Below are 60,948 nucleotides of genomic sequence, written 5' to 3' on the forward strand. Positions count from 1 at the left end.
TCAGTGAAAGCTCGGATGATAGCATTTTTTAGCAATAAAGTACTTTTTAATTAAGGTAGGTACCTTTTTTTTTTTTAATAGGTATCCATAATACTATTGCACACTTAACAGAATACCTGATAATATAAACAGAACTTTTATACTCATTGGAAACCAAAAAATTCATTTGACTTTCTGTATTGCAATATTTGCTTTATCGCAGTGGTCTGGAGCCAAACCTGCAATTTCTCCAGGGTTTACCTATCACGGAGCAGAGGGATCAGGAGAGCCGGGGGCAGACAGCATGATTGCCATGGTAATTGGGGTCACCCGGAAGAAAGCGACTTGAAAGGAGAGGTACACACATATCTACGGAAGAACATTCTAGGCAGATGGAACACCAGGTGCAAAAGCCTGAAAATGGAAACACATCTGTAATGCTTCAGGGAAAGCAGGAGTCACTGCACCTGCCATGAAAGAGTAACAAGGGACCAAGTCAGAGAGGGACCAGTCAGATCTTGCAGAGCCTTACAGGCCTACATAAGGACTGTGGCTTTTACTCTGAGGGAAAGAGGGAGTCACTGAGTGACAGGAGGAATGACATGATCTCACTGCTGTCCTGAAGAACACAGCTGGCTGCTGCAGGTAGATCAGGATAGAAGTCTGGAGATAGGTTAAAAGGCAATTGCAAGTCTCCATGTGAGGGATGTTAGTGGTTCCAACAAAAGCAGTAACAGTGAGGTGGTAGTAAGACTCTGGGTATCATGATTTCTTGAAGGGTTAGATGTAGACTATGAGGGAAAGAGAGGACTCAGAGGTGCTTCCTGCACTTAGAAGAATGAAGTTGTCCTTAGCTGATATGGACGACTGCAAAGGAAGTTAACCTGGAGATACAGAGTTGGGTTTCAGACAGGCGAAGGTGGAAATGCAGAGGCATAGAATAGACAGTTGGCTACAGGAGTCTGGAATCAGGGACAGATATGGGCTGGAGATGCACATGTGACAGCTGTTCGCATACAAAGCCAGGAACCAGATGAGATTTCCAAGGCAGGAAGTCAAGAAAAACAAGAGATTTAAGATCTGAGATCTGAGCCCTGGATGTGCCCATGAAAAGAGAGGAAGTAGGAAGGATCCCAGAATTGACCAGTGAGGTAGGAGGAAAACCAGGAGACTGGGACATCGGGGAAGTCAAGAGAAGTGTTTGCTAAAAGAGAGGGAGCCAACCATGTGGAGTCTGCTGAAAGGTCAAGTAAGGCAAAGACAGAGCTGACCTTTGACTTTAGGAAGACAGAGGCCATGAGCAACCTTCACAAGCAGTTTCAGGGAAGTAAGGAGAGGAACTTTTTTATCCTCAGAAAGGACAGACAACCTTAATGATTTAAAAAAAAAAGAAAGAAAGAAAAGGAAAAGAAAGGAAAGGAGCACAGTGCCTGGCACTAAAGCTTTAGGGAGGAAAGGAGAGAGAATGACAGTGCCTTGGCATTTAAGGGACAGACTTGTGTATGAGCCAAGAAGAGATGTTCTGTGAGAGTATAAACCTTCATTCTCTCATGACTCAACAGATTATGCTGCTAATTTACTGACTCTTTGTTTGCTCTTCAACTCTGTCCCAAATAAGCTTAATCTTTTAAGTGGAAGAAAAAAATAAATAAAAGGTCACCTACCAGCAATTAAGCCATCACTCATAGGAAACCTGGACTTAATTCATTACATAAAAGGGAAGCTTGCAACATTCTTCTTTAACGGGAGATGCCCTGCTCCCACAATGGATTTTTGCTTTCGATATTGTTGCCACACCTCTGGAACAACAATATTGGGAAATGCGTGCCATCCTTTCTCTGTGTTCTATCCCAAGAGGCCAGACTTCTACGCTCAAGGCCAAGCTTGCTCTTTCCATCATCACACACCCCGTCTCCCGTAAAATCATCTCCTGTCACCAGTATTCCTGCCAAGTTACCCATTTAGAACTGTCTCTTTCTTTTTCACACAAAGCCATATGTGGAATGCAGAAGAGATGATATACTTAAACCCATCAGAATTTCTTTAGTTCAAATATGGAAGATCTGCCCCCAAAATTCCTGAACAGTACCTTCTAGTTCATTAGCAATTTACCAACTGCTTCTCTCCCCAGTTAAACCAGAAGATAAATATATTCCTAAGAAAGTACCTAAGATATTACACTGCTTACCTTCTGCTTGGTTTCACTTGATGGAACTAACTATCATTAACTTCTGTGGCTAAAAAGGGGGAGATTTCAGTAAAAATCTCATTATTTTAGCTCCCACTATGAAAATACCAGTAATTCAACCTTGACTGAAGATTCTTTTTGTAGCATGACCAAAAAGAGGGCACTGCAAAGAAAATTAACACATCAATAGTGTTCAAAAAATATATTTAACCCACTTACAACATAAAGTGTTTCAAACATTATGTATTTGTTAAAACAAAGCTATCCGATGGTATCAGTACAGAAAGGCAGTATACATGTTTACGTGTGATAGATAGACAGTCAAGAATTCACTAGGTCATACCCACTGTTTTTGTTGTAAGTACTGATCAACACACACACACACTCCAACATTCAGTATTATACAAACAACTTACCAACCCACACGTTTTATTTGCCAACGCCCACACCCCACCAGCAAGTAGGTTTTCCAGATTAAAAAAATAAAAATCACTGGTCCTTTCTTTTTGTCCATAATAACAACTCTCTCTATATGTGAGTTGTAAATGAGACTACTCCCCAAACTGCATTTTCATAATTATATAATTACAATTTTAGCAGTGTAAAATTAAAAGAAAAAATGTTATTCCTTGGTTGACTAAGAAGTAACCTATAAAAGATTTGCCTCTTTTCCATGCCTGTAGAACTCATCACAGAGTAAAAATAATCAGAATCCATGCTTAATAATTATACCAAGATTCATTTACTAACCTCAAAATAAATAATATGCTTTCTTAAAATATTATTTTTAGATGAGTTGTATAAGTAACCTGCAGAAGATGAAAACTGAAGGCAACTCCTCACAAGATGTAAGTTTGAGAGGCATATATTAAGAATCTTCCCAGCCCAAGACCAGCAGATGATGAAATCTGACAGATTGGCTGGCATTATCTCCCCCATTCTGGGTGCTTGTCTCATGCAATCTGCTCCCACGGGGCTGAGCCATTGCCTTGTTCTAAAAACATCAACCACACATACACCACCTCCGATCCTGGAAACTGAAGAACTCTACACTGCAGTAAACATTTGTTCTCTGAAGTTTTCTTAACTCAACTTTGAGGATTCAGATCTACCACATGTTTAGAGTGTACCAAATGTGCAACATTCAGAAAATTTCCTCCACTGATAGCCACAATAGTTCAGAAATATTTGTTCAACAAACATCTATTAAGCACCTGCTATATTCCAGGCACTTTCACAGCTATTAAAAATGTAAACCTAAATCTAAGACTGGTTCTCACTTAAAGGAGATGGATGTGTATGTGAAAAAAAAAAGTTACAAATACAGACACAAACAGTGCATTGGGAGAAAAGAAGTTAGCATGGTTCATTCTGCCTGGGAGACCGAGGAAAGCCACACTGACGAGATTACATTTGAGCTTGGTTCATAAGGATGGTCAGGAGTTCACGGAGGGAGGACAGAAAGAGAATTCCAGGCAGCACAAAGCTCTGAGACCTGTTTGGGAAAGTGAAAACGTAGAATGACCAGGGGAAGGGCACAGAGGAGATAAACTAGGTATGACAGGTTCGGCAGGATGAGTTTTGAATATCATGCTTTTATTCGATTCTGAAACAATAAGGAAACATGAATGCATTTTAACCAAGGAAGAACAATTCACTCAAATTATATAAAGATAATTGTTGCGCTTTGAAAGATGAACTGAAACGGGATGAGGAAATCGGGACTAGAAGAGGAATTGGGCCAGAGCCAAGGAAGAGGAGGAGGCGAGAGCTCTTCCAGAGGTGACATGAGCAGGACTCAGGGATCCTTGGATTCGGGTAAAGAAGCAGGAACATAGGGTGGGATCCAGTGGTCCTAATGACAATGTCAGATGGGACACACTTTCATGATCCAAAAGCAGAAATACAAGAGGAGAAGCAAGTCTGGGTGAAGAACTGAGTTCAACATTGGCTATTAGGTGGGTTGTCTAAGAGGGCAAAAGGGGCGGGGTCAGGGCCAAGCAACTCTAAGGCCAAGAGTCATTAATGCTGAAGTTCAAGTCAGCCGGTATGAAAACAAGAGACAAATCAGGAGAGAAATGGATGCCCCAAAGTGGATGGATTTGATGGAATGACCTGGAAGTTGAGATGTCATAGTAATATGGATGGAAGACCATAATCCAACGGCAGAGTGTCCATCGGGAATGGAGGTTTTCAGCTGCTTAACTCAAAAGCCATTCCCAGAGCTCTTCTTCCTAAAGCTACACACTCATTTTCCCAGTTGTTTGGTTACTTATTTAGAGGCGGCAATGCAGGACACAGGCGCTGGGCTGGGAGCCAGTGGGAAAACTGTCACTTCTCTGATAAAAGGAACAGACATAGCTGGTCTGCCTTGAACGAAGAAATGATGCCTAAATGTTCTTGGAGCTAGCTTGTCACCATGAGAGGACAAAAACCCAATATATTAATGATGATGAGGTAAAAATTAGGGAGCCCCACTCTCCAGCTCTGGGATATAGGGAACTTTCAGGCAAAGACCAAAGTAAAGTTGTGTCATCAGGGGAAAAATCGGGCTTCAAATAGGTCAAAGAAGAAAGAAGAGGAAAATGTATTCTAAAGGAAGGTTGAGGATAGGAATTTTGCCCTGATGTTTTCCCAGCACCCATCACACATTTGCTAAATCAGTACTGACCGGATAGCTTAGTGGAAGGGATAGACTGAGTGCCTGCAGAGCAAGGTGGCCTCCATAAAGGGTAAGAAATGAGCAGATGGGGATATGTAGGCTGGTCAATTAGAGCAGTTTGTCCTTTGGACAGAGATCTCTGATCGCAGTGAGGAGGGAAGAAGTTACCAGATGAAGGGGAGGATGTCAAAGCAGGCTAATTGTGCCCTCTGTGGTCTCAGGTCCCAGATTCCAGCAAAAGAGAGACAGGAGTATATAGCTTGAAGAGAAAACCATCTGAGCGAAAATACTGGCCTGGGCACTTTTTTGCAGGTCCCCTGGCAGAGGCCGTTCTTGAAGGACTTAGGTGTGGGAGCTCTACACCCTTAAGACTTGTGAAGGAACAGGCTTATTCTCCGAAGCTCACGGCAAAACTCCATGCCGGGACTTTTTAGGGGACCCAAGGCATCTTGTAAAGCGATGTTTACTCAGTCTGACTCAGGGGAGAACCATGCTTCTCCCAGAATCCTTGCTCACTGGATTCTTCAGCATTGGCTATTTGACAATACAGGAGTCTCGGAGTGCCTGACGTGGGCTACATTTCATCTGCAAGGACCGTTCCAATGGTAGAGAGATGGGCATTGGACAAGACAGGACTAGCCTGCTGCAGGCTTCCAGGGGAAGCAGTCTTGCAAACTGGGGCTGCTTTCGCAAGCTCTCTGGGTAGAGCAAGATGGTCCAGCCCCTGGAGAAAACTTGCCATCTGAGAAGTGTTCATAGAACTTTCTACAAAATCACACAGCCACCTAAATCTTACTGCAGCCTCATTTCCCCCTTTGAATATGCCCCTTCCCACACCACTCCTTCCTGTACTTCTACCTTCCTGCACCAATTCAGTAAAGCTAATGATACCTTATGTGGTCTTTTTACAAATAGCAGCCAAACGGGCACCGGGGTGGCTCCGTTGGTTAAGTGGCTGACTCTTGATTTTAGCTCAGGTCATGATCTCCGAGTCGTGAGATCTAGCCCTGTGTCAGGCCCTGCACTGAGTGTGGAACCTGCTTGGGATGCTGTCTCTCTGCCACCACCCCCCCCCCACCCGCTCTCTATCTCAAATAAATCTTAAAAAAAAAAAAAGAAAAGAAAAGAAAAAGCAGCCGCAATGTACATGTGTATGCGCACACATGTAGAAAACATATATACCAGAATCACATGGAAAAGGAAATAAAATTTTCATCAAGCACTGAAAGCATCTGTAGCATGTGGGCACTGCTTTATTTCCCAACACTGAGATGTATTTTCTGTCATTTAAATAATCTCTAAATGTTCCACTGAAGGAAGAATAACATTTCCAAATATTAGTTTCCTACATGTAATTCCAAGACAGTCTTACCAATTACTGGAGAAGGCAATCTATTTTTTTTTTTTTTTAAGATTTTATTTATGTATTTGACTGAGAAAGACAGCATGAGAGGGAACACAAGCAGGGGGAGAGGGAGAGGGAGAAGCAGGCTCCCCACAGAACAGGGAGCCTGATGCGGGGCTCGATCCCAGGATCCTGGGCTCATGACCTGAGCCAAAGGCAGATGCTTGACAACTGAGCCACCCAGGCACCTCGGTAATCTAATTTTTAATAGCCTGATTGTACTCCAACTACAGCTGCATTTAAATACATTTTGATCCACGTGAGTAGGCCTCCATATATGACCTAGTGGAGAAGACACGCTAACAAAATACAGCGCCACCTATCGGCCACATGCAGGGAGTAGCCTTATTGATCCAATCCTGTATGTTCAGACTGACGGACTGATTGGCTCTGAGTCACATAAATTATTTCATATGAACTGACCTTTAACATTTTTACACATTTAGCAAAGCAAAGTAGGGGCAAAAACTATAAAAAGCCAGCAAGGTATTCTGTCTCACTTCATCCTTTTTTTTTTCCTTTTAAGATTTTATTTATTTATTTGAGAGGAAGACACAGTGAGAGAAAGAACACAGAGGGAGTGGGAGAGGGAGAAGCAGCTTCCCACTGAGCAGGAAGTCCGATGCAGGGCTCGATCCCAGAACGATGCAGGGCTCCATCCCAGAACGATGCAGGGCTCCATCCCAGAACGCTGGGATCATGACCTGAACCAAAAGCAGATGCTTAATGACTGAGCCACCGAGGTGCCCCTCACTTCATTCTTTTAATGTTTTTTTCTTACAACTAACTCTATTACAGGACATCTTACTGAATATTTGTATTCCCCTCACTGGCTAAGTACATATTTACTGGGTACCTGCACATGTCGGACTGTGTATCTGGCAAGAGGATTACCGTGGTAAACAAGATCAACCTGGCCCTTTGCCCTTTTGAAGACTGTAAGACAGCAAGCTTTGAGCATCATGGTGGTTAGGGGCATGGACACCCCTACTCCATGCAGTCAAAAACCCATGTAAAACTTTTGACTCCCCCCAAAATTAACTACTAATAGCATACTGTTGACCAGAAGCTTTAGTGGTAACATAAATAGTTGGTTAACACATATTTCATATGTTATATTATTATATATATTTTTTAAGTAAGCTAGCCAAAAGGAAATTGTAAGAGAAAATAAATTTGCAGTACTGTAGTATCTATAAAAGAAAAAAAAAAAAACCTGCATGTAAGTGGACCTACACAGTTCAAACCTATCTTGTTCAAAGGCCAACGGTATGTCTGGAGTCCAACCACTTCATCACGTCCACCATGAATACCCTGTGCAAAGCCTCCTGGTTTTGTCTGTGCAAGCCCTTCTCAGCAGCGTAGAGAGGGAACCGTTTAAAACCGAAGTCAGAAAAAAGCCTGCTCTGCTCTGAGCCTTCCAAAGTTTCCACCTCATTCAGAGCAGAATCCAGAGTCCCAAGAGCTGGAGATGTAGCCTCCCTCTCCACCTCTCTCCCCTGGCCAACCCCATCAGCAGGGCCAGCCCCACTCCTCCTCAAACCTGGCAAGCCTCAGGGCTTCTACCTGCTAGTCCCTCTGCCTGAATGCTCCTCCCTCAGATACTTGCGTGACTCCCTCCCTTACTCTTTCCAAGTCTGTGCTCAAAGATCCCGTGTTGGGGCACCTGGGTAGCTCAGTTGGTTAAGTGGCTGCCTTCAGCTCAGGTCATGCTCCCAGGGTCCTGGGATGGAGCCCCACATCGGGCTCTCTGCTCCGTGGGGAGCCTGCTTCTCCTTCTGCCTGTTCTCCCTGCTTGTGCTTGCTCTCACAAGCTTGTCCCTGCTTGTGCTTGCTCTCTCCTTCCGCCAGATAAATAAATAAATAAATAAAATCTTTAAAAACAATAGCTAGCCTTGATCACCTGTCATAAAATCAAAGGCCCCCGCCCCTTTCCATGTTAGCACTATCACCCTTGCCCTGCTCCGCCACTCTCCATGATACTTATCACCATCTGACCTCCTATGTGCCAGTCCTTGTCTTTTAAATTGTTATTGTCTTTCTTAAGTAGAATACAAAGTCCACAAGAGCCAAAAACTTTGTGGGGGGGTCCCCCCCCCCTTATCTCTCCAGAGCCTAAAACAGTGTTATGGCTTCTATTTGTTCAATAAAATCTCACTCGCTTTCCCTCACTCTCCAGGACCATAGTTCTGGGCATATGGAAAGCCCTGACATTAATCCCCTGGTCCAGGACAAAGAAGAGCTTGTCCTACCTGTTTGGGGACGGGGCCAGTTTCATGGTATATAACTCGTGCAGACACAGAGCTCTATGCTCAGAGGGGCCTGAAACTTGGCTTAAGGCCCTGTAGCCACCAACTTGACATTCTTAAGGGCTTTTGAATAAGAAAGCCAATGATTTCATCCTGCACTGGACCTCACAAATTATGTAGCAGGGCCTGCTTTGAGGGTTCAGTGTAAGAGATGTGTGAGTAAAATAGCTCAGTGAGAACATCCACTAAAAGATAAACAGTCCTCACAGTGTCTGACCCTTTGAGTAAGTCAGAGTCACTAATTCAAGGAAGGGAGCATGGCTCCTGAAGCCTATGGGATTTTCACTCTTTTCGGTCTAGGACAGCTACACCCTTTAATGAGTCATGGGATTGCTCCCAGCAATTCTCCCTCCACACCTTTCCCACCTCCATCCCCCTCTTACCAGGCACAAGCTGGAATTCCCCCACCACCGGGGTCAATGTCCCTGAGAGGCAAGAGACACAATAGCATGTTAACATAGATAAAATTGTAAAATCAACTACCATGGAGCTTAAATTTAAAATAGACAGGAGAGTTTCGTTTCAGTGGGAAAAAAAGGATGGTCTGGGGTTTTCACTTAGATGCTGACAGAAGGGAAGAAGGGTACTGAGCCCAGGAAAGAATGAGTGCTTAGGGTTCCGTGGTGCAAAGAAGGGACTAGTGCGGCGAGGTAAGGAGGGGACGTAAGACATCTCTGAAGACTTAGCAACTGCTTTGTCTCAGCTCAGGAAACCAAAAAATGGCTGCTGGTGCTGTCCTAGTCTTGGCAAGAGAAGCAAACGGGACAAGCCAGAGCAGCGGGTGTCCCAGCTGACCCCTGCTGGCTCTCCGAGGAAATGTCCCTGCATGTGGTGCCCATAAGCCCTCACAGGGTTTTTCCAGAAGGGTGAATCACACAAAACAGGCAAGATTCCTAGTAAGGAGGGAACCAGTAAGATGGGCTAAAGAACTCTCTCACACCTGTTTCACTTAACAGGGTGAGGACTTGGTGATCCACGTAGAAACATAAAGAGAAGCAGACAGAGCTAGAATGAGATCATAGGCAGTATCACCTTTCTGAGATCCTTAGGTACTGGCTAGAAGGCTGCAGTCACGGAACAGAAAAGCACGAAACTTTTAAGATGTTTGCTTTGCCTCTCAGTTTGCTGCTCTCCTCCCGCCACAAGTGAAGGCAGTGAGGAGAAGACGGCAGACAAAAGACACTTTTTACATTCAAAGTAAGTCAATTCTCTAGTCAACCCTCAAAATATTAAATGTAGGATGAAAATTAGATTTCATTTTCATTCAATCCAAAGAAATGTATCTGGACAGAATCTTAGAGAAAACTGCTTAAAACTCATTAAGATAGAACAGGAAAATTTGTAGAACCTTATCTATGACACAGAAATTCATTTTCATTTCCTTTTGAAAGGTTTCTAAAAGCCACCTTTAGGTCTAAAAAAACACTGTTTCATAAATACAAATGGATACTGCCTCGCTGTGAAACTTGAGTAAATAAAGGCATAGAGTTATCCTTCTAGATCAAGACCTGCTTTTAAATATATTGGGAAGAATGACAAGTTTACAACTGCCAAAAATCCATTGTTCATCAATAGTATCAACATATGCTGGAAATTTTTGAACTTCCTTCCTTCACGAGTTGGAGTGATTGTAATTACATCTACCCCAAATTTTCTGGGATGTTGATCTAACAGCCACTCAACCCACCCAAACTCGCTAAGTGCTTACCACTTAATTAACAAAAATAACATTGAGGCTCTTGGTCTTTCACATTTATACCACAGTGAGAACACAATTAAGAACTAAACAATATGAGGCCAGCATCACCTTGATCCCAAAACCAGACAAGGATCCCATCAAAAAAGAGAGCTACAGACCAATATCGTTGATGAACACAGATGCGAAAATACTCAACAAAATACTAGCCAATAGGATTCAACAGTACATTAAAAGGATTATTCACCAAGACCAAGTGGAATTTATTCCAGGGCTACAAGGTTGGTTCAACATCCGCAAATCAGTCAATGTGATACAACACATCAATAAAAGAAAGAACAAGAACCATATGATACTCTCAATAGATGGTGAAAAAGCATTTGACAAAGTACAGCATCCCTTCCTGATCAAAACTCTTCAAAGTGTAGGGATAGAGGGCACATACCTCAATATCATCAAAGCCATCTATGAAAAACCCACTGCAAATATCGTTCTCAATGGAGAAAAACTGAGAGCTTTTCTGCTAAGGTCAGGAACACGGCAGGGATGTCCATTATCACCACTGCTATCAACATAGTACTAGAAGTCCTAGCCTCAGCAATCAGACAACAAAAGGAAATTAAAGGCATCCAAATCAGCAAAGAAGAAGTCAAATTATCACTCTTCGCAGATGATATGATACTATATGTGGAAAACCCAAAAGACTCCACTCCAAAACTGCTAGAACTTATACAGGAATTCAGTAAAGTGTCAGGATATAAAATCAATGCACAGAAATCAGTTGCATTTCTCTACACCAACAACAAGACAGAAGAAAGAGAAATTAAGGAGTCAATCCCATCTTTAATTGCACCCCAAACCATAAGATACCTAGGAAGAACTAAACAATATAGTACAAATACTTTGAGTCAGGGGGGGAGAAAAATTAGTGGTGGGGGGTAAAATGTTCAGAGGAAGATCTACAGAGATAAGAAAAAACAGAGGAGAGAGATGTTTGAGGCCAACTAATACTATGACTATTAAAACACAGCTTACATCAAGGTGAAGCCAAACTATGTCTTTCTTCCAGTAAAATAAACACAAAAGAAGGTCTAGTGACAGGAGATGCATCTGTTGTTAGACTGTTAAGAAGTCTCACTTTTCACACCCCTGTGAAATAGAAATTTGGCAGGCCACAAGCAAAAGCCCCCTGAGGGAAAATGTGATGTGAATCAGGACTTTTTTTTTTTTTTAAAGATTTTATTTATTTATCAGAGAGAGGGGGGGGAGAGAGCGAGCACAGGCAGACAGAATGGCAGGCAGAGGCAGAGGGAGAAGCAGGCTCCCTGCTGAGCAAGGAGCCCAATGCGGGACTCGATCCCAGGACGCCGGGATCATGACCTGAGCCGAAGGCAGCTGCTTAACCAACTGAGCCACCCAGGCGTCCCTGAACCAGGACTTTTAAAGAAACAGTTAACCTTGGCCACCCAGAAGTTTGTAAAACTCCCTATGCCTAGACCCCAGCAAGACGGACGACATCAGTATCTCTGTGCCGGGACACAGGAGATACCAAAGCAATGACACATGCATCCTAACCATGTTGTTTGTGGCAACTTACCTCAGGCTCCTTAGGATATGTAGATTGTGAGAAAGTACAAAGTCATGTCTTAATGACAGTGGCTGTCAAATTTTAGGGAGCGTAAGATCCAGCTAGGTACCTGTCAAACCATGGACCACCAGGCCCCATCCCCCCAAGATGTTGATTCAGCAGATCTGACTGTGATTTGGTAACATGGGTTTTCAATAACCCCTCCCCAGGTGATTCTGATACAGGTGGGTCTAGGACTGTATTTTGCCTGCTGTATAAACGGTCTCCCAAGCAAACCCATAAGCTTCAGATTCAGGTTTCTAGGATGTTGGCAGTTTTTGCCATCCAACTTTGGAAGAATGTCTGAGATGCTTCCATTTCTGTCATGATTGTCTTTCCCCTAGAAGCACTCAATGTTCATACCAAAAAGGGGAAATTTGGGAGATGCTATTACAAACTGAGTGTGTATTTCCCCCCAAATTTCGTATGTTCACATCTTAATTCCCGAGGTGATAATATTTGGAAGCAAGGCCTTTGAGAGGCCATGAGTCTGGGAGCCACATGACATCATTACTTAACTTATAGGAAAAGGAAGAGAGCCTAGAGTGCTCCTTCTCTCTCTGCCACATGAGGACACAGCAAGAAGGCGGCCATCCACAAGCCAAGAAGACAGCTCACACCAACAATCAACTCTGCCAGAATCTTGACCTTAGACTTCCCAGCCTCCAGAACTGTGAGAAATAAATGCGTTATTTAAACCACCAGTCTGTGGTACGTTGCTAAGATGTCACAGTACAACAGTGAAGAGTGTAGATCTGCTCTAAGTCGCCTACATATACATCCCCACCTTTCTTTTTTTCCAGAACCATCCATCTTATGACCAGCGAAACACTCGGCTCGAGCACACAGGTTCTAGTGAAAATATTAACCATCTTGGACCTCAGCCTATTTCTTCACTAGAACTGATTCTGACTACTTTAAGATTTGGTTTGTAAATACATAAGACAGGGACCTTTGACTATCATAGATGGGAGAGGAGACTGCGGCAGTTGAGTGGCTCAGGTGAACTGGCACCAGCAGTGGTAGGTTTGGGCTGGTCAGGCAGGCCCCCACGTGGGTGCACCGAGCCAAGGCTGCCTAACCTGACTGATTCAACAAAGCCTTCCTGAGCATCTGCCACATGCGGGCTTCCCAGCACTCGAACAAAATTAGCCATGTTCCCCCTACATTTTGTAGGGAAAGATGGAAGGATGTAATAGACACTGAGACACTGGGGAAGAGATCTGGAGGAAGGAAGTGGTTATTTTAGACAGCTTCTCAGAGGAAAGGCCTCTGAGGAGACGGACATTTACGCTAAGACCTGAGACTTATGCTCAAGGAGCCAAGCATGTAAAGACCCAGGGGAAGAACAGTAGATGCAAATCCCAGAAACTGATAGGAGCTTGGCAGGTCTGAGGAACAAGGAAAGACTCCAGTGTACCTGGAATAAGTGAAAAAGAGGGAGGAGGCACTGGAAAAGTCAACAGGATCCTGATGAGGCAAAGACGTTCCTGCTGCTCTGGTGGTAGAGAACAGTTCTGCCATGAACACTCCTGGTGAGAGAGGACTGGTTTTGTGGGTCATTGCCACGCTCTGCCTTATACAACAAGTAACTTCCGTCTGTCAGGTAGAGGATTTCAAGCTTGGGAAACCGTCCCGTCCCCCACATCCTTCTCCCCTTGCTCAAGATGCCTGAAATTAGTTCAAAATGGAAGACTCCATGCTTTGGACTTAAAGGCAGACAATCCGGGTTTTAGTTTCACCTTTGCCACTTTTTAGCTGGCAAGTTATTTTAACAACCTGAGCCTGGTTTTCCACATCCGTAAAGTGGGGATAACAAATATCTTACTCATAAGGTTGTGGGCATTCTATGAGATAATGTATGCAAATCATCAACTACAACAGCTGGCACATAATAGTAAGTGCATATAAATGCTATTCTTATCCAAGAAGCTTCATTTCAGTTTCTCTAAGACATTGGCACAAACAGAAAATCTCCCTGGAGTAGTCACACTGTAAGTGGGTATTAGTCATTTGCACTTTAGTGTGAATGAGTCCATAATTCTTTCTCCAAAGCCCCACAAAGTTGGATTTGAGTGAAGAGGTAGAGAGGTTCGGGGGTGCAGGAGAGAACTTCTAGATTTCAGAGGAACCAAAGGAAAAGCAGAGAAAACTAGTTGGGGGAGGAGTGCTACAGTGTTTGAAACCTTCACAGTGTTTCAATTCTCTAAAAACTATAAATATAGGGAAAGAATCGAATTTTTATTCTGCTTTTCATGTATGTACACTACATTTCTGGGTAACCAAACATTGATGAGAGAAGTTTCTTTATAGAAAGCATTCTGAGTGGGGGGTGGGGGGGTGGGGGGTTGCCTGTGTGGCTCAGGGGGTTAAAGCCTCTGCCTGCATCGGGCTGTCTGCTCTGCAGGGAGCCTGCTTCCTCCTCTCTCTCTCCCTGCCTGCCTCTCTGCCTACTTGTGATCTGTCTGTCAAATAAATAAATAAATAAAAATCTTTAAAAAAAAAAAAAAAAAGGCATTCTAGCACCTGGGTAGCTCAGTCAGTTAAGCATCCAACTTGATTTCAGCTCAGGTCATGATCTCAGGGTTGTGAGATTGAGCCGCTAGTCATGCTCCATACTGAGTGTGGAGCTTGCTTAAAATCTCTCCCCTGTTCCCTCTCTCCAACTCTTTAAAAAAAAAAAAAAATTAATTAAAAATTTTTGAAAATCATTCTAGCTAAGCCATAAGAAGCAATGATAGAAGGACAACTAGATGACTCGGTCACTTAAACCTCTGCCTTTGGCTCAGGTAATGATCCTGGAGTTCTGGGATCAAGCCCCAGATTGGGCTCTTTGCTCAGCAGAAAGTCCCACCCTTGTGCTCTCACTCTCTTGCAATCTCTTGCTCACTCTCTCTCAAATAAAATAAAATCTTTCAAAAATAAAAAAGCAATGACAGAATTAAAATATTACCATTCAGCAACATAATGAGCTAATAAATGGAGGTAATGATTGTTAAGGGTTGCTTTCATCACAAAGTGAGAAGAGCAAGTGTTTTGCATCTCCTGATAAAGTGTAGCACCACCACCTGTGAAACACTTCAACCTCAAACTCATGCTTAAATCCTTAGATTTTAAATCCTTACCAGCTTTATGGAACTACAGAGAACAGAGGAACCTGCTAAACATCAAGGGGAAACAATCAGCAAAATCCAGATTACTAGGAAATCTCTGGGATAAATCACTCACTTTCTTCAACAAATACAGTGCAAGGAAAAATAAAGTGTTAGGGGAAACCTGTAGATTAAAATAATATTTAAGAGGTACCCCGACCAATTGCAAAATACGGACCTATCAAAAGATCCTGATTCAAATCAAGTATAAAATTAGAAGTTTATGATAAATACTGAAACTTGACTGGATATTTGATAATATTAAGGAATTACTACTACATGTTTAGGTGTGATAACGGCATTGTGGTTGCTTTTTAAAGAGTCCTTAAAAAAAATAAATAAAGAGTCCTTATCCTATAGAAATATATACTGAAATACATACTTACATATCTGTTTACAGATTTATATATATATACTTACATGTAAAGTATACATAATACCTGGGATTTGCTTTAAATTCATCTAGTAGGGAGATGAAGGTATTTTTAATAAGACAGTAAGAACTAAAAAAAATCAGAACTAAAAAAAATCAAAGTAAGAAAGTCAGTAACCAAGGATGTGGTTTGTGACTTTAAACAACTTTAGTCTCTCCTCTGCTCAAGGAGTCTGGCACCCCCAAGTGAGTCTGGACACTAAAGCGCCTTGAAGGAACCTCACCTTCACCCACAGGGGCCAGCAGAGAGCTGAAGTCCTCAGAGGAGCTGAAACCACATCCACAAGGTGGGGCTTCCGCACTTCCTGCCGGGAACTTCCATGCTTGTATGGATGTTTAGCTCTCTCACTGGGCAAAAAATGGATAAGGAGCTTTTTGGAGGAATGTTGGGAAGCAGGAAATTGGTCAGCGAGATGGGAGGAATAAAAATTACTGGGACAAAGTGATAGTGGAGGAGGGATGCCGTGTGGAAAGCTTTTCATATAAACATCCTGATACATTTTCTGCACTTACAACCTGCACTTATCTAAACCTCATTTCCAGATCGTTCTGGAAATTTCCCCTCTCGGTGTAGGCACACAGCCACTTAAGTACATTTCAAAGCCTGGTTCCCAGCCCCTCCACAACGCAGTAAAGTAAGATCACCTGAAAGCATTTTAAAAGTCAGTGTCTCTCACTGCCATTCTCCTCCCTGGATTCTTGAATAGTTGTCTCCAACCAACACCATGAGCAGCAAAAAGAGCTTTTAATGGGACACCAAGATCTTGGGAAGAAATCAAAGCTGATTGGGCTAAACACAGAAATATGTAAGCATAGATTTCCTGCAGCTTGCTTCTAAGCCCTGCTTAATGCTCCAGGCTGACAGACAGCCGGCTCTACCACTCAGGGAAGGTCTTGCTGACTTTCCAAAGATCCTGAACAACACTGCTAATACCACCTGCAGGAACGTTGTTACATTCAGTCCAGGTGCACAGCCTCCCTCCCTTCTGCTCACAATGGTGTTTGATGGGAACTTGAGAAGGACTCGTCCTCCCTGATTTTTCTCTTTCCTTTGCCCTTCTTGCATATCCTGCAGCCTGACAGAGGGATAAGGATCAACTCCTCCTCTCTCCCCACAACACACAGTTTTTAGGCTCTGTCCTTAAGAATTCGCTGCGCTCTCACAACAAAGTCTCCTGTGACCTTCTCCCAAAGTTGTTACACAATTTTTTTTTTGGAGACCAAAGTATATTGGTTTCAGGAAGACAACAAATTACAAAGGGAATGACCTGAAGATGGGCAGATAAATAAAATCAGAAAAATCCCCCAAGGAAGAGGGAAACCTTACAGCTTCTAATTAAGACGCGGTATCTTTGCCTTCTAATTTTTTTTTAGTCTCAGGAAATAAGACAGGAGTCTCATGTTGAGCGAGGGTGATGCCAGGACTTGGAAGGTCTGGGCTTGTACATGTAGCCAAAGGAAGACCTGCCCTTCTTGCATTTTCCAGAAGAGAGAATCTGCTATCCCAGATTGGCCCACATTGCCGCCAGATGTCCCAGGAGCCTGAGAAGTGACCAGCTCTGAACTCCAGTGGCCCACTACAAGGGTCTAAGGAACCAGACACCACCTGACAGAATCCCAACTCCAACACTTGGATGTGTGCTACATTTCTGAGTCTTACTATCCCAATCTGCAAAATGGGAATCCTCTTCTAGAAAATCTAGACTAGAACGGGTGGTTGTGAGGATTAAAGAAGGTAATATAAACCAATTTCCAAAGAGAAAATCTTTGGTGGGATTTTTTAAAAACTTGTTATCATGTTTAAAATTACAAATACATATACAGAGAGAATGCTTTAAAGAACCTGCGTGAGCCCATCTCTAGATGTAATGGTTATCAACCATTTAGCATTCTTGTTTGTTCTGTCACCCTTCTGCTTTTGTCTGTTTTCCTCGACCTCTAATTATGCCACTACAAATACTTCAAGATCTATCACCAACAGATAAGTATATTTTCTAACACAACAATACCAGTTCCAGTTGTCTCAAACGTGTCTTGTGGTTGCTTGCTGGAATCAGGAATCCTCCACATTTGGCTGATATTCCTCAAGTCTGTTAGTCTGTCACAGTTCCTGTGGTCGTCAGAAAGTCACACGACCCAGAGTCCCCTTCAAAGAGAAACTTCAGTCCAGCTGCAGGGCAGGAGGTCAATAGACGGCTTCCAGCCCCTTGGAGATCAGAGTCAGCTGTCCAGAGCCATGTCCCCTGGATCACACCATTCTCCAAGTAGCCTGCCTTCAGTTGCTAAGCAAGGCAGGGGTATAGAGACCCAGCTCTGTGGTCTGACACAGCATAGACACTCTGATGGACAAGGGCTCCAAAGAGCCCCACTGTATTGGCCAACACTTTGCCAGTCCTGCATCTCAATGGGTCCTTTCCCTCTGCTTCCCAGCTCCTTCCTTTTACAGGTGATGCTTAGTCAAACTGAGTCTCCTCATCTGCTTCCAGATGATATAATTTACAACAGTTCTTTTCCATCTCTTATCATACCCTTTACAAGCTGAAAAACACTAGGACTGGAACACCTGGGTGGCTCAGTCAGTTGAGTGCATGCCTCTGGTTCAGGTCTTGATCCCAGGGTCCTAGGATGGAGCCCTGCATTGGGCTCCTTGCTAAGAGGGAATCTGCTTCTCCCTCTCCCACTGTCCCTTCCCCTGCTTGTGCTCTCTCTCAAATAAATAAAATATTTTAAAAAAGAAAAACACTAGGACTGACCTTATATTTTAAAACACTCTTTTCAGCATCCCCACATTCATTTCTCAAAAGCAGAAATTATAAGCCAGACATTCTCATTTTCACTAAATTTCTGATCAACTAGAATCAGAAATCAAAGAAATATACCTTAACATTCTCCCTTTATTTTTCTTTATAGATTTTATTTATTTGACAGGCAGAGAGACAGGCAGAGAGAGAAGAGGAAGCAGGCTCCCTGCTGAGCAGAGACCCTGATGTGGGGCTCGATCCCAGGACGGTGGGATCACGCCCCTGGCTGAAGGCAGAGGCTTTAACCCATTGAGCCACCCAGGCGCCCCATCTCCCTTTATTTTCTAAAAAAAAAGCTAAATAGTTTCATATACAGTGACATTAAATTACTGACATCACCAAAATCAGCCATGAAAGAAGTTTAAATTCCTATTCCAAGACTATTGTCACCTTTAAGTTGTACTAAATTCATCAGTCTTAATATAGCAAGGGCCACTGTAAGTAATCACACCGTGGAGAAACTACAGTTTTGAGTTAGAATTCCAAACTTGTCCTGGAGTACTTGGTCATAGAAATGAAAGACGGGCTGGCCCAGAACAGACTCAATTCCAGCTCCTGGGATAAGTGATTTGAGCAAGCCACTTTCCCTCCAGAATGTCATTTTACTCACCGATAAATGAGAAAAGATTACACTTCCTGCTTCACAGGGCCGTGGCAAGGTCTAAGATAATATGGAGTAACTTTGACGCTGCTGCGTGCCCGCAGCTGCAAATCCACGCCTGCTTTCACACATGGGGTGCTAAGCTGCTGACTCAGCCTGCTGGTGGGTAGCCGCAGCTGAACCTGCAACTCCTCCGCCTTCCCCTTCCCTCCTCCAGTGCCTCTGAGTCCTGGGCCAGGTGTGTGTGTTTAGGTCCTTGACAAAAACTCTGGGCTCCCATGAAATACCCACATCATCAAGGTCAGAGACAACAGGAACCCACAGTTTTCAACCCTGTCCTGTGGGCTCTAGCTCTTGCTTACGGGGTCCAGCCTGCCCTTGCTCTCTGCAACTTTCCATCCATCTTTCATTCCTGACTACCCCGTGGACTTCAAGCTCCAGCATCAGATGGACACTGAGATCACAGCCTTACAGCAATGATCATTTAACCAGCTCCCCATGACTGCACAAGGCCAAATCCCCTTGTATATATCTGCTGGTGGTTCTGCTTCTCTGGCCTTGATTGACACACCCACACTCTCACTCAAACTCATACATGCTTCCCCCTTCATCAGAAGAGCTTTCCAGAGCATGGTCTCATCTCCTTCCAGCAACTCTCAGGACCTCCCTAGATCTTTGAGCATTTCCTTTGAGACAGCAACTTTGTCAAAGGCCATAAAACTGCTTAGATTTTCCACAGGTTTGAGGAGGGGGGGAAGCCCCTCCATTTAGACAGGCGTCATTTCAGGAGGTGATTTTTCAGTGTGCACTAAAATTTTTCCAAAATGAACGTATCTGCCCCCTCAGCCTACTCTTAAGAGTTGAAAGAAATGATTTTGGATATATACAAAGGATTATCAGGTCAGTTTAATTTATAATTGCAAAATATTGGAAAAATATTAAGATTGATTAAATTATATTTCAGCCGTAGGGAGAGGATTATGCATCCATTAGAAGAAGTAAAGGAACAAACAAGAGTGTCTGGGTGGCTCAGTTGTTTAAGTATCAGACTCTCAGTTTTGGCTCAGGCTCATGATCTTTCTGGTGGGAAGTGTGAGCCCCATGTTGTGCTCTGCACTCAGCATGGCGTCTGCTTCAGATTCTCTCTCCCCTTCCTTTGCCCCTCCACCTACTCATATTTGCTCATGTGTGCACACACACTCGCTCTCTCTCTCTCTCTCCCAAATAGAATCTTTTTTGGGGTGCCTGGGTGGCTGGTTGGGCACTGCCTTCGGCTCAGGTCGTGATCCTGGAGTCCCGGGATCGAGTACCACGTCGGGCTCCCAGCTCCATGGGGAGTCTGCTTCTCCCTCTGACCTTCTCCCTTCTCATGCTCTCTCTCACTCCCTCTCGAATAAATAAATAAAATCTTTTTTAAAAATCTTTTTTGAAAAGAAGAGGTAAAGGAACAAATAAATTGCAAAGAATAGGCATTTTACAGAAGAAACATATACAGCCCATAAAAATATGAAAAATGATAACTTCATTAAGATTTAAAGAAATGCAAACCAGGATTACAGGATACAATTTTATACCCATGAGTTTGGCAAAATTTAAAAGTTTGACACCTGTTAGAGATCATGTGAATCAATGGCTGGTAGAGTATAAACTGGCACAATCACTTCGGAAAATTGTTTACCATTTTCTGGCCAAGTTGAACATTCACATACCTCCTGACTCCATAATCCCATTTCTGATTGTATATCCCAAAGAAATGTCTACATTTGTCACTTGTGTATGGGAGATACATGTAAGACCACTGACAACATCTAACAACTCAAGGGGCAACCAACAGGAAAATAGTTGAATGAACTGTGGTGTACCCACACAAAGCAACATGACTGCAGAGAAAACTAACTTCTGCTGTACCTAACATAAATAAATACAAGATACATTGTTGAGGGGAGCATGGGTGGCTCAGTCCATTAGGTATCTGCCTTCAGTTCTGGTCATGATCCCCGGGTCCTGGGATCCACACCCACATGGGGCTCCCTGCTCAGTGGGGAGCCCACTTCTCCCTCTCTCCACCACTCATGCTTTCTCTTTCTGTCAAATAAATAAATAAATAATTTTTTTTTTTTGAATGTTGAGGAAGGGGCACCTGAGTGGCTCAGTAAGTTAAAGCCTCTGCCTTTAGCTCAGGTCATGATCCCAGCGTGCTGGGATCAAGACCCACATGGGGCTCCCTGCTCAGCAGGGAGCCTGCTTCCCCCTCTCTCTCTGCCTGCCTCTCTGCCTACTTGTGATCTCTGTCAAATAAATAAATAAAATAATTTTTTAAAAATGTTGAGGAAAAGGCAAGTGACAGAGACTACATATAATTTGTATGGTACTCAAAGAAAAAAATAAAGATAAACAACATAGTACTTAAGCAGACATAGATTAGAGCTAAAACCATATTTTCACTTGAAAACTTGGGCCTGGGTGTGAGATGTAGGAGACAGTGATAGGAAAAGTTAGATACAAGTTTTTGGTAATATTCTAGTTCTTGGATTGAGTAGTAGATACGCAGTATTCATTTATTATTATGCTTGATAATGAATAGTGATATTGCATCTAATCTTTTGTATGTATCACTTTTTAATTGTAGAAGATATTTTCATTGCAAAAGTCAAGTGAAGTCAATTTTGAGGGTGGCCAGAGATGGGCTAATTGGAGTTTCGCACCCTGAAGGGTTAACTCTGTTGACAATATAAAATACTGGACTACTTTTTGTTTCTACAAAAACAGATTTCTATCTGTTTCTTCTAACCCTGTTTCTGCATACTTCATAAGCTCTGCTCCTCAAAAAAAAGTCCCTACAAGGCCATTGATGCCATGTAAGTTACTTCCTGCCAAGTATCTGAGTAATGCTTCTGAGCAGCTGAACAGCATCATAGCATAGCATAACAACATCACAGCATAGCATAACAACATCATAGCATAGCATAGCATAGTGGTAAGGAGCTCCTGTTCCAGAGTTCAACTGCCCAACTCCAAAGCTGTAATACCAATTGCTGGCTGTGTGAGCTAGTGCAAGTTTAGTGTCTCAATCTCACTTTTGTAATCATTACAATGGGGACGATAATAAGAGCCCTACCATATTTCACTGATGTGAGAATTAAGTTACTTAATTGTGTAGTAAAATGCTTGACACTGGATATTCAGTAACAAAATTTTCATTTCTGGCAATATGGTACTCACCATAACACTTCTACAAAATAAATATATGAAATATTTTAAATTTTTAAAAAATGCATCCTATATTGGCAAGAAAATAAAAACTACTTACACCCTGATCTTGGTCTCTAGTATCATTCCCACAAAAAGAAACCAGGGTTCCCTGGAAAAACAGCTAATTCTAGAGGTAAGACAGGAAGAATACAAAGGGGCACCTGGAACATTTTGATAGTGCTTAAAAACAAGGGAACTTTCAAGGATTCTTGGATTCATAACAAAAGGACCCAGAACTCAGTAGAAGGAGATCTAAGTGGCCTACTAGTGATAATATAAGCATCAGGAAAAATAATGATTATAGTTGAATGACAAACATTGAATATATAAAAATGAAAATTTCCATTATATTGAAAAAAATACATAGCGGGAGGAGAGGGGGAACTCATTTGTCACCATCCAAAAGAAACTATTAAACCAGGTTCTTACTTTGAAAATTAGTAAAGGGAAAAAATTAAAGGCAAGAAAATAAAATACTGTCCTTCTAGTGTAATATGTATTTCAAGAGAACCAAATGGCTCTACTATATAGAAGAATACTAACAAGTATAGAAAGAATAATAGAATTAGAACTCTTTATTTCTCAATTCTTAATGAAATTATTGCTCTGTCTTTTCACAGGTGAATGAATGGATTTTTGACTGATGAAGGCTAAAAGCATTAGGAGAAGGGGTGATGGGAACTGGACATTCATATGGTATTGTAGGAGGGCATGGATTCTTCTTGGTCACAAGTAAGGAGTGTCACTGTTCATCCAAGAGATCAGGATGCCATCTCCCAGTGTCTCCTGATGATATGTACACAAAGTACACGACACTTCACATGTGCAAGCCACAAAATGTCCACTTCGCACCTTTAATTTTGAAATAAATCCCAGACCTATACCTAAAATAAAACTTTCAAAAAACGTTGGAGAACACTTCTGGGAGAAGAAAAAAGCCACAAACTACTTTTAAAAATAACAAATTTGGCAATGAAAATTTAAAACTTATGTTCTTCAGAGGACATCATTAAAAGAAAGAAAAGAGGGGGCACATGGGTGGCTCAGTGTGTTAAAGCCTCTGCCTTCGGCTCAGGTCATGATCCCAGGGTCCTGGGATGGAGCTCTGCATTGGGCTTTCTGCTCAGTGGGGAGACTGCTTTCTCTTCTCTCTCTGCCTGCCTCTCTGCCTACTTGTGATCTGTCTGTCAAATAAATAAATAAAATCTAAAAAAAAAAAAAAATGAAAGAAAGAAAGAAAGAAAAGAGGGGTGCCTGTGTGGCTCAGTGGGTTAAAGCCTCTGCTTTTGGCTCAGGTCATGGTCCCAGGGTCCTGGGATCGAGCCCTGCATCAGGCTCTCTGCTCAGCGGGGAGCCTGCTTCCTTCTCTCTCTCTCTGCCTGCCTCTCTGCCTACTTGTGATCTCTGTCTGTCAAATAAATAAAATCTTTAAAAAAAAAAAAAAAAGAAAGAAAGAAAGAAAATAAATCATATGTAGAAAATATGCACAAAACACTTACATGACAAAGGACTTGTATCCAGGATATCTAAAGAATCCTTAAAACTCAATAATAAGAAAATAACACAATTTTTTAAGTGGGCAAAAGATTTGAACAGAGCCTTCAAAAAAGAAGGTACACAAATGATCAATTAGAACCAATGAAAAAATGCTCAATGTCACTACAAATTAAAACCACAATGATGGGACACCTGGGTGGCCCAGTCAGTTAATCATCTGCCTTTGGCTCAGGTTGTGATCCCAGGGTCCTGGGATTGAGTCCCACATCTATCAGGGCTCCTTGTTTAGCAGGAAGCCTGCTTCTTCCCCTGCTTGTGTACTCTCTTGTTCTCTTGCTGACAAATTTAAAAAAAAACACACAATGAGATAACACTGCATATCCCCTAATGGCTACGCTAAAGACTGGCAATATGAAGTGTTAGAGAGGCTGTGGAGTAACTAGATCTCTCAAACACTGTTGGTGAGAATGTAAGACACGACTAATTTGGAAAACATTTTGGCAGTTTTTCAGAAAGTTAGACATATACTCACTCTATGACCCTATAACTCTATTCCTAGGTATTTACCCAAGATAAATGATTTATTCACATAGAGATATGTACATAAATATTCATAGCAGCTTTATTTTTAATAGCTAAACGCCAAAACAAACCAAGTGTCTGTCATAAGATAAGTGGTGTAGGGGAAGGAACACACTTCTGTTCTATCTTCTTAGATTCACTGACTGGGGCCTGCAAATTAAACTCAAAAAAGTCAGATTAACAGGAGCGGGGGAAACAGATTATTTACATGCATAACATATATAAACAAGGAGAACTGAATGATATGTAAGTCAAAGGGTGGTGGAATGTGAGGTTTATATACCATCTTAACAAAGGTGATAAATTGCAGAGAAGTGGCAAGACAAGGGGAAAGGGTGTTGAATTTCTAGGGGTGATAAATTGCAGGAAGGTAAACTCGAGGGGGCACAGAATAGAAGATAAAGATTATTTTATTACCATTTGTTATGCAGATGCATGTTGGTGTTTTCAGTCTTCAGTGATAAGGTTTGTTGTTCCTCTCTTGGTACAGGAGAGGACAGGGGGAACATCTTCGCAAAGGGAAATTCATACCCTTCTTTTAGGCAGTTGGGGGTAGGGAGGTAAAATTTCTTTCTGTACCTGCTATTTCCCAGTTGCTATTTCTCAATGCATCAAAATAATTCTCATGCCAAAGTAGCATATTTTGAGGTGGCATGTTCTGATCTCCTTCAATGTATAAACAAATTGTGGTTAATCTTTAAAATGGCATACTACTCATCAATAGAAAGAAACAAATTTCTGATACATACAATATGGCTGGATCTCAAAAGAATAGATTCTACCTGACTTCATGTATATGAATCTAGAAAAGAAAAATATCACTTATAATGACAGAAAACAGACCACTGGATTCCCAGACCCAGGGATGGAGAACACTGACTGGGAAGAAAACAAGGAAACTTTTGGGGAGGTAATGGAAATGTTTTAGACCTTAATTGTGGTATTGGTTACACAGATATATTTATCAATCAAAAGTCCTCAGACTATATACTTAAAATGACAGTATATTATGTAAACTATTCCTCATGAAGTTGGTATAAATTTTAAAAATATTAGCAAACTGAATCCAGCCCCACAAAGAAATGAAACTCATCCCCCACCAAAGGAAAAAAAAAAAAATCTCACAACCAAGTTAGTTTTATTCTGTAAATACAGATTAGCTTAGTATTAATGAATAATTAATGGCATTTACCACATTAACAAATTAAAGGAAAAAATATATAATCATCTATAGAAAGATCATACAAAATTTAGCAAGGATTCATTACTTTGGCAATCTACAACCAAAAGGGAGCATCTTTATTCTGATAGAGCAGTTCCACAAAAAAACCTGCAGGAAGTTTTCAGGTAGTACTAGCTATAAATACACATACAGGCACTACTGTTTAATGGCTAATGTGATTTCCTCTACAATTCAAGAACCATTGCTGAACCTACTAAAGTCCAAACCTGAGCTGCAAAGAGATATAGTTTATAAATCCTGACCTGGAGGATACAAAAAAAAAAACCTATTGCTGGAGTTCTAAACATAGTCATTTAAGAAACAAAGTGAGATTTAAGCATATTCATTTAAAATCCAAACTAATGTGATTAAAACCAGATGGGTGATGTCATTAATTCATTGACAAATACTTATTGAGTACAAGTCACTATGATGGGATGTGAGATACAAAAATGAACCAGAGTGGGGAGACTTTTTTTTTTTTTTTTTAGTGAAATCATGTCATGCTCTAGGGATTTATTTTGTCATACAGGAGAGGTAAAATTGCCTCCGCAGTTATGTTTTATTATCTATATTTTGTGTTTATCATTCAAGAATTATATTTCTGAAGAGGTTTCCCAATGCACCATCTCATGAAAAATTCAACAGCTTATTAAGGACTGGGAATTTTCACAGCAAAACTAAGAAACGTCATATTTCTGGTTTAGGGTATAAAATAAATTATTAATAAAAACTCATAATTTTTTTTCAAGAGAACAGGGGCAAATGGGAAAGAAAGATTGATTTTGCAACCAAAAGGGGGTTAGTGGGAGAACTGGCTAAACACAGGTCAGCATCTCATACCAGAACACAACTTAAAACAAATTGAAGACAATTGCAAGTTTGATGTGTCGTGAACAACCACACTGTTAATCTGCCCCAATGTCTATCTTTTGGGTTCCTTTCTCTATTTGGAAGAGCATAATTATTGGGCTTCAATCATTTTGCATTTACCTTTCCTTCTGGTTTCTTCCTTCCAGTGCTCTCTGTAAGGTCACTGGCACCCTAACTGGCCAGTGGCCTCTCTTCAGCCTGACCACTCAGCTAATCTCAGCTGACATTCTTTTTGTAAACCTCACTCCTTCCTTAGCTTCTGTGCTACTTTGTCTCCCCCAGTTCTCCCTCCGCTTCCTCAAACTTCACCCCAGTCTTCTCTCTCCCAGAAAGATTCTCAAGTTCCCCCCACCACATAGCTGCAGCCTCCTTTGGACCATGATGGTTCCCACACCTGAACCCCACCTTTCTCCTGCACTCCAGTTTCCCACCTCTGCACCTCGGAATGCTCAAAACTGAATGTACTTTCCCTCTCTTACCAAACCTGTGCTTCACATCGATAACATCACTGCTCACCTGAATGCAAGGCACTAACCTCAGAATCAGTGCCTGCATCTCCCTCCACACCACCATATCCAAAGGGTCCCCTGGTTAGCCAAGTCTGCTCCTGACTTACCAAGTCAGGGCCTGACTCTGGGCACTCCTCATCTCCAGCTGTTTCGGTTAAGCCTTCATTCTCTCTTATCTACACACCGCTGCTGGTCCACCTACCTCATCCCTTACCTTCACCCCATTCTGCCTCCAGGGTGATAGTTTAAAACACAGTCTGCTTATGGTACTTCCCTGCCTGCTTGAATCTCTCAGTATTCCTCCAGTGCCAACAGGTTAAAGTACTAATTTCTTGGGATAAGATGCAATGTTTAAAAGACCTAGACTCTATTTATTCAGCTTTATTTCATACTTCTCCCCACACGGCACCCCCACACAAAATACATATGCACACCTGTTTCTCCCACACTCACGTTATGGTCAGCCATACTGAACTGATACTTCTTGAAGATACCTTTTTCTTTCATGCTTCCTTGCCTTTGCACAAACGAGTTCTCTGCTTGGAGTGCCATTCCTCAAATCCAGGATCACCAGATTTAGCAAATAAAAACACAGGATGCCCATAGATCTGAATTCTCCTATATGATCTGAAGTATATCCCATACACCATGTTATTTTCACTTTCATCCACCAAGAAAATGCAGGAGTTGTCATCCAACTCTAAAAACATTCCTCCCTCACCAGAGCATGGCAGAATGTGGCCTCTTGCTTTAAATGTCACAGAAATGCATGTCTGTCTCAGCTGTGGATGTTGTTTTAATAGCTACTGTTTTTCAATGCTGAAACTAGGCTAAGGTACTCATATGAATTATGCCTTGTTTATTATTATCTCAATTGTCCTACTAGATAGGTAATATTACTAATTTTCATTTTATAGATGAGGAAACAAAGGCGGGAGAAGATACAGAGCTTGGCAAAATTTACATAAGAAGTGGGGAAGCCCAGAATCTGCCTCATTGCAGAGTTCACATGATTCATCTTTGTACTTTGATAACAACTTATGTTTGCATAGTTTGCAATTTATGAAGCTCTTTTTTTTTCTTTTTCCTCATGTGATATCTTAGAAAAAAGTGTAACCATCCACAAGAAATACAACACAAATAAAGCCAGAGCCGCCAGTAACATTCCCTTCCCCAGTACACACCATTTTCAATTGGTGCTTATCCTTATAATTCCTGTATATGTTGTTAGGGCCAATTTGATGTTAAAACCTGTTTAACTATTAGGGCCTGCTTAGCCAGAGCAACTCCATATTGCCTAGGTAGCCATATTGTTGTTTACATCCACGGAATTCATTCCGGGAATAAACACCCCAGTAGTTCCTGGTATGGTTCTGGGTATCAACTCCGGGAGTAAACGCCTTAACAATAGAAGCCACATACCTTGGGTCTGCGGTTATGCCCTATAAAACCAGCCTGTGAGATCGGGAGGGGGTTGCTCTCTTCGGAGGCAGCCCTGGTCGGTCAGTCTGACTTCTAATGCTTGGCATAGAATAAAGCTCTACATAACTTTCACTTTTTCTCAGTCTCATTCCCGTGGCTAGTGAGTCTGACTTCTAATGGTTGATATAGAATAAGGCTTTGCATAACTTTCACTTTGTCTCAGTCTCGTTCCTTTGATAATGGACCCTAACATTCTGGGGGCTCGTCCGGAATCTAACGATGAGAACTGAGTCAGCATCAGAATTTCTGGGAAAAGCCTCCAAAGGTAAGATCTCGAGAGTTTATCCTGCAGGATCTTGTCTGTCTGTCTGGTTGCAGAGCTCCAAGGTATAGCCTACTGGGGAGAATCTGGATGCAGCATTGCTCCCCAGGGCTGGAGTGGATGTGGGGGCACCACATCCCTCCACTGGGAGATTGCTAGGGGGTTTGAATCCCCCTAGGTGGTCAGAGGACTTGCCAGGGGGTTCGAGTCCCCCTAGGTGGTCAGGGGACCGAGAAAATCCCCACCAGTGGCAGGTTGTATTTTTGAGTTGGGATTATGTCTTGCATACCCTTAGACTTGATATCTGGTTGAGGAAGGGCTGATGGGTCTGGTCTGTGGTTGTCTTTGTCTTGTCTTTTTGTTGTTTGTTGTGTTTAAAGAAATGGGGCAAGCGGAGAGTAAGGGACCTATGACACCCCTAAGTCTTGTTCTCCAGCATTTCAAAGATTTTCAAGGTAAAACCACCCAGCTGGGTGACAAGGTTTACCCAGGAAAACTCTCTAAAACTGGGAATCCTTGCTCTGCCTTCTGGCAGCACTCCCCCTTCTGTTTCTGCTCTGACTTGAGTGCAGCCTGGATAACTGGCCTCTAGATCATCCTCGGTGCTTCCTGCACCATGGCTCCTTCCCTCTTCATAGTCAAGGAACAAGAAGAGCAGCCCCTGGACCTAACACCCCCTACTCCAGATCTTCCCACCCATGTCTCAGGTAAACATCAAAAGTGGAGTGGGTCCAGGTGAAACATAAATCAGTATTTGAACTAAGTTTGTTGGTTTAAGATAGACATGTCTTTAAAGTTGGAGCAGTAAATGTGAAACTTTAAAGTTTACTGAAGGTCAAATAAGCTCATGCTATTTGTTAAAATCTGTTAGCAAAGAAATAACTAATTGATGGTTAATTGTCTGTCTCAAAGTTTTAATGGGTAATTGTTAAAGTAAATTTCAAAGTCTTTGGTAAACTGAAACTTTAAAGTTTTGGTTGGATGATAAATGCAATTAAATTATGGACATCTAAGTCTTAACCAAATGAGATAAAATGCTAAAGCATTGAGTACTTGATGTAGGTTTATGCTTTTGACTTCTTACTGCAATTCTGTTGTAACTGTTCACAATTTGTTAATACTTAACTATCACTAGAGACTGAAGTTTTTCTAAGAATAGAAAATTCTGCTAACTGTAACTAAGACTGATGGAAGTAAGGGAAATAACCCTATATGTAAAAAAGTAGGAGATACATAAGAAAAATAAGGAATGGGAATACATATTGTTAAAGAAAAAGGTAATTTTGTCCTAAATGTGATGGTTGTTTGAAAGTAAATGGCTTAGGACGAAACCTGGATACAAAAGAAAGTTGTAAAAGGTTTGTGAAGGGAAATCTTCAGAAAAAAATTTTTAGGTATGGTCAGGACAGACTACCAAAAGAAAAACGTTATGAAGTTTTTATTAAAAGCTTTAATGTTGTCTGAAAAATAAGAGGATAGGCAGTTGACTGATAGTAAGTTTTTAAAAAGAACTGTACGCACACAAAAAAAGAGGGCCTAAGAGAGTAGATAGTTTTGTCTTAAAGTAAAAATGTCTGGTTGCACCAGAACATGAAAGAAGATAATAAAAACTAAACTTGAGGGTATATAATAAGTTGTAGAAGGCTTGGGGAAAGTGATTTTTATTTGCCTTGGTTTATAGGTTTAAAAGGAAACAATGAAATTGTAAGGACCTATTTTCTATTTTTATTTCAGCCAGAGGCTTCCACTGACATTAAACAAAAACTTTGTTGTTTAACCCTTAAACTGTCCCTGCTCCCCTTCCCCCAAGGGACTTAAAAACAAGTCTCGGAAACCAGCTCCAGGTGTGGAGGCCAAGAAAAACAAGGCTGTACCCACCTTGAATCTAGCCCTGACATAAGTACAGCCATCTTGGCAAAGCAAAAGCTGGCACCTTGCACTGTAAGCATAAGAATGGCCATCCTGAAGGCTGGGAAGCCATTTTACTGAGCGTCCCTAACCAGCCCACATGCACACATAACTTGAGATAAGAGAAAGTAGCTAAAACCTAGGAAAAAACTTAATCATATACCACCAGGGCAGTTAGGCGACCACAGGGACCAAATGTTAAAGAAAAACAAATAGTTAACTTGCAGAGATCACAATCCTGCAAGACAGGAGTCTCCCTTGGTTTGCAAATGTCCCGGTGATTTACAACAAAAAGGGGTATCTCTTCAATGACCCAATTTCCAGAGACAAAGGGGTCAGTTCCTCAAGGCCTAAGGTTGCCTTCCCCACCATAAAACTGAGGGAGGCTGAGGCAGAAGGAAATGTAAATAAAGTTAAATTTCTTCTAAACCTAAATCTCACTTAACTGCCAGGATGGCGCCAGGGTGATGCCAGGGTGGCAAAAGGTTAAACAAAGTTAAACTGTCAAAGTGGGGTGCAAGATATGTATGTAGCTATGAAGAAGTGCCTTGAAAATGCTATATAAACCCTTGGCTTTGAGTGCTCGGGGTCCTTGTTGAAACCCACTGTGCCGGGCAGATACTTGGACCCCAGCTAGCTGGAAATAAACCTCACTGTGTGACTTGCATTATCAAGAGTGTTCTCTGTCTAATTGAGGGGTGGTCAACTCCGCACCCTAACAAAATATGTTGAAAATTTGACCAGTTTCACCAATTGACCAATTTGATCAGTTTTGATGGATTTATTCACAAGAAGGAAAAAAAGACTAATAAAATCTTTTCCTGTAAAATGTTTCTGTCCAAATGAGGCATAGTATTTAAGGAAGGAAGACTAAAGCCCTCTGTCATGACAAATCTATATTGGTGATCCACTCAAGTAAATGTTAACTATTATGTATTAATTGATCTGCTGTTAAAAAAGAGAATGTAAATGGTTTTCTCTTTGCCACCCCAGAGAAACCAGTTTCTATGTTTTATCAGATCTTAAACATCCATAATCCTATTTAAGCATGTGCTCTAAAACTTAGATTTTAACAATTGTCAACAAGATTTAAATTATAAATGAGATCTCTTTGACTCATAAGGCTTTTCCTTGGTATGCTAAGTTACTCAGGAAGTACTGCTAAACCAATGATAAACCTTGGGTTCCATTTGGGTAAACGCTATAACTATTATACAGATTCTATGCATTTACTAAAGTTTTAATGTTTTGACAAGGGTCATTACTTGATATTTAACCATATCTATTCTGAGTTTTTGTCATTTGTAATTGTTTTAATTCTCTTGTAAAATGAATTCCGCCTTAAAGGAAATTCATATGGGAGACTTTCAGGACAAATATAGGTGATATGTTGAAATCCTGGAACTGAAATGGGTAAAAATTTCTGGAAATAAGAGCTGCATTCAAACTAAACCAGAATGAGTAACATGGGACTAGATGAACTAAAAAATTGTAATGGTATGTCTCTTAATCTTGTATCTGTTATTTGAAATATTGCTGGTTCTCTAATGTTTGCTCTTCCAGATTAAGAAAACTTTTTTCTTAAAATGTCCGTGACTTACAGAAATGTAAAAATATTCATTTGTAAACAAATCAAGACATTCAACTTTTCTCTCTATCTGAACCTCTAAAACTCAAAAGGTCTCAGCAAGTATTCTTTCTTCCATAACAATCATCCATTTGCATAAGTTCAATAAGAATCTGTTCTCCTTGTAACAGGACACCATAGGAAACACCGGTTATTTTGCCAAGGCTTAGACTGGAATGTCTTATTTTTAAAAGACTTGGATATGACCAGACAACTTAAAGGAACTAAGGTTGACTTTATAAAACCTGGAGCCATAAAGCCCCTTAAAACTGTTGACCTGATACCTTGCTTACAGAGTTCCCAGCAGCCTCATCAGGTGAGTAAAGAATGTCACTCCCTGGTAGGAGCAGGAAACTCAGGATACACGGGGGACCTCAGGAAGAGGAATTTGCCCAAATTGACTGGTATTGAAGGCATGTCTGATGACAAATATATGCTTGGCTTCTGGCCTGGAGAGGCTATTACAAGTTAAACCTAGAGATTCCTTATAAAAAGTTCCAGCAAAACAGATTCTAAAAGACCTATATAATCACTCACTGTTCTTGCTGAACTTATGTAAATAATTAGGCCAAGTTTGTTAAAACTGGACTTGTTTTTCAAATAAATTAGTCCTGATTTAGTTATCTCTGAAAATGAGGATTATTTTAGAGAGAAAAATTATGTTTTAATAACACACCTTATGGATGTTAAATTCTAGATTTGGTTGTCTTTAAATGTTTGTTTATATAAACTAGACAACTTAAGGTAAACTTCAGAGAAGTCACACAATAGTTGGTTTAGACGATCTTGCCTAATATTCTGTAGGGATAATAACAGAACCCTTTGGACACAAATATATTTATTAGTTTTTATGGATTCCTTTTCAGGCCAGGTAGAGGCTTTTTCTGCCAAACATAAGACAGCAGAAATAGTAGCCAAAAGCTGCTAGAAAAAAATAATTCCTAAGTTTGGGTTGCCTCTCACAATCGGGTCAAACAACAGCCCTGCCTTTGTGAGTTCAATGTCACAGACATTGGCCAAGGCCATGGGCACTAATTGAAAACTACACTGTGCCTACCAGCCCCAGAGCTCCGGACAAGTAGAGAGAATAAACCGGACCCTTAAAGAGACCTTGACAAAGTTAATTCTGGAAATTGGCAGTGGATGGGTGGATCTCCTTCCCTTCGCCCTTTTTAGGGTGCAGTGTACACCCTACTTAAACAAGGTTACCCCATTTAAAATAATGTTTGGGAGACCCCCTCCACTCTGCCCAAGGATACAAGAGGTTGCCCTAACAGAAATGACTGATCAGTCTGTACTCCAGTCACTACAGGCGCTACAGTCTGTCTTAACAAGAGCCCACGCAGGGATCTGAGCTGCCTACACTGAGATGGAGACAGAAGTAGAACCACATCCATACCCACCTGGAGACTTGGTCTGGATACACCACCACCAAGTGGAAAACTTGGAGCCCCATTAGAAGGAACCATTTACTGTCATTCTATGGAGGACCCAAGGGATTCTAACATCTTACTGCAGGAATAAAATGGACAAAGTGTGCTGTTCCAAACCTAATTCCAGCACTAGTTATGGCAGGGATAACAGGGTCCACAACAATAGAAACCGCAGCTTTAATAAAGGAGGACTTAACATACTATTCCTAAAAAAAAAAAAAAAAAAAAAAAAAAAAAGGAGGGACTCTGTGTAGTCCTGGGAAAGAAATACTGCTTCTGGGTATTAACACCCTAATATCACTTGTACAGATAAAAAAAGAAATTGGGGCAATAAAAATGTTAGTCCTACAAACTCAATATAACACCTTACAACAGGAAAACATAAAACTGGCTAAAAAGTAAAGGAATTGACTAATCTCCAAAGAAAAGAGGGGAATATTAGGGCCAATTTAATGTTAAAACCTGTTTAACTATTAGGGCCTGCTTAGCCAGAGCAGCTCCATATTGCCTAGGTAGCCATACTGTTGTTTAAATCCACGGACTTCATTTCGGGAATAAATGCCCCAGTAGTTACTGGTATGGTTCCAGGTATCAATTCCAGGAGTAAACACCTTAACAATAGAAGCCATGTACCTTGGGTCTGTGGTTATGCCCTATAAAACCAGCCTGTGAGATCAGGAAGGGGTCGCTCTCTTCAGAGGCGGCCCTTGCTGGTCAGTCTGACTTCTAATGCTTGGTATAGAATAAAGCTCTACATAACTTTCACTTTATCTCAGTCTTGTTCCCTTGATAACGGACCCCAACATATGTAGTATACAATATATAATATTATTTTATGCATTTTTATTTAAATTCAACAAGGCAACATATAGTACTTCTTTAGTTTCAGATGTAGAGTTCAATAATGCATCAGTTGCATATAACACTCAATGCTCATGACATCACCCAATTACCCTGTCCCCCTACCCACCTTCCCTGTCCTTCTAATTCCTGTATATGTACTATAGAATGTATAATATTTTCTATATTTAACACACTATTACCATACTGTATTTACTTGTCAGCAGCCTGCATTTTTCTCTATTTTATTTTTTAGACTTAATGTTGCGTACATGTCATCCTAGTTATTCGTTTTTGCTGTATAATTCTTCATTAATGACTATATACAATTTATTCATTCACTGTTTTGTGAATGGATATTGTTGTCATTTCTGGATTTTTTTTCTTGCTTTGACTTTCATTTTATTTTGGGTTTTTTTTGTTGTTGTTGTTCTTTTTATTGGTTAGAAATAAAGGCTACTAAAAATTTTTGTACATGGCTCCTCAGGCACACATGCAAGAATCTCTCTTTAGTAAGTACGAAGAGTGGGATATCTTAAGCATATGTACATTATTTTATTGGAGGTTCTAGACTACATAGTAAGACAAGAAAAAGTAAATTCACAAGCGTTAGGAAGAAACTAAACTGCCAGTGCTTAGTTTTATTGACTATATAAAAAATCCAGAATTTAATAAGCCAAATTTTTGTGAGAGGTCAACAAAAGTAGCTATATAATTAATGTTCAAAAATCTGTTACATTCTTGTTATGCTATTACAACAAAATAATTAGAAAATATAAAATTTAAGAATACTTAGGAATAAATTTTACAAAAGATGTATAGGAACTTTATGAAGAAAATCATTAAAAATTATAAGATGCATTATAGACCTAAATGGATACACTGTATTTATGAATATAAAGGCTCAATGCCATAAGAATGCCAGTTTCCTTCAAAGTAATCTGTAAATTCATTGAAATTCTAATCATAATCCCTATAAGATCACCACAGGCTGGGAGAAAATATATGTAATGCATACATCCAACAAAGAGTGTGTATCTTGGATATAGAAAAAAATCATACAAGCTAAATGAAATAAGTCAGAGAAAGAAACATCATATGCTTTCATTCATATGTGGAATTTAAGAGACAAAACAGAGGGGGGAAAAATAAGAGAGAGAGACAGCAAGAAACAGACTCTTAATTATAGAGAACAATCCAATGGCTACCAGAGGGGAGGAGGAGAGGAATAGGTTAAATAGATGATTAGGTGATGAGGATTATGGAGCCCACTTGTTGAGATGAGCACAGGGTGATATATGAAACTGTTGAATTACTCTACTGTCTACCTGCGACTAATATAACACTGTATGTTAACTAACTGGAATTAAAATAAAACATTTTTTTAAAAATACAAGACAAAGTAAAAACAAACAGAATAATAGGAATATAGGCAGTATAAATGTGATGATTTAAAATGTCACAAATTCGGGGGCGCCTGGGTCTCTCAGTGGGTTAAAGCTTCTGCCTTCGGCTCAGGTCATGATCTCAGGGTCCTGGGATTGAGCCCCACATCGGACTCTCTGCTCATCAGCAGGGAGCCTGCTTCCCCCTCTCTCTGTCTACCTGTGATCTCTCTCTCTCTCTGTCAAATAAATCTTAAAAAAAAAAAAAAAAAACATATTCTTCAAAAGAGCATCAAAAGCTTACCATGGGTGAAATCCCAGAGGAAAATGGCAGAGTAGGGATCCTGAGCTCACTTCCTCCCATGGACACATTGAGGAAACAGCTATATGCATTGTAACTTACTCTGAAAATGATCTGAGACTGTCAGAGAAGATCCTCCGCAGTTAGTCCTAGAGAGAAGCCCACTTCAAAAAGGGTTGGAGGGGCAGAGATGAGATCAGGAACCAAACCCCCAGCATAACTAAGCACAAATGGGAAGGACATCACAATCACAGGGGAGAGAGGAGATCAGAATCCACACCAGGCCCCCCTGGCCCTAAGAACCCACACTGGGAAGGCAAGTCCATGTAATGTCTAGATTTGATTAGTCCACTGGGAGTGCCTGGGTGGTTCCATTGGTTAAGCATCTGGTCTCACCTCTGGTCATGATCCCAAGGTCCTGGGATCCAGCCGAGCATTGGGCTCCCTGCTCAGCAGAGAGCCTGCTTCTCCCTCTCCAGCTCCCCCTGCTTGTTCTCTCTCTCTCTCTGTGTCAGATAAATAAATAAAATCTTTTTAAAAAGAAGAAGGAAGGAAGGACAAGAAAAGTCCACAAGGAGTCAAGAAACTAAGTCTCTGTCCTTAAGAACTAGCACACTAAATAAATCAGCCAGAGACACAGCACAGAACAGTTTGAAAAGGGAATTTATTTACTAAGTTTGCATGTGTACCAAAGAAGCAGGGGTTTGCACATTTCTCTAAGAATAAAGTCGCTTGCCAGCACTTTTTTTTTTTTTTTTTTTTGTCCTCTCCCAGATTAGATGGCTGGAGGCTTTGAAAAGCCAGTTCTAACATTCTTCATCTACCTTACTAGGACTCCAGTCCCACCCTGATATTCTACTAGAGACACATCCCATCCAATCCATCCACCACCACACCTGTGTCCCTCCAAAGCCGATCCCACATCACCATACCAAGTGGGCAGGAGCAGCCAGCACCAGATCCCATCCAAAGTGACTCTTACAGGGTGCCCACATGACTCAGTTGGTTAAGCAACTGCCTTAAGGTCCGGTCATGATCCCAGGGTCTTGGGATCGAGCCCCTCATGGGGCTCCCTGCTCCATGAGGAGCCTTTTTCTCCTTCTCCCTTCACCCGCCACTCCCCCTACTTGTGCTCTCTCTCACTCTCTCTCTGTCATATAAATAAATAAAATCTTTAAAAACAAAGCAAAACAAATAAACAGACAAAAACCAAAGTGACTCCTGCCCTGGAGAGGAAGGGAACAAACCCTGCCCACCAGTACAACTATAGCAATCACAGAGGCTAATTACAAACAGACCATATCTATACCCCAGGCAGGTATAGGCAGGACCCTAAGTCAGAAGCATAAAAAGCATAAAAAGCATGCTCACCAGCATGCCCACAGTAGCTGCAACTGGGCCTTACAGCCAGCCACACAGGAAGCAGTCTTGCACACCAGTGTATCCACAGTAATAACAACCCACCCACAATGAGAACATATATACATCACAGAAAGGGGACACTCTTGGAGCACCTGGTTCTGGTGACCAGGGGGTTTGCATTACCAGGGGCACTACAGGACATCTACACAATGCCACTACTTTCAAGACCAGCAGACATAGCTGATCTACCTAACACAAAGAAACAAACACAAAATGTAAGATGAAATGAGGAGACAGATGAATATCTCCTAAATGAAAGTATAAGACAAAATCACAGAAAAAAAGAGCTAAACAAAAGAGAGATAAACAATATTCTTTTTTTTTTTTTTGAACATTTGGGGAACAGTTTAATAAACCGCCATACAACACCACAAAGCATTGCACAGACATTTCAGCGACCGTGACAGCCATTTCTGTGTGTTTCTGGATAATACACAGAGCAAAGAGCGGAATTCAATAAAGCCTGTACATAAGGACTTCCCTGCAACCAAATCAACGGTTGCATTAGGTTGCTGGAAGTCATACCTTTTCAAAACATTGATGTATTTCAATCGATTGTTGGTATTTTTTAAATAGATGGGCAGGAAAGGCCAGCAGTCCTCTCCTGGTGGCCTGTCCCAGGGAAGACATTCCAGGCTGGGGAAGGGATTCTATTTACATCATCGGCTCTCAACTCTACCAGACATTACTTTGTTTTTACTTTAAACATTTCTGCACGCCCCAAAGCCTGTGGGAGGCCTGGCATCCAGACAGGGCAGGACACCCCAACTCCTGCTTGGGGCCATGGGCAGATAAAGGCAGAAGCGGGGTCCCAAGGCAGGGTTGCTGGAATGGGGCCAAGGGACGCCCATAGCCAGCCCACACCTGCTCTGTGCCAGGCCCCTGAAGGGCAGACAGGTGGAAAGCGTGTGACCCAATCCAGTCAGACAAGTTAGGGGGACCCTCTAGCCAGGCCTGGGACAGGCAGGGCGAGGAGACCACGAACAAAGGCACAGAGAGGCTGGAGAGAACTCGGCATGTTCCCAAACTACAAGGCTCAGGGGAAGGGGGGAAAACATAGGGTCAGAGCTGGACCAAGAGCTCGAGCTCCATGCTGTGGCCAAAAGGAAGCCTTTGGGGTTATGGAAGGATCACAGGGGAAGGCAGGGTACGCCAGAATCTGGCCACCTGTCCGCCTAGAGGGAAAGGACTCCTGGGAGGAGTATCCCCCTACCATCACGGGATGGGGACAGGGGGAGCTAGCAAATCTTTCTTGGGATGATCAAGGACAAGAGCACTCTGGCGGGAGGGGGTTGCCTGCATGAAAGAAGACCAGGCGGGGATGCCCCCCACCCTCAGCGGCCACTGGCCCCGCCACCACCCCCGCCGCCGCCCCCTCCCTGGCCCCCGGCATCTGGTGCTCCTGACATCATGAGGAACAGGACGACGGTAATGATGTACATCCAATATTTGGCAAAGAAGGACTTCTGTTCCTGCGGGTTCTTGGCCTTCTGGGCCTGCTCCATCTCCAGGCGCTCAGTGAAGGCCGCGGTCTCGGGACCTGGGGCGGTGGCCGGTGGCTGCAGCTGCACAGACGTGTTGAACAGTTCCAGGTCTACATCTTCCACTTCATGACCCCAGCAGCCTCCGGGGTGCGTCACCACTGACACGCCCACCACATTGCCAGCCACGTCCACGTGCAGCGTCAGCTGGTCCGAGAGATGCAACTCCACCAGGGAGCACGCGGGGACGAAAGAGGAGACATAGCTGCCAGCTTCTGAGCCATCAGGGGCCCCAGGGCGCTGAGGGACCCGGACCCGGTATAAGCCGTTCAGGGCCGCCACATCCAGGAGCCGGCCCCGCTCCTCCTCATTGAGCTGCCGCTGTGACAGGGACAAAGTGCCATCCTGCTGGTTCCAGAGCAGTGAGCCCTGCTTCCGAAAGTGGGTACTATCATCGATCTCGAATGAGTGCTCCAGCAGCAGCCCCACCGTGCCACGGCCCTCACCCTCTCGACCTTCTGCTCTGGCCCCCTGCAGAGCGGCTCCGGATCGGCAGCCACTGCCCCAGGCCCGGCTGGGGACTGCTGCTGCCATCAGCAATAGCAGGAGGAGGCGAGCAGCCACCATACCGACCGCCGCCATTTTGACCACTTCCCATCAGGTAAACAATATTTTAATAAAGAGTTCAAGGTAATGATAAAAATATTCACCAAACTTGAAAAAAGAGTGGGTGAACTCAGTGAGAACTTCAACAAAGAAACAGAATATCTAAAAAAATAACCAATCAGACGGATGAATACAGTAACTGATAAGAAAAATATATTAGAGGATTCAGCAGTATAATAGAGAACAGACAAGAACAGATCAGCCATCTGGAGGACAGGATAATGGAAAATTACTACACAAAACAACAACAACAAAAAATAATAATAAAAAATGAGGATAGGTTAAGGGACCTCTTAAATGAGGTAGGATTTACATTATAGAGGTCCCAGAAAGAGGAAAGAGAGCTAGGGGGATGGGGAGGGGCAGAAAACTCACTTGAAGGAATAATATCTAAAAATGTCCCTAACCTAAAGAAGTAAACAGATACTCAGGTCCAGAAAACACAGAGAGTCCCAAGAAGATGAACCCAAGAAGGTCCACTCCAATACACTTATCGTATAAATGACAAAAATTAAAGAGACTCTTAAAAGTGGCAAGAGAAGAACAAACAGTTACATACAAGGGAAACCCGAGAAGGCTATCAGCTGGTTTTTCAGCAGAAAGTTCACAGGCCAGAAGAAAGTGGCATGATATATTCAAAGTGCTGGAAGGAAAACCTACAAACAGGAATAATCTATCTAGTAAGAGTGTCATTCAGAGTTGAAGGACAGGTAAGATTTCCCAAACAAAGTTAGAGTTCATCACCACTAAGCCAGACTTACAAGAAATGTTAAAGGGAATTCTTTAAATTGAAAAAAAATGCTAAAAGTAACTAACTTTTTTTTAACTAAAAATAAGAAAATTATGAAAGGTAAAATTTTTACTGGTAAACTAAACTCATAATAAAGGTAATATAATAATTTACATAGCTAATGAGGAGACAAAAACACAAAATAGTTTAATCAATTATATACAGAAAAATTAGTCAAGGGATACACAAAATTTAAAAATATAAAATTGACATCATATGCAAAAAATGGGATGAGAAAGTAAAACTTTAATGCTTTTATAATGTATTCAAACAACAATCAACTCAATATAAACCACTATAGTCATAGGATGTTACATATGAACCCCATAGTAACTGCAAACCAAAAACATATAATCAATACACAAAAAATAAAGAAATTCAATCATAACACAAAGAAAGCCATTAAACCACAAGGGAAGAGAGCAAGAGAAGAAGAAAAAAAAGGAAGGAAGACAAGAACTTCAAAGACAACCAGAAAATAAGTAACAATATGGTAATAAGTATATACTTATTAATAATTACTATAAATGCAAATGTACTAAATACTCCAATCAAAAGACAGAGTGAAAACCTGGATAAAAAACAAGACCCATCTATTTCTAGAAATCTTATTGTACAACAAAGCACCTATAGTTAACAATGTGATATTGTAGACTTTAAAATATGTCAGAAGACAGATACCGTGTTAAGTGTTCCTATGAAGAAAATACAAACAAACAAATTAAAAAGAACACAGGAAATTCTTTTAGGTGATGAATATGCTTACTGCCTTGGCCATCACTATGGCTATCCACATATGGATATACTTACCACCTTGGCCGTGGATATGTGTTATGTGCAAACTCTTCTAGATGTATATAATAAATACATAATTTTAAAATATCAATCATACCTCAATAAATATTTTTTAAAAAGGGAAAAAACAAATTTGTCCACCACCAAAAGTTGATATTAGAAAAGCTTGTCTGTTCAGGGTAGTTGGCCATATGAAAATAAAATACAATAAATGAAAACAAAAACAAAAACAAAAACCAAGGCCCATCTATATGCTGCCTACAAGAGAATCACTTCAGACCTAAAGACATTTACAGACCAAATGTGAAGGGATGGGAAAATATATTCCATTCAAATAAAACTATAAAAAAAAAAATCCAAAAGCTAGATTAACAATACTCATATTAGATTAAACAGAATTCAAAACAAATACTGTAACAAGAGACAAGAAATGTCATCACATAATGATAAACAGATCAATCTGACAAGAAGACATAATAAATTCCCATGCACCCAACATAGATGCATCTAAATATATAAAGCAAGTATTAACAGGTATAGAGAAACCGATAGTAACACAATAATAGTAACAGACTTTAAGATGCAACTTACAACAATGGATAGATCATCCATAAAGAAAATCAGTAAAGTAGGGGTGGCTTTAAATGACATGTTAGACCAGTGGACTTAACAGATATATACAGAACATCCCACCCTAAAACAGCAGAATACACATTCTTTTCAAGTACACACAGAACCTTCTCCAAGATACATCACGTGTTAGTCCACAAAACAAGTCTCAATAAATTCAAGAATATTGAAATCAAGTATCTTTTCTGACCATGACAGTGTAAAACTGGAAATCAATTATAAAAAGAAAAAAAAAAACAACTAGAAGAAGCACAAGCACGTAGACACTAAATAACATGTTACTAAACAACCAGTGGGTCAATGAAGAAATTAAAAAATACATGGAGACAAATGAAAATGGAAACACAGCAGTTCAAAAAAACAGCAAAAGCAGTTCTGTGAGGGAAGTTTATAGCAATACAGGCTTACCTCAAAAAACTAGAAAAATCTCAAACAATCTAACCTTACACCTTAAAGGAACTAGAAAAATAAGAACAAAAAATGCCCGAAGTTAGGAGACCCATGGAAATAATAAAGGTTAGAGTGGAAATAAATGAAATGGAGACCAAAAAAAAAAAAAAAAAAAGATCAATGAAATGAGACTAAGACACGGTTCTTTGAAAAGATAAACAAAATTTATAAGCCTTTAGCCAGACTCATCAAGAAAGAGAGAGTACTTAGGATGCCTGAGTGGCTCTGTCAGTTAACCATCTGCCTTTGGCTCAGGTCATGACCCCAGGGTCCTAGGATTAAGCCTTGTATGGTACTCCTTTCTCAGCAGGGAGCCTGGTTCTCCCTCTGCCTGACACTCCCCTTGCCTGTGCGCTCTCTCTCTCTGACAAATAAATAAAATCGTCAAAAGAAAAAGAAAAAAAGGAGTATTCAAACAAAATAAAAAATCAAAAAGAAGTTTCTACTGAAAATATAGAAATATAAAAGATTATAAGAAACCACCATGAAAAATATGCCAAAAAATTGGAAAAACTAGAAGAAATGGGTTAATTCATAAAAACATATAATCTCCCAAGGCTGAAACAGAAAAAAAAATAGAAAACCTGAAAAAAAACCACAAATAATTAGTAATTCAGTTATATCAGTAACCAATAAAACTCCAAACAAAAATCCAGGACCAGAGGGATTCATCGGTGAATCCTACCAAATATTTAAAGAATAGTTAATACCCGTCCTCAAACTATTCCAGAGAAGTAAAACAGAAAGAAATGCTTCCAAGTTCATTCTATGAAACCAACCTTACCCTGAAACCCAAACCAGATAAAAACTCCAAAAAAAAAGAAAATTATAGACCAGTATCCGGGATGAACATAGATGCAAAAAAAATTACAACAAAATATTAGCAAATCAAGTAAAAAATACATTAAAAGGATAATTCACCATGATCAAGTGAAATTTATTCCAGGGATGCAAGGGTGGTTTAAAATACATGAATAAGTCAGGGGCGCCTGTATGGCTCAGTTGGTTGAGCGACTGCCTTCAGCTCAGGTCATGATCCTGAAGTCCCGGGATCGAGTCCCACATCAGGCTCCCTGCTCAGCAGGGAGTCTGCTTCTCCCGCTGACCTCTTTCCTCTCATGTTCTCTCTCTCTCTCAAATAAAAATTATTACATGAATAAATCAATGTGATACATAACATAAACAAAATGAAAGATGACAGTTATATGATTATCTCAAACATGCAGGGAAAGCATTTGACAAAATTCAACACCAATTCATTATAAAAACTCTCAACAAAGTGGATATAGAGGGAACATACTTCAGTATATAAGATAAAACCACAGCTAACATCATATTCAATGGTGAGAAACTCAAAGTATCTTCCCTAAGATCGGGAACCAGACAAGGTACCTAGTCTTACCACTTTTATTCAACATAGTACTGGTAGTCCTAGGCATAGCAAATAGACAAGAAAAAGAAATCAAAAACATCCAAATGGTAAAGAAGAAGTAAAATTGTCACTATTTGCAAATGACATGCCACTATATATATATATATATATATATACATGTATGTGTATATATATATATATATATATTCACAAAGATTCTATCAAAATAAGTATTAGAACCAATAAATTAATTTAGTAAAGTTGCAGGATAGAAAATCAACTTATAGAAATCTATTTTATTTCTATGCAGTACTAATGAAATAACAGAAAGGGAAATCAAGAAAACAATCCCATTTACAATTACATCAAAAAGAATAAAATACCTAGGAATAAATTTAACCAAAGGTTTAAAAATGTGGTGAACGAGGTAAAAGACCTATACTCTGAAAAGTATAAGAGATGAATGAAGAAAATTGAAAACATACCATACTATGGATTGGAAGAATTAATATTATTAAAATATCCATACTCTCCAAAGCAATCTATAGATGCAATGTAATCCTTGTCAATATAACAATAATATTTTTCAAAGAAGTAGCACAAAAAATTCTGAAATACCAAAGACCCTGAATAGACAAAGCAATCTTAATAAAAAGAACAAAGCAGGAGGTATCAAAATCCCAGATTTCAAACTATCATACATAGCTATAGTAATCAAAATAGTAGGCTGGCACAAAAATAGATACATAAATCAATGGAATAGAATTACGAGCCCAGATATATACCCATACTCTTATGGTCAGTTAATCTATGACAGAGGAAACAAAATATGGAGTGAGGAAAAGACAGTCTCTTCAATAAGTGGTGCTGGGAAATCTGGACAGCTCCATGTAAAAGAATGAAACTGGACTACTCTTACACCATACACAAAAATAAACTCAAAACGAATTAAAGACCTAAATGTTAAACCTGAAACCATAAGACTCCCAAAAGAAAACGTAGGTAATAATCTCTTGGACATCAACCTTAGCAATATTTTTCTGGATATGTCTTCCCAGGCAAGAGAAACAAAAGCAAAAATACACTATATGACCACATTAAACTAAAAAGCTTTTGCACAATGAAGGAAACCATCAACAAAATGAAAACACAACCTGCTAAATGGGAGAAGATACTCACAAATGGCATATCAGATGAGGGGTTAATATCTGAAATATATAAAGAATTCATGCAACCGTGAGTTCAACACCAAACAAACAAACAATCTGATTTTGAAATGGGCAGAAGACTTGAATATATATTTTCCAGGGGAGACAGGCAAATGGTCAGAAATGAAGAGGTGTTCAACACCATAATCATAAGAAAAAGGCAAATCAAAACCACAATGAGCTATCACTTCACACCAGTTAGAACATCTGTGATTGAAAAAACAAAAAAACAACACATGTTGAAAAGGATGTAAGGAAAAGAGAAACTTTGTGCACTGTTGGGAACAAAAATTTGTGTAGCCACGATGGAAAATAGTACAGCTATTCCTCGAAAACTAAAGATACAACACAGGCCGGTAATTCCACTTCTGAGCATTTACCCAAGGAAAATAAAACACGCTTTGAAAAGATGCATGCACTCTTATGTTTGTTGCAGCATTATTTACAATAGCCAAGATATGGAAGCAAACTCTGCCCATTGAGAGATCACACACATGCACCACACACGTACACGCATGCGTGCGCACACACACATACACACACACACACACACACACACACAGAGGAACATTACTCAGCCATAAAAAAAAAAAAAAAACTTGCCATTCATGACAACACGGATGGACTTAGAGGGTATTATGCCAATTGAAATAAGTCAGACAGAGAAAGACAAATGCCATATGATTTCACTTATATGTGAAATCTAAAAAAGCAAATGAACAAACAAAAAACAACAACAAAAAGAGAAACAGACTCAAATACAGAGAACAAACTAGTGGTTGCCAGAGGACAATAAATGGGAGGAAAGGCAAAATACGTGAAGGGGATTAAGAGATACAAATTTCCAGTTATACAGAGAGCAAGCTGATAGTTACCACAGGGAAGGTGGGTGAGGGGATGGGTTAAGTAGGTGACAGGGACTAAGCAGTGTACGTGTTGGGTTAGCACCATGTGTTGTATGGAAGTGCTGAGGCACTAAATTGTACACCTGAAACTATTATTACACTCTATGCTAACTAACTGGAATTTAGATAAAAACTTTAATTTCCAATTATGAAATAAATAAGTCACGAAGATGAAAAGGACAGCATAGGGAATATAGCCAATAATACTATAATAACTTTGGTGGTGACAGATGGCACACTTACTGTGGTAAGTGTTTTGTAATGCATATAATTGCTGAATAACTATATTATACACCTGAAACTAACATGTCAACTGTACCTCAATTAAAAAGAAAAAGAAAAAAAAAGACACCAATACCAAATAAATAAAAAAATAAGTTTCATCAAAATTGAAAAAAAAAAAAAAAAAGAAGGGAAAATAATCTCATCATGATTAGAACACAGAGTATGATTAAAGGTGACAGAAAAGATTTCAGTAACACAGCTGTCAGACCAAAAATTTTGGCTTGGCAAATGGGAAAGCATTGAAGGGCTTTAAGGTGGGAGAATGAGAATGTAGAGGGGACCCTGGCTTCCAAGCCCTAGATGAAGAAGATGTAACCACACATTTGGTTTGGCAAGCAGTCATGGTGATCTCATTCCCTTTGCCAGGACTGGTCTGGCAGTGGATGTGTGACTAACTTCTGGCCAAGGAGACATAAGGCAGTTTCATGGGGAGCTTCTGAGGAAAATTTCCTTTCACTGGGGGGGTAGAGGGGGGCAGGTACGTTCCTACTAAAATTCATTACCTGAATCCAATCATGAAGAACATCAGAAAAGCCCAATTTGAGGGACAGGAAGCAGCTGACCTATACCCAGGAACCATCTGGAACAAGCATGAAAATGAAAGCTGACAGGGTGAAGAAGGCAGAACGTAAAGATGGAGATCATCTAGGTTCCTGACAACTGTGTTTTGCTACTAAATTAATCAATCTTAGACCTAAATTCAACCAGAATTTATATGGTTTATTGTTTAAGCCAAGTGAACTTTTTCATTTTACAGCACATATTTTTTTAAAAAGTGGTATTTATATGACACACTGGGGTAAGCAGATGAGGATGTTCATGGGCAGCTCCCAGGGGGTGCAGGCCATCCCAGGCTCTTATCTGGTTGCCCCAGGGTCTAAGGAGATCAATATGTCAGAGCACCTGCAACCAACCTGCTGCACACTATTGTCCCTAGGCACACAGGCTGGGAAATGCTGGCTGAAGCTACTATCAGTTGGGCTCTTTGTTCCATGCAGCTCAAAGCATCCAACTATCTTGCTGATAACTAATTAACACAGTGCCCACTCAGCCACCCAACCTAAAAGCCCAGGAGTCATCCTGCACCCATTCCCATCCTTCACTCCCTTAGGTCTACCCTTGTACCTCTTCGAAATCTCTATACTTGGCCCCTCACTTCACCCCCATTGCCATGACCTTCACCTGGATGACCTAAAGTGAACTCGCTGATCATTTTTTTTTTTTTTTTTTTAAGATTTTATTTATTTATGAGAGAGAGAAAGAGAGAAACAAAAGAAGGACAAGCAGACCCAGGGCTCAATCCCATGATCCTGAGATCATGACCCGAGCCAAAACCAAGAGTTGGACACTTAACTGACTGAGCCACCCAGGTACCCCTCTAATTTACTGATCTTTAATCCATCCTATCATGGCCAGAAACTGCTCTAAAATGCAGGTCTCCTCAAATTACCACTCTCCTCTGAATCACTGCTAGGGGCCACCAGTCTCAATCTTGTGTCACAATTACTTGTGATGAGCACCACAGATAATTTGTTAAGATAAGAGTGAGAATACTAAAGTGTGCTGATGATTTGCTATTTAGATAAGTCAGAATATATCCAAATTTGTCCCAGTAATGATATCTGTTTTACATTCTGGCATGCTTTTTTGAGTGTTAGGACTTCCTGGAAGAACACTGAAAATTTCTGCAGCAACTATTTACCCTCCCATTTCCCATACTATGTCAGAGGGAGTAAAGGTGAGATGAAGGGAATTCTTTTAGTTTAAAAAAAAAAACAAAACAAAAAAACAAAAAAAGGCACTTCCTATGAGATAAGAATAAAAGAGAAAAGGACAGATAAATATCCAAAGAGTTAAGGAAAGAATTTAAAATAGCGAAACTTAAGACGTCTTAGTCTTTTCAGAATAGTATCTTTGTATCAAGAGAAGGTATACTGGGCTTCTTGTTTGACCTCCAATGTTTATCCTTCTCTGAGCTTGAGAGGCTGAGCTGATGAACTAAATTAATAAGACCATTGCTTCCAAATCAGGTTGGGATTCACCAGGGGAGACCTTGACAGATCATGGGTGTGGAGATTGAGGTTGGGTGCTTTTCCCAGAGTTCCTTCCCTATCAGATACCACAGGTTACCTATGTACTTGTACCAGAGACAACAGACACTGCCAGGTCAGGCCTCCATGTAACTATCCTCCCAATGTTCTAGAAACCATCCCTTCCTGTTGCTTCTCCAGAATGAAGGTGGAAATAGCCCCCCTGTTGTCACCCTCTGGGATATACTATCCTCCATTGGCTTCCTTAAATCTTGCACATATCTTTGTAAATAATCCTCTTATTAAACTCTCCTTAAATTAGTCAGTTTCAGAGTGCCATTGGTTTCCTGCTGACACCTCCAGTGATTTTGAGTTACAGTATGGGATTTGGGTCAGGCTGGTGGGAAACAGAATGTTTTGATATGATCAAATGAAAGTGTTACAGGTGTTTACCAGGCAAGCCCATGAATGCAAGACATACATGACTTCATCATTCCTCACATCTTTTGGGACAGAAAATATTTAAGAAACTGATTATTTATTGGACTGAACCCACCAATCAACAATACATTTTTGTAATTAGTGATCAATAAATACATTATTATTAACATATAATTATCACATTTTTTAAGTAGGCTCCATGCCCAACATAGAGTCCATTGAAGACCTTGAGCTCACAACCCTGAGGTCAAGACCAGAGCTGAGATCAAGAGTCAGATGCTTAATCAACTGAGCCACCCAGGTGCCCCTATATTATCATATTACTGACCACCAAATGATCAATACTTTTCACTATGTGCCTACAGAAGTTAGCTATAATAATGCACTTAATTTGTTTCCTTATCTGAAACTAGATAATCTCTAAGTTTTTTTATGATTTCATAATTCTGTAATGATATGAATATTAAACCCAGGTATAAAAACAGGGAAGAGAGATAAGCAAAATGCCAAAGAGGAGCCAAGAGCACATTCCTCATGTATATACCTCTGTACTTTCTCCATGAATCTTTGCAACACCACCAGCCCTGAATATCTTCTCTTCTCTAAATACTGATCGCACAAGTGACTGGTATCACAAAATCCAGCACTCCATTATAGGATTTATGCCAATCTCTTCTCTAAACATAGCCTAGATGTCAGTTTACCCTTGCCTTTATGCCTCCCCACTGGCACAGGCTCATCAAGAGTAGGCTCAATGGGTTGAGCCTCTGCCGTTGGCTCGGGTTATGATCTCAGGGTCCTGGAATCGAGCCCCGCATCAGGTTTCTGTTCAGCAGGGAGCCTGCTTCCCCCTCTCTCTCTGCCTGCCTCTATGCCTACTTGTGATCTCTCTCTTTCTGTCAAATGAAATCTTTAAAAAAAAAAAAAAAAAAGAGGAGTAGAGACTACTTGGGGCCCTGGGTGGCTCAGTCAGTTAAGTGTCCATCCCTTGATTTTGGCTCAGGTCATGAGCTCATGCTCCAGGCTCAGCCAGGAGTCTACTACTCTCTCCCTCTGCCCCTCCCACTCCTCTCACTCTACCCCCGCCACCTCTCAAATAAATAAATATTTTTTTAAAAAAAGAAAAGAGTAGGGACTACACAATGTACTTCTCTATCCAGTCCTGCTCAACACATTATTTTCAGATATTCAATATATGTTTAAAGAATTGACATGATGGACACATGAAATGATGGACTGATTTCTATGTATTTCTGCCAAGAACCTTTCTGATACACTTTCATTTTAATTTTTTTTTCTCCCTGTGGGTAGGTTTTCATAGGAAGAAAAAAGTAGATGGCATTTTTGGGGCAAGCACTATTTTTCTCCCAATTTGTAACTACTTATATTTACAAAACTGCTATATTAATTATGGCAAGCTAGACTATGGTTACAAACAATCCCCAAATTTCAGTTCCTTAATATAAAAAGCCCACTGCTCACATAGCACAAATTTATCCCCTCTCACTTCTGGAAGTCAGAAGCTCAACTGTTCCCCTCCTCTGGTCTCACAAGGTTAAAATCAAGTTATCAACCAGCCTGTGCTCTCATCTGTAAATTCTGGGGACAAATCTGCTTCCAAGCTTATTCGGGTTGCTGTTTCCTTTCTAGCTGTCAGCCAGTGTTGCCTTTTAGCTTCTTGGGGCCGCTTTCCAGTTAACATGGTCACGTGGCCCCTTACTTCTCAGGATCAACAATGCAGAAGCACTAGTCCTTCTCATGCTTGGAAATACTCTGACGTCTCATTCTGCATCTCTTCTGCTTCCAAAAAGAAAAAGTTCTTTGCTTTTAAGGGCTCATGTAATTAGTGTGGACCCACATGGACAATCCAGGTTAATTTCCCCTATTTTATGGTCTGACACCTTGATTATACCTTTAAAGCCCTTTTTGCCATGTAATATAACTTATTCATAGGTTCCAGCAATTAGGGTATGAATATCTTTGGGGGATGGGGGTCATCTGCCAACTATTTATGGTGTTTTTTATACTCGTGAAACACACCATCCTGGGTGCTTTACATACATCAACTGATTTAATTTTAACAAAAATATGAAGATTTGGTACCTCGAACATCATACCTTTTTTACAGGTGGGGACCAAAGCAAAGAAGGTGAAATAAGCTTCCCAAAGTTACATAGCTCAGAAGTGGTACCGGTGAGCTTTAAACCCAGGGCCTCTGGCTCCCACATCAGTGATCTTCACCAGCACACTACACTCCCTCCAAGGGACGGTTTCTGTAACCAGAAGTATGTGTTGTCACAAAGTGTCAGAAGACTACATGGATGTTTCAGATTGCCAAAATTATCCCAGGCTCAGCCAATATAAAGGCTTGACTGTTTTTTCTTCTTATATTCAACAAAACTACATTTTCCCTAAAATTCTTCCTAATAGTTGTTTAACTAAACCTATATCCACCTCACATTTGCAAATAATTTGCTCAGGAAGGCTTTTATTAAATAAAATTAATTTTCATTACAAATTAAAGTCTATCATTTACTTAAAAAGCAATTTCCTAAGAACTATATTTCAACATGTTGATTGTAAAGAGATTCTAAAATTTGGCTTTTAAAATGTTATATCTATCATGTATCATATGACTCCCCAAAAGCTAAGAAATCTGTTTCTAGTGTTGAAGTCTCATTTATGGTCAAAAGAGATTACTAGAGGTCTTTTGGGTAGAGTATTAGTCAAGCTGTTTTCATTACTGAATAACAAATGACCCCAAAACTTAGTGTGTGTGTGTGTGTGTGTGTATAAAATATATATTATATATTTATTATATACTTATATTGTATATATTTATGTATATTTATTTTTTCTATGGGTCATGAATCCAGGACAGGTTTAGCTGGTTGGTTCTGCTCAGTTTCTCATGAGGTTGGTATCAAGAGGACAGCCTGGGCTTCAGTTATCTGAAGGCTTGACCAGAGCTAAAGGAGCATTTTCCAAGATGGCTCATTCACAAGGCTGTTGTAGGATGCCTCTGTTCCTCACCATATAGACCTCTCCACAGAGCTGCTTGGGAATACTTACAACATAGTAACTGGCTTCTGCCTGTGTGACTGAAATTGATCTAAAACTTGCTATAATTGTAAACTGACAGAAAAGTTGAAAGGAGACATAGAACCATCACTCTCATTAATTTTTAGCATTGCTATTTATCAGAAAGAACCTAACTGACCTAGGCGAGTTCACATCTAACAAGTAGCAAAAAAAAAAAAAAAAAAAATCAAAATCTTATCCCTCTGACATCAAAGGCTATGTTCATTCCTCTACCTTACACTGCCTCACAGAAGTATTGTTTTTAGCTATTTTCATTATGCTAATAACTCTTACTAGCTATTAATAGTGAATATTTCTGGATCATGTGATTTATATTTTATATAAGCTCAATATATGAAAATATGAGTTTTTTCAAAAAAATAAATGGTATAATAAGATTCTGAGATTCTTCATTTTGTAAGAGGTCTAGCAAGATTTGATTCATTTCAAAAGAAAGCTCTTTTGGCTCATTTTAAATGTGATTTAACTCATGAAAAATTAATATACAGAGAACATGAGCAAAGACAAAGTGGAAGGGATAGGGTGTTCAAGGAAGAATGAATAATCCAATTTGGGTGGAATGTAGTATATGTCGGGGAGTGCTAGAGATAAACCTGGAAAGGTAATTTTATTATAATTATGTATAAAACACACATGTGGCTTTGCCTTATTAGGCTACATCTGCTTAGTCTCAGAAGTATCTAATCAAAAGCACAGACACAAATTTAATTAAGAAGGTATTGATGTCTAATGTAGAACTTTCAGAAATGACTTTACTATTATGACTTAAATATTATAAAGGACATATATCTTAATTTTATAGCTCAAAAGACTTTGTATATTTACTCCCTTATAATTACTACTCAGATCAAAATACAGAACAATTTCAATACCCCCAAAATGCACCTTCATACACCCTAGTTAACCCTTTCCCCTCTCAAAAAGAAACCCAATGCTTTGACTTATACCATCACAGATCAGATTTCTTTTTTATTCTTGAAGGTCATATAACTTGTGTGCCTTCTTTCGCTCATGTTTATGTCTGTGAGATTCACCTATGTTGTTATAAGCAGTTTTTATTGCTGTGAGGTACTCCAGTGTATGAAAATGTGTTTATAATATTAATATGTTTAATTAATTTTTCCATTCAGCTGTTGATGAATATTTGGATTATTTCCAGTTTGGGACTATTATAATTTGCAATGAACATTCTTTCACATGTCTTTTGGTATACATTATTTTTTTTAAAAGATTTTATTTATTTGACAGACGGAGATCACAGAGAAGCAGGCAGAGAGAGAGGAGGAAGCAGGCTCCCTGCTGAGCAGAGAACCCAGATGCGGGGCTCAATCCCAGGACCCTGGGATCATGACCTGAGCCGAAGGCAGAGGCTTTAACCCACTGAGCCACCCAGGCGCCCCCTTTTGGTATATATTAAATGTTTATTCTTGTTGGGTATATACCCAGGAGTAAAATTGCTATGTCATAATGACACATGGTAAGCTATAAATGTGTTCTACTAATTAACACTCTCACCAGTAACTCAGGAGAATTTCAATTGCTCCACATCTTCCCCCAACACTTGTTTTATCAGTCTTTTCATATTAACCTTTCTGGTGGAGGTATTGTAGTGCCTCATTCTGGTTTTAATTTCTATTTCCTGATGATATAGAGCACTTTTTTGTGTTTCATGTTACCATTAAGTTATGCTCTTTTGTGAAGTGCCTATTCATCAAATGTAGAGTTTACCCAAGTTTTTTTAAAGAAATAAAAGTAGCTCACCTGAGTGGCTCAGCTGGTGAAACATCTGACTCTTGGCTTCGCTCAGGTCACCATCTCAGGGCTGTAAGATCAAACCTCACACTCATGTGTTTATGCTCACACAGTCTGCCTGTGATTCTCTCTCTCCATCTGCCCCTCCCCGTGTTCACACACACACACTCGTGCTCTAGAATAAATTAAATCTTTAAAAATAAAGAAATAAAAAATAAAAAAGTAATGGTGTAGGCTCTACTATGTAACATAAGGTAAACCCTCCCCCCAAAAAATTCCTTCTTAAACATCTTTTTTTCTGCTCATGACAGTTACAGTGACTATAGTCAGTAATACTACATTATACCATCAACTGATTAATGAATAAAGATGTGATATATATATATATATATGCAATGGACTATTAGCCATCAAAAAGAATGAAATCTTGCCACTTACAATGATGTGGGTGGAACTAGAGTGTATTATGCTAAGTGAGATAAGTCAGAGAAAGACAAATATCATCTGATTTTACTCATACGTGGAATTTAAGAAACAAAGCAGATGAACATAGGGAAAGAGAAGGGGGCGCCTGGGTGGCTCAGTGGGTTAAGCCGCTGCCTTCGGCTCAGGTCATGATCCCAGGGTCCTGGGATTGAGTCCCACATCGGGCTCTCTGCTCAGCAGGGGGCCTGCTTCCCTTCCTCTCTCTCTGCCTGCCTCTCTGCCTACTTGTGATCTCTGTCTGTCAAATAAATAAATAAAATCTAAAAAAAAAAAAAAAAAACAGAGAAGGAAGAAAACCATAAAGGACTCTTAACTACAGAGAATAAACTGAGGGTTGCTGGAAGGGAGGCTAGTGGGGGATGGGCTAAATGGGTGATGGGCATTAGGGAGAGCAATTATTAGAATGAGCACTGGGTATTATATGTAGGTGATGAATGACTAAATTCTGCTCCTGCAACCAATACTACACTATGTTACCTAACTTGAATTTAAATATAATAAAATAAATATAAAATAAAATAAGGTACCTAGTATGATGTCTGGAATATAGCATTTGTTCAATAAATATCAGCTTTTATTATTTGGGGAAAAATAACATTACTATGTTATATATTTGAAAGTTGCTAAGAGTAAGTCTTTAAAGTTCTCATCACAAGAAAAAAATAAATATGATGATAGATGTTAACAAGAATTACTGTGATCATTTTGCAATGTATGCAAATATGAATCATTCTATCATACACCTAAAATAATATAATTCAATTATACATCAAAAAAATAACTCTAAAATGTCAAGCCTAAAAAAAAAAAAAAAAAAAAAAGTACTGGGAATCTTATAATAGCACACTTTCCCCATTGTCTTACACCCAGCCTGCTCTATCTGGTCCCCACAGGGATCTGAATTTGCAACCCCTCATACTGATACAACTGATGTCATGGGAGTGAGTATCACCCCCTGAATCAAGTTCCCATCACTCCTATGTATTCTGGGAGCATTTCTAGTAGCACCTGAAGCCCTTCTAGCAACAAACTCTCCAGTTACCACACTCCATCACCTTCTATAGTTGGGTTTGCTGCTATAGCTCTGTCCCAAAAAGAGTGTCTGGTTCCCAGGTGCCATGGCCCATAAGCTCTAAGCTCCCATCTAGCATTTACCCCTTTTTTTGTCTTTTTACTCTTCCTCCTAATACCAGAGGAGTAGACCTCTGTCAGAACAGAAAAGGAAGAGTCAGAAATGGCTCAGCCTGGTCAGGATACACTGGGCTAAACTGGAAGAAGGTAAATGTTACAGCCCTCCAGGTTCATAAGATTACCCAGGGCTGCCACTTTAACTGAAATTGCAATGGAGGCAGATATGTCACACTTCTACTTTTTCCTAGCCCTGTTATCTGCACCCCCATACACACTCACAAGAATGTGCTCACGTGGTACCCTCCTGTGGCCGAAATTACCCATCCACCAAAATCTCCTCCCTTTCTCCAAAATAACCTCTTCTCTACTCAACCATATTATCAAGTATTTTTCCTTTTTCTGTTCTTTTTCTTTTTTAAAGATTTTATTTATTTGATAGAGACACAGTGAGACACAAGCAGAGGGAGTGGGAGAGGGAGGAACTGGCCTCCCGCAGAGCTGGGAAAGCCCAAGGCAGGGCTCAATCCCAGGAACCCTGGATCATGACCTGAGCTGAAGGCAAACGCCTAGACTGAGCCACCCAGACACCCCTCTTTTTCCTTTTTCTTTTATGCACATTCAGCATCTCTAAACACGATACAAGTAATGTTGAACTTGAAAGTTCACTAATTTGAATTAAGAAGTGGGTGAAATTGAACACTGCTGAGGATTCTGGCATTAGGAAAGAAGCTCAGAACCTAGATAATTCATAGGACACTATACACATGGGATGATCTATAGTCGTCAAGAGAATACAGAAGCTGCTCGTAGCCATGCCCAGCTTACAGAGAAAAAACCGCTGAGTTCCCATTTGCTAGTGTTCTGCTGATCCTGGGTTTTTTGCACACGGAAACCTGGCATGTACTCTTTATCTGAAAGCATGCTGTTCTCATTAGCAGTAATGTCCACATCAGGCCTGCTCATGAACACTAAGGAAATAGAAGCTCTTCACTTCCTTTGCCTTGAATTATTGCTTCCTCTCTTGGCTTTCAGAATGCAAATTCAATCTTATACAGGAAAATGTGTCTTCCGCACACTGGCCACATGCTTGCTTATATTTAGAACAGCCCCCACCACTTTTCTCTATTACCAATTATATCTTATAGGTCCTATGTATTTTTAAAAGGGCACTGCTAACAGAATTATTGGTGGTGGTTATGTTTTGGTGATGGTGCAGGTGCTGTGAATTAGATTCCTTAGCAACGGTATTAAAGAAAAACGTTAAAATAGTAATAAAATCTAACTGCCAGCACCCTGACATATTTCCATTTTTCATAAAGCTTCAGTGTGTCCATACAAAATATTTTATGCTTTTTATAGTTGTATCATTCAGTATACAGTAAGCAAGGTGGTGGTAGTATGCTGTGTGATTATGGGTAAGCTGGCCATCATTCTCACCAAGTCTCAACTATACTCACTCATTTTTCAATACAACATTAAACTTTACTGGCTACTAAAACTCATGGATATTTCCTTAGAGCAGTTAAACAAAACTTCTGAGATGTGTTTTTCCACACCACCAAGCAATTAATCCAATTTTCCAAGGACACTGACTGGTGTCCCACAAATTTGACTCAATTCTGGGACTATCTACATGGAGATAATATCAGTTCCCACAGGTTAATATCTCAGTCCCCCAAGACTGCACCCCCCTTCCAATGCCGGTCAAAAACCCAAGTTATCTCCTGTGCTCCTGACCCACTGGCTATAAATCAGAAGTTCTACAACCCCCTCTTCAAGTTCAAGTAATTTGCTAAAATAGCTCACAGAACTCAGGAAAACCCTTTACTTACCAGATTGCTGGTTTAATACAAAGGATACAAATGAACAACCAGATGAAGAGATATATAGCAAGAAGTCCCAAATGCAGGAGCTTCTGCCCCTGTGGGGTCTGGGACCTGATACATATGAGTGTTTTGGTTTACCAACCTAGAAGCTCCTGGAACCCTGTCCTTTTGGGTTTTTATGGAGGCTTCATTACACAGATGTTCTTGGTTAAATTATTAGCCATCGGCAATTGATTTGACCTCAAGACCCTTTGTTCTGCCCAGATGTCAGAGGGTGGGACTGACCCAGTCACAAGTTTGGTTCCCCTGGCAACCAGCCCCATCCTTAAGTGCTTCCCAAAGTCATCTCATTACATAATCTCAACTGTGGTTGAAAGGTGCTTGTTAGGAAATAAAGAAACTTTACTGTTCTTTTCACTTAGGAAGTTCCAAGGGTTTTAGGAGTTCTGCACCAGAAATAGGGACAGAGACCAAATATATATTTCTTATGATAAATCACAATATCACACCATCTCTGTAGATTCTAAAGAGAGCATATAACCTTGAACTCTTTGCTTCCCAAGCCTTATGGAAAGTTCAAGTCTGAGAAATAGCATTGACATAAAATTGCATGAATGCCCTAATTCCAGCTTCATTTTACATTCTTTTCCTCCATCAAGCAAGTCCCTGAGTGTGCTGCTTAATTTGGACTTTGACTGAAATCTACAGTGTTAGGTTCTTAGTGTACCTCAAGGGATGTTGATAGAATTGGTCATATTAAATCTTAAAACAAGAAATATAAACGGAAATATGTGAAAATTTGTGTAATCTCAAAAGTCATCAAAGAAATTTAAACAGTGAGATGACTGTTTTTGCTTATCAGATTAGTAGAGATTTTCTTTAATGCATAATAAATACATTACTAGGTAACCATAAGAGATTTGGTCTAAGTGGAGTGTCAAGCATGAAATGGGATAACATGAGGTAGTCAGAGACCCAATCTATTCATTCATACATTCAACAAATATTCGTGCATTCATACTATATACCAGGCACTGGGATAGATGATGAAGACATAATGGTGAGTGAAAACAGAAGTGGTATCTGCTCTTGTAGAGATTTCAGTCTAGCGGGGTAGATAAATATCAATCAAATAATCATACCAATTAATGTATCATTGCAATCTGTGTTGGATTTACTGCTATAGAGACCACTAGATGTCCCCATATCCATTCACTCCATCTATAGTGACAGATCAGTTCAAAGCTAGGTTATATGGCAGCCAAAATAGAGACTACTTTTCTCTCAGCCTCCTTTGCAGTAAGATATAGCCACGTGACCAAGTTCTGACCAGTGAGAGATGAATAAAAATAATCAATGCAATTCCTGAGTCATGCCATTAGAAAGAGTGGTTATGCTCTCCCTTTCCTCTCTCTCTCCCTTCTACTGACTATAAGGGGAATATGTTGGTGAATTGCATTAGGGCATACTGGTGAGGGCAACAACTTAGAGATGGCCACATAACAAGGTAGAAGGATTCGGGGCTCCCAACATCAAGAGAGATTCCAGACAAGTCCTGGGCTGCTTAGGCCAACATTGTATTGTAAGCAAAAGATAAACTTCTATCTTTATTAAATCACCAGGGTGTCTGTTTCAGCAGCAGATCTGTGTTCTAAAAAGAAGAGCATTCTTCAGAAGACACAGCAAAGGGTCATGACCTATACCTGCAAGAAGGTGGGCTTATCTGAGGAGTTGAGGCTAGAGCTTGAATTGATGGATGGGTAGATTTAACCAGGCTAGAGGCTGAGGTGTGTGGATATGAGTACTGGAGGGAAGTTCATTCAAAGAACTGAAAAGAAGGCCACTGTGGCTATTCAGCCTAGAGAAAGAAGGTGTTAAGAATAATGGAGGTGATGGCTGGGTTTGAAGGGCTCAAAATCTGTAGCAGAGATGTGATTTTCATTTTTTGTTTTTGTTTTCTGGATATAAGTAGAGATGCTTAATTATGGGGAAACTAAATGACATCATCATTATGTCAAAAAGCCATACATGTAATCATCACGAGTCAATGTAACAAATGCTTCTTCATCATGATCACCATATTTATCACCTAAATGGTAGTAGGACCCAAGACCCTGCAATGATTGGGGTCATCAGAGATTCTAAATCCTGAATCCATATATTACTATTCTTTTGCATTTCTCTCTAGAAATTTCCCCTGAACTGTAAAATAATCACTCAGAAACCCCAAGAATGCTTTTATTGGTGACTGATTTATCAGGCCAGTTAATACGATGGCATGGTCAAGTTTTTTTTAATTATGTTCAGCTAGCCAGCATATAGTACATCATTAGTTTTTGAGGTAGTGTTCAATGATTCATTAGTTGTGTATAACATGCAGTGCCCATCACCACACATGCCCTCCTAAATACCCATCATCCAGCTACCCCATTTCCCCACCCCCTCTCCTCTGAAACCCTCAGTTTGTTTCCAGGAGTCCAGCAATTGCACTACTAGGTATTTACCCCAAAGATACAGATGTAGTGAGAAGAAGGGGTACATACACCGCAATGTTCATAGCAGCAATGTCCAAAAAAGCCAAAGTGCAGAAGGAGCCGAGATGCCCTTCAGTGGACACATGGTTAAAGATGTGGTACCTGTATACAATGGAATATTACTCAGCCATCGGAATATGAATACCCAACATTTGCATCGATGTGGATCTTCATTCTAAGAACAGGAAACCATTCAAACATTTGACACCGGGAAATGAGAGGACTGGGTCTGTGTTTCAAATACATTGCTCTAGCTGGGATTAGAGTTAGTGTTGGTATTTGGGTAATATTGTAGGAGTCCAGAGAAATTATGGTGCCTTAGTCTACTGTTGTAGGCCTTGTGAGCACAGAGTACACATACAATATTTTTCATGGCAACACTCTTTGTAGTAGACAACATGAACAATTACAGGCGACTACAAAATGTATGAGCCTCACATTGTGTTGGCCAGAAAGAAGACAGAGGTAACAGAGCACATATAGTATAATTCTATTCATGTGGTTCAGAAACAATCAAAACTAACCTGCATCAAATCTAAGGTGCCATTGATTGTAAAACACACCATTGTTTTATATTTCTGATTTATATTTTCTATTTTTTTCTAATAAAGAAAAAATGCCTCAAAGTAAACCATGACAAGCCATCATCATAAGCATATCTCACCTTCAGAGATGCTAAAATATGAAACAGAATATTCTTGGATTTGTTACAATGAGGCATATGTTTTAGAGATTCATATATAGGTAAAATTTTAAAGCAAAAACACTATCACAGAAATCAGGAGAGTGGTTACTTCTTGGAGAGAGGACTGGTTGTGTAATTAAGAACGGGCACACAGGAGTGGGGAGGTTTCCAGAGTACAGCAGGGTTTAATTTCTTAACCCTAGAGAGCAGTTTATGGTGATTAGTCAAATTGTGTGTGCAGGTTTTGTACACTTTTCTGCACGCCATACTGAGGACTGTGAGGGATTGGCTGATTCAGACTGGTTAAGGGAGGGTGTGAGAGGAAAGGACCGAGGCTGCCGAAGGAAGGACGGGGAAGCAAGAACAAGACTGCAAGCATGAAAACCCGTCAAGAGGTATGTGAGCCTGACCTAGGTAGCAGCATGAGTATAGAAGAAAGGAAATAAATGGGAAAGATGGTTGAAAGATGGTTGAATGTCTAGTCAGGTCTTGGACATAGACATATTGGTTGACCGGATTATGGCTACAACTGACATAATCTTCACATCATCATTTGAGGAGAGATTTCTCCATTTCAGCATTGGCATTTTGCACATGTTGTGTTGTTAATCTTCATTACCATCTGAAGTGTTAAATATTACTGTCCACAGTATTTGACAGATGAAAACTGAGGCTTAAGTCCCACAGTTCATGGTTGAGGCAGGATACAAAGCCAGGTCTGACCAGCACTCCCACCATGTATTTACCAGTCCCCTATCATTGGACTCAAGTAGCAGAGTAGCTTGTGTCATGTGCATGAAGATTGTGTTACTCAGCACCACGCTTTACCCAACTTTCAAAGTGAAGCAAGCAACTTGATCCTCTGAGATCCTCTTTCCTTCAGTCACTCTACCCTTCTTTCTACCTATTTCTAGTGGAGAAATGCTCCTTA

General features: G+C 40.4%; 1 protein-coding gene across 1 annotated transcript; it reads right to left on the reverse strand.

Moving 5' to 3' along the window:
- Positions 1-37,760: 37,760 nt before the first annotated feature.
- On the reverse strand, positions 37,761-39,585 carry LOC131826698 (ER membrane protein complex subunit 10-like). Its single transcript, XM_059166195.1, has one exon. The coding sequence runs from the start codon at positions 39,569-39,571 to the stop codon at positions 38,783-38,785; it is 789 nt and encodes a 262-aa protein (XP_059022178.1). The 5' UTR covers positions 39,572-39,585; the 3' UTR covers positions 37,761-38,782.
- Between the last annotated feature and the right edge of the window lie 21,363 nt (positions 39,586-60,948).

The sequence above is a fragment of the Mustela lutreola genome, chromosome 3 (assembly GCF_030435805.1).
Source record: "Mustela lutreola isolate mMusLut2 chromosome 3, mMusLut2.pri, whole genome shotgun sequence".
Taxonomy (NCBI): domain Eukaryota; kingdom Metazoa; phylum Chordata; class Mammalia; order Carnivora; family Mustelidae; genus Mustela; species Mustela lutreola.

What these genes read in the sequence shown, in the direction of transcription:
- LOC131826698 (XM_059166195.1), bottom strand. Translation starts at nt 39,571, where the DNA reads ATGGCGGCGGTCGGTATGGTGGCTGCTCGCCTCCTCCTGCTATTGCTG.